Source organism: Larus michahellis, chromosome 10 (genome assembly GCF_964199755.1).
Source record: "Larus michahellis chromosome 10, bLarMic1.1, whole genome shotgun sequence".
Lineage (NCBI taxonomy): Eukaryota > Metazoa > Chordata > Aves > Charadriiformes > Laridae > Larus > Larus michahellis.
This window is the reverse complement of record NC_133905.1, coordinates 23,422,649-23,494,424: the sequence shown is the minus strand read 5'-3', so window position 1 is coordinate 23,494,424 and position 71,776 is coordinate 23,422,649. Positions and strand designations below refer to the sequence as shown.

At 47.5% G+C, this 71,776-nt stretch overlaps 1 protein-coding gene across 1 annotated transcript; it reads left to right on the top strand.

The window, feature by feature from the left end:
• Positions 1-12,988: 12,988 nt before the first annotated feature.
• WNT7A (Wnt family member 7A) lies at positions 12,989-54,226 on the top strand. The gene is made up of 4 exons (XM_074602306.1): positions 12,989-13,796; positions 14,650-14,876; positions 27,552-27,823; positions 49,703-54,226. Exons 1-4 carry the CDS (start codon positions 13,726-13,728, stop codon positions 50,180-50,182), a joined length of 1,050 nt encoding a protein of 349 aa, XP_074458407.1. The 5' UTR covers positions 12,989-13,725; the 3' UTR covers positions 50,183-54,226.
• The last annotated feature ends 17,550 nt before the right edge of the window (positions 54,227-71,776 follow it).

Below are 71,776 nucleotides of genomic sequence, written 5' to 3'. Positions count from 1 at the left end.
AAACCCCCACCTTCAGCCACAGCCCTTCAGTTTGGACTCAGTCATGCCTCTCAGCGACAGGACGAGAGCAAACCACGTTATCAATTTGAACAGATCGGTTTCCTTTATGGTGGAGCTGTTTTCAGTGTGCCGTGATGCGTATTACAAAAGCCAAAGATATAAATGATCAACTGGAAGCCTGAATTAATTTTTCCTCATGTCTAAATTAGGAGAGTGAGTAATTGCCGCAGTAATCGCAAGCAGAGCCTGTTTATCAATGCCAGTGAATAATTGGCTATTAAACAATAGTGCACTTTGCCTTTGAAAATTCACAACACTCCAACAGGAAGCACACTGCCAGTTTTATATTAGCTCGATGATTGATGAGAGGAGTGGCAGGATTACAAACGCGGTTTGGGGAAAAGCTGTCCGACATCTCTCCCTCCAGAACCATCCCTGTGCCTAAAGAGTTATCCTCGCCGCGAGGATAAGCGGCGCAGTGGGCTGAGATTACGGCATCTGAAGTCACAGGGCCAAAATAGCACAAGTCTAATTCCGTAATCAATCACTTCTGATTGCAGGCAGCCAAACACCATACCTCGAAACCACAGGCAGGAGCTGCCTCTTGTTTTCTGTTTTTGTACACGCGTCCGTCTGCCACCCGGCCATGGCTCTGACCTCACCCTTTGTTCACAGCGGCGCCTGGCCCTGTTATCTTCCTTATGCCCGCCCATTTTCCATGCCAAGCCTATCCTCTTCCCACCATGCTCCTCGTCCCTTCCTTTGGCAGCTCTGGATCGAGTCCTGTCCTCCTGGCGTACCACGCTCTCCACCCAGCGCCACTGATCCCCCACCTCCACCTGCTTTTCAGTGCCACCACTGCATTTCTTCGCCCTCCCGGCTGTTTCGGAGCTCTGCGTGCTCACCCCAGGCACCCACAGCCCCTCAGCACCTCACCTGTGCTCTCTTCCAGGCATCCTCCTTTCTCTGAGCTTCTGAAGCAGGAGCAGACACGGTGCAAATGGTTGGGGGCCCCTCCTGTTCCTGCTGCTTCCGAGCCCTTTCTATTGCCCAGCCTCTCCCCATCATCCTCCTCCTCCATATCCAAAGCTCTTCCTCCTCCGAGATTCCCACCTCCACTCTCGGTGGTGTCAGGTTCTGACGTGACAACCCAACCAGTTTCTTACACTGGCACCTCCGTATTCTTGAGCCTTCAATTGATTGGCAGCTCGTTTTGACTCTCGGTCACTCCGAAATGGTTAAATTTGCTACGGTTTTCACCTCGGGCTGCTCTTCCTCCCCTCTCCCCTTTGCCAATTCCCCCTCTGGTCACTGCTCATCCAGATAATTCAATTAGTTTTTCTTTCCTCCTCTGCTTGCAGACCTCTCCTCCCTGTCCTTTTCTCAATTTGAAAATTGCTCATTTGCTTTCAAGCTTCATTTCAGTCCAGTCTAGACTACAGTCCCAGAGTCTGGCCTACTGACTTCATTCCACTTTTTTTTTTTTTCCCCTCTGAAGCTATTAACACAGCAGCAAATTCATTCTCTCTACCTCTCCATACTGTCACCTTCCCAATTAAGCAGCTTTAAGATCCAGCTGAATCTGAAGAAGTATATCTGCAGCTCTGGTTGATGCAACTTCTCAACCACTTTCTTCTCCTTTTCTCACGGGAAACAGGAGCTGGCTGGTTTTCCTCATCCTTCTGGTAGGACACTGGTCTATTCTCCTTTCCAATGGCATCTTCATGGCATCTCAGTTTCCTTCACCCTTTTTAATTCTAATTATCCTTAACTCTTGTCATTTAATCCCAAATTCTTTGATTTCCCTTTTCGCTAACTTTCTTTAGCATCTCCTTTCTTTAAAATGTATCAAGAAGACCTCAATTCCCCTCTTGCCCTTCCAGACACCTCTCCATCCCATAGCCCATTGCTGTTTGTAGTATCCTGATGCTCCTCCAGCAGTTTCTGCCCCTCATGTCTTACTGAAACGTCTCTGGTCAAGGTCTCTCATATCTTCTTCCTACCAAGATTTCAGTCAGACGCTCTTCCCCACTATCCTTTTTCATTTACCTTTAGCATTTTGACCACACTCTTCCCAAGATCTTGTTCTCTGGATTCCGCACCCCTCATCCTCTGCCTCCCACCACTCATTCATCGTGTTTGCTAAAGAGTCTTTTTCACCAGCCTCAAACGGATCTTGGTCTCTTTTCCCCTACCATCTTGTTTCCAGGAATAAAAACCCACTCATCAAACAACAAAAACCCCAAACTCCTCTCCGTGTACCAACTCAATGACCAGCTCTGAGAGATACCTCCTGTTTTACTGCTGAACTCCAGACTTGTCCCTTCTCTCCGAACAAAATGTATTAGTACCTTTCTCTAAGGTCACCTCTTTAGATCTGCTTTTAACTCAGGCTCTTCCTGGCTAAAGCAAAGCTCCTGCCCATGCCTCCAAATAACCCCGCTTTCCTTCACTCCTGACAGCACGACTACGCGCGTCACTCACCCCGAACCCATCACGGTCTCCGATCTCTCTCCTAATGCCCAGTTTATGAATCCTCTCCTCCAAAGGAGGTTTCATTCTCTTGAAGCTTTTCCCTGCCTAGCGTCCTAAGGACTGGCAGCCTTTCCCAGTGATCCCCTTGGTTGAACTCTCCCCATCTGACGTCTTGACCGGACTCCCAGCCTGCTCTTGCTTTGCTCACAGCAATCCAACACTCCACAGCGGAGTGAGTTTCCTCACTGGCATTTTGACATACCCTCCTCCTTTTGCATCCCTCTTCCGGCACCTGCTCTGCAGCATCAAGCATAAATCACTTAGTTTGCTTCCAAGGCCCTTCATTACATACTTTCGTTCACTAATAAGAAGCTGCTCTACGGTTTGTTCACTAAAATGGTCTTTATCCCTCACTATCATACTTCAAGGAAGCGTCCATCTTCCTTCTGGGTGCTGAGCTCCTTATGAATACGTGTAAAAGCACTTCACTCTCCTCCTACAAGCCACAGCTGCCGCTCACCATACTGACAACCACGGTTTCCTTTTTACTCTCTCATCTTCCACTTTCATCTTCTACTTAAATAGGTTGGGTTTGGGTTGGGTTTTTTTTGAGGATGAGACCTTTTTCTTATGCATTTGGAGATAGTACTGCAAAAAGGCAACCTGCTGAATAAATAGGTCTATGCAGAATCACAGAATGGGTTGGGTTGGAAGGGACCTTAAAGCCCATCCAGTGCCACCCCCTGCCCTGGGCAGGGACACCTCCCACCAGCCCAGGTTGCTCCAAGCCCCATCCAACCTGGCCTTGAACCCCTCCAGGGATGGGGTAGCCACAGCTTCTCTGGGCAACCTGGGCCAGGGGCTCACCGCCCTCAGAGTGGAAAATTTCTTCCTAATATCTCATCTAAATCTCCCCTCTTCCAGTTTAAAACTGTTACCCCTTGTCCTGTCGCTCCAGCCTCTGATCAAGAGTCCCTCCCCAGCTTTCCTGCAGGAAAAGATACTGGAAGGTCTCCCTGGAGCCTTCTCTTCTCCAGCCTGAACAACCCCTCCGGGATATCGCCGCCAAGAAGCCCTGGCTTGCAAAGCGCAGCGATCTGTGGCAGATGGAAATCTTAGTCTTCTCCTACCCCCCATCCTTTATCAAATGTATAAATCCTCCCAGGGATCCTGTCTGTGACCTCTCCTCGGTTCGAGCACCAAGCTGATACTTTTCAAGCGGCTCTTACTCTCTGCTCCTCAAGAAAGTAATTTCACAAGACCATGTATTCCGAGACGTCGAAAGGGTTTGTGTGTGCACTTACACACTCCCTGGCCACGGCTCCCAGGCGCTTCCCAGGAATACTCCAGTAAAAGCCGTATTCCTTGGTGTCTTTTCAGGCTTTCCCTTCTGACCAGCAAACACCCTCACTGACGAGGGTTCTCACTCCGACCAGACCAGCGAGAACACGGCTGGAAAGCTATTTTAGCCTGAACGACTAGTTAAAGGTTTCACCTGGAAGTCACTCCTACTTCAGAGAGCAAACGCTAAATACTTTGCTTGTCCTCTGTGACTACGTGAGTGGCTTGGACCAACACCTGAAGCTTATTAGAAAAATCAGCAGTTCTGGCAGATGGCCACTAGAACCAGTAATTAAGCTGCTGAGTGTCCTCACCTGGCCACCAGAGAGGTGACCCCCCCTCTGGCTCTGGTCTCAGTGGCATCACAGGGGCTGTGACAGGAGGGCAGGGAAACTTTGCCAATGCAGCATAAAAGAGCTTGAGTTTCCTGATGCCCGGTCTGCTCACCTGGCTGAAGCCAGCAAGCTCTGCTGAAGCCCACAGCCAGAAAAGCCCACGGCCACCAAAACCCTGGCCCAGATCCCCCCCAGCCAACCCCTGGCCCTTGTGGCCTGGTGTTGATTTGCCTCCATTAACATCTTCTCAGCTGTACAAAGTACGTGCTCAGACTCGATCACATCGTCTTCCGTATCATTAGACCCCCCAACAGTTCGTAATTACATGTTTCGATACCTTTAATTTATTTACTCCACAATTACCGTTTGGCAATGTATAACTGGAGGGCTGTGCGATGGCTGCGAAGATGTTACCAGGCCCGTGGTAAACAGATGTGCCTTAAGTGTCTGTACAAGAAACCTTTCCAAAAACACGAATTAGCTTAGTCAAGCATTTTCCACGAACGCATTTTTGACAGATCAGTTAATATTGTTTACATAATTTTAAACTAAATATTGAACGGAGGCCTATTTTGCCTTACATCTTGACATGAAATATATCTCTACGTAGGTAGATAGGGAAGAGTTCCCGGCTGTGCAAGGAGATAGGAAATCATTGATAAGAGCCCTGATGTCTGCAATACAATACCCTCTCCCAGGGTTCACAGAATTCCCCCAAAGCTCTCCTACTAGCAAAGGCTGTTTGAACAAACTTGGCTGGAAAACAAAACCCAGTTCAGTACTTTTCCTCTTTTTTTATTTTTTTTACCTGCAGTGCTATTTTAAGACCAGTTTTATGGTTACAGTTTAGGCAACGGCCATAACGGAAGGGGAAAAAAAAAGTTACAATATTTCATAAAGTTTATGTGCCTTGCTCATAACTCTGCCTCACACCATGATATCACCACGGCCTTGTGCATTTCTAGTGACACCTTGACATCAGCCTTGCAAAAGCGCATCTCAAATCTTTGAATAGAGGAAAAAAGGGAAGCTTCATTTTGGAAAGAGAGAGGTTTCGAGTTCTATTGTCTTGAACCGCGGCTATAATTATAGCGATATTAATTTCATCACTAGCAGTAGTAATAGCGGTGGCAAAATGCTTTCTGCCGATTGTCAGCTTTGTAAATAAATGTCAGCCCAAGGTCAATCTTCACCAGAACGAAACGTCGACCTGCGTCTTTCTGTGCCTTCCTCCCCATCATTCCACTTTCCCCACCCTTTCTCTCCTTCCTGCCATGAACACGCGCTTGCTTCCCCTCATCTCCACATGATTTCCTCATGCTATTTGTTACCCCTTCCCACACACGATTTTGTGACTCCGCCCTGCGCGCATTCAGGGAATAGACACCACCCTTGTTGTCCACGCTGCTGTCCTCCACCCAGCCACGGCCACTATCTGCTCGGCACATCACCCTGCTCCCAGCCCGTCTGGCCGACAAAGAGCCCGCGGTACTTTGGCAGCGACCGGTGTCAGGCTCAGCTCTGCTGCTGCTCCTCCTCCTCGCCCGCTGCCGCGGCGCTGCGAGCGGCTGTCAGGGTTCAGCACGTTCCGGGGCGAATCAAGGGGATCCAGCAGGTTTTGTCACCCAAAGGAACGCCAGCAGGACTCCGACGCTCAACGCCAGCTGGCCGTGGCTAACAAAAACACGCGTTTTGGCATCCAGTTTTGCAACCCACCTCTCTCCCCTCCACGTGTGCTATTGCCGCTCCATCTCTCCATAGAGCTGGGGAGAATCTGATAGCTTTGGAAATACCTTCTTCTAACAGCATCTGCAGCTCTCTGGTTCTTCCACTGCCTGGAAGACTGTGTCATATTTGCTGGATCAGATCCACGGTGTTTAAGACCTTCCTTTGGCAACAAATAATCGGCGTTGACAGTTCATCTTTTCACCTCTGTGTCCATTAATATGCTTAAAGGAAATGTCAGGTTTGTTTTTTTATTTTAAAAAAGGCAAAAATAGTATTTGCCTAAGTGCATTTGTGATAACAGGAATATTATTTTTTGCAAATGCAACATATTCCCCTGTGTGTCCGTAATGACCAAGTTGTAACGGGGTGGAATCAGAAAAGACTCCCAAAGAAACTGTGCAGGGAAAAAAAAAAAAACAAAAAACAAACAAACAAAAAAAAACCTGGAGGAGCAGCATCCCTGCGAACAAATAGCTGCGTTTATACCTGTCAGGGGACTACAGGGAAAGAGAGAAAAAAAAAATGAGCCATTGTAGAACTGGAGGTCTCTATGTGATGCGCCACAGACACCTGGTGACACTTGCCCATCGCTTGAGGGAATAAGAAAAGCAGGCCAGCGGGCTTCGTGCACTTGGCTCAAAAATGACAAAAAGAGGCCCGTTTCTGCGATTCCGCTATTGATGTTAAGGCTTACTGCTTGAGAGAGCAATTTACTTCACGTATATTAACCATTAGCTCCTTCTCTGGCACGTGCAGCCGCTGCAGGGTCCAAACTCCAGGCAGGCGAGCGGTACCCGGGGGCACACGCTGCAACCACAGCCAGGGTTAAGCCCGATCTCATTTTGGAACCCCTCCCCAGCACTAGAGCTGGCACGGGCACACACATGCCAACAGGAGCGCGGGACACCACTCGGAGCACAGCGACAGCGAGCTACCGACTCCAGAGAGCACAGAAAAAAAAGATGGAGGCATTTTCAAAACAGTACGTGAACAACCTCCAAGTTCTCCCGCCTGCGGGGTTTTTTTTTAAACGCTCAATAGAACCGATGGTCATCTCCTCATACAGGGAGACTCCCTCAACTCTGAGGCCCAAAACCTACAGGTTTGCCCCAGAAACAGGGCCGGATGGAGTTCACCAGTTCAGGCTTAGAGCAGCCTTATCAACCCGTTGCTTTAGCTCTGACGTAAAGTATTCCTTCATCTGTACTTAGATCAAAAAGCCTGAGAAAACCCAAACCCAGAGGAACCCTGAACCTTTGTTTCCAGGAGCTTCTCAGACTGCATCCAGCTCCAAAAGCCAAGAGACACGTTAGAGGCTACAGCAAAGGAAGGAACCCTCGCCTGGGTCCTCACACAGACGTGGCTCCATGCCAGACTGGCACAAAAGAGCTGCCCCTTCCAATCACTAAATAGCCAGGAGACACCCAAAAATCACCCAAATCAAACAGAGCAACTCTTTCCTTACCCCAAATCTCCCACCAGCTCCCAGTCACTCATCCCTCACCGTTAGCTCCTCTAACACTCCAAGCTCACCAGTTGCTGACTAGATGAAGCTGCGGGTAATTAGCTCCCAGGTACCCGTGCCTCTCTGAACTACTTCTGCCTGCTGAAGGTCACCATCTGCCTGGCCGGGATGGGCCCCACCTGGAGCACACCTCGGGGGTCCTGGGGATCTGAGCTTCTCTCTGAAAGGGTGCAGACCTCCCCCGGGTTTCTCAGACCCCTGTCCGGAGCTTGCCAGATGCCCATTCACGTCACCAAGTCCCTCGATCGCAAGGCGACTGATCCCAACAAGGCGCGTGTCACCTTTACATCGCCACAAGTGTTCAAAACCAGACAAGACTTACTCTGGAAACCTGCCCCGGTCCGGTGGCGTGGTCAGCCCTGCTGGGGCCGGCGGCTCTCGCCCTTCCTGAGGTCTGACCCTGCCGCAGCTCCCTACGTAATTTACTCCCCGCGGAGAGAAACTCTGCGGCAGGCTATTTATTGCTCGTTTTGCAGCCCCGCGAATACGTCTGTAAACTGAGAAGGGACTGTGGTTGCCGATGATACGGTACATTGCGGGAGCGGGCCAAGAAGAGCCCAGGAAATTAACTGGCTTTGCCAATGTTAGTTATTTATTTATTGCGCTTTTTTTTTTTATTTAAACGCCCTTTCAGGAGGTAGGAGATTCTTAATACAGGGAGCGTTGGTGTATTAACCTCACGTTTTTGCTACTGAAAGGACTCTCTAGTCCAACTTCTCCAGGAGATGTTTTGACAACAAACCGGTGCAGCTATGATTAGCCTGATAAAAGGGAGCCAGAGTTGGAGTATTGATGGTATGTGCATCATCCAGGATCTAGTTACAAAATGGGCTTTTAACCACATTCTCCCTTGTGAATTCATGTTATCAGAGGCCATCTTCAAAAAAAAAAAAAAAGAAAAAGAAAAAGACAGTCCGCCTTTCTTTTTCATTTTACGTGGGTATGTTTCTTGTGTTTCTTTATGTTTATGAAAAATGAGACATTAATAATCTTGACCAGAGCCACACACCGTGCAGACAGGCGTTGTGCAAACTGCCTTACTTAGCGTCGGTAACCGCTGTCAGCGCAGGCAGCAGGAGCAGCCGCGAATCTCTTCAGCTAGAGGGAACGACTGCATCCAGTCGTGGGTTTCTGAGGGACTCCAGAAGGACTGTATCGAGACCAGCAGACTTTTCAAGCTTCTTTTTTTTTTTTTTGATCTAACTTATTTTGAGAGTACATTTTTCGGAGCTGATTAGCTAACGTACTAAATCATCGCACTGCCTAACCCCAAAAAGCAACCCTGACAAACAATTAACAATAGAAACACCATTGTGGCAACGAGTGATGGATGGCTCAGGGGTGTAGCTTGGGCCTAGTCTTTGTTCAGAAGAAAGTTGCTGCTGCTAAATAAAGAAACGGGTAGTAAAAGGTGAGAGCGAACAGACCGTATCTGGAATAAAACTATTCGCTCTGCTGGCGGATATGTTTCCTCACAGCAGCGAGCATCTCGGGAGAGACGGGCGAGCCCCGTGGCTCAGGGCGGGCCACGAGTCAGAGACTGCCACGCACCAGCCCTCCTTCTGGGATGAAACCCTCTCTCAAGGTTTCTCCTCTTCCACCGTGGGCGAAATACGGTGTCCGCTTGGATACACATTCAAGACGTGTCCGTAGGACTGCCAGCCAGCCGGCACCCGGCAGGAGCTGCATCCCGGTCCAGCCAGGCTCGGTGCCTGCTCCAAGGGCTGGGACACATGCAGCGGCGCGTCCCCCAGCAGCGGGGTGAGCCTGCCTCGGACCCCCTCTCTTGTGGAGTCAAGCGAAGGTGTTTGGAACAGGCCTGCCACTTTCCAGCGATGCAGGCAACGGCGCTTCGTGGAGGAGCAAGAGCTGCCTCCTAAGCTCCTGCACAGAGACCGCAGCGTTCTTCCCAGCGAAGAATCCAGAGCGCTGGATTTTTACCTGCAGACATCGTCGTCTGAACCAGGAGCTCGGGGGTTTCTCTTTAACCCTTTTAAGAGCACAGTTTCAAGTTCACTTCTGTTGCCACAGGCAATTTCCCGATTCCTACCTTTCTGATGTGAATTTCTAATGGTTGTTCGAAGTTTTGTGTTACTTCCCCAACTTGCCTATAAGTCATTGCTGTACTCTGTTAAAAGAAACAGAATAATTTACTGTAATGCCGCACATTATTATGCAGAGATTAGAAAGTAATAAAGATATAGTGTAAAAAAGGAAGCTGGATACACATGCACCGTAAAACAGGTGGTAGGTAAAGCTCAGTTACTACAGACCGCTGGAAAGCCCACATGGTTGGAAGGACCGTTTCAGGTCTACAGCATTTTTAAATGGTGATTAAAACGTTTGAGAAACTTTGCCAAACAAGACAAACTACCCTTCTGTAATCTGCACAGGAATGTTATTTTATGTATGCTTCACAGGCGCACGCATACGTGTGCGCACGCTCACGTATATCTAGGTCACAATTTTTTTAGGAAGAAACAGAGCAAGAGAACGTCATTGATTAGCCCAGTAACTTATTTATCTTCGTTTTCTGAGGAGGCTTTGCCATTTTCCGCTCCTACTGAACCTTAAGACAACAATTTACTCAGCCTTGACCCGTCCCATACCCCTGTGCTGTGTTAAACAGCCGACTAGTTGACGTTGAATTAGACAAAACATCTTTAGCTTCAGCATCAGAAATACAAAAAAAAAGCAAAAAAAAAAAAGAAGCCTGAAGAGCTCCTGGGTCATGTTCCATGTGCCAGATCACCACAGCAGGGAATATGGACTGAAACTCTAAAGCACATTTAGAACGACCTCCCAGCTGTTTCCGCGTTCAGAGGTTCCCTTTGGGGGTAGATTTGTTCTTTGGAAAGCAGGTTTGGTTTCGGGATGAGGCTCTCGAGGCTGTTTGTGCCCATTTCTGCTCAAGGACTATTGAACCAACGTGACCAACTGTACTAAGAGCGACAAAAAAAGCAACAAACACCACCTCCACCGTGTGTCCCCAAGTCCTCTCCACCGGCAGCTCTGTTGCTCACCTGCAGTATTTTGGTGGTTGTTTTGAATCGCCCTCACCCTTCGGAGCCCAAGCGGTGGGTCGGGACATCATTGTACTGAGCTATATATGGAGCAAAAAATAAACCCCTTCATTCACAGACCTGCACGAGCAAAATGCATACTTTGGTGACTGGCTGCAACAACAGGGCACGTTGTGACACCTGGGAGACTTCTGCTTGACGTGCGAAGGGGACAGTGCGCCGAGCACATCCATGTTTCCCTACAGAACTGATAAAACTTATGCTATAATTAACGCTGTTTCATGCAGGACCATCCCACCGTGCCAAAACTACTGGCTGACATACCTCACGAGAGCTAGGTGAACACAAAACCATAGAACCATCCAGGTTGGAAGGGACCTTAAAGATCATCGAGTCCAACCATCAACCCAACACTGACAAACCCACCACTAACCCACGTCCCTCAGCACCACGTCTGCCCGGCTTTTAAATCCCTCCAGGGATGGCCATTCCACCACCTCCCTGGGCAGCCTCTTCCAATGTTTGATAACCCTTTCCGTGAAGAAATTTTTTCTAATCTCCATCCTAAACCTCCCCTGGTGCAACTTGAGGCCATTTCCTCTTGTCCATCACTCGTTGCATCTCACTATGTGTTTGCCGTAGGGGCGTGTGTTGCGTGCAGGGTACTCCAGTTCTCCAAACCCCTCTGGTTGTCACAAACCTGGTGCCATGACGTCCCCCCGCACACAGCCGGCAGTGCTGCTGGGGCACAGCGCGGGGCACCTGTCCTAGCACGATGCCTGGGGCTGGGCTCACTGTTACCATCAACACAGTATGTTCCTCGCTGGCCTAAGACGATGACAGACAAGTGCAAATTGGAATAATGCCTTTCTGCCTTCATGGCACTTTCCTTTTCTGGGGGATTTCCCTCCCACCCAAAGCCTTGAATTTATTTCCCACGAACATTTGATAGGATGAGGGATAATGGCTTCAAACTGGATGAGGGCAGATTTAGATGAGATCTCGGGAAGAAATTTTCCACTCTGAGGGTGGTGAGCCCCTGGCCCAGGTTGCCCAGAGAAGCTGTGGCTGCCCCATCCCTGGAGGGGTTCAAGGCCAGGTTAGACGGGGCTTGGAGCGACCTGGTCTGGTGGGAGGTGTCCCTGCCCAGGGCAGGGGGTGGAACGAGATGATCTTCAAGGTCCCTTCCAACCCGAACCATTCTATGACTCCATGGACATCCTCTGCCTTTCTTTCACGCTGTGCGCTCTGGCCCGCTGGCTCCTGCCAGGCGCTGGGTGCGCTGCAGGGCTCGCCGCCTGCTCTCTCCCCCTTGAGGCTGCAAAACCCTTGCGGCGGCTCCTCCCGCCGCCCCGCAACGCCCCGCAGGTGCCGGGGACCGCCGCCGCCGCCCGCCCGCCCGCCCTGCCCGCGGCTGCGCCGGCCGCGCCCGCCAGGTGGCGCCCTGACCAAGAGCTGCGGTGCCCGGCGGCGGCGGGGCCGGGCTCTGCCGCGGGGCGGGGGCGGCTCCGCACCCCGGCACCCCGCACCCCGGCACTCCGCACCCCGGCACCCCGCACCGCGGCCGGGCGCTGCCTCCTCCCGCCCGTGGGAAGCGCGGCCCGGCCCGCGGTGGGAGGGAAGGTGATGTGAAAGCATCGGCCGCACCGGGAAACGCGGGGCGACGGCGAGGGAGAGGAGGAGTAAGAGGGGAGACCCCCTCCCTGCCCCCGGCCGCCGGGGCCGGCTGCCACCCCCGCTCGGACCCCCCCCTTCTGGGGCGGTCGGGGGGGGCCGTGCGCTGGCACCGGCGGCGCCGGGCCCGGGCCGCCGCTCCGTTCCGCTCGCTGCCCGGCGAGAGGGGCTTCACCCCGGCGTCCCGGGCGGGATCCTGAGGGCCTTTCGCTGGGTTTTGGTTTTTTTTTTTTTTTTTTTTTTTTGTTGTTTTCAGAAAAACACTATCAGCAGAACAATTCCCGCACCACACCCCTGTTATCATTTAGGTAACCTCCCTGTTTGAAACATTTCAAGTGGATAATAAAAGAGTCACCATATCCGCGTGAATTCCCGCAACGAGGAGCCGGGATACTCCTCTCGGCCGGGCGGCCCCCCCCCCGCCCCCCCCGCGGCAGGAGGACGGCTGGGCTCCGCGCAGCGCCCCGGCAGCCGCCCGCTCCCCCCGCGGGGTCGGACCCAGCGCGGCCGAGTGTCGCGGCCACCTGATGCCACGCCGGGCCCGGCGGGACACCCGGCTGCGACCGGCCAACACCGTCCCTGTCTCTGTCATTAGAATCAATTAAAAAAAATAAAAAATAAGCGGCGAGGGCGCCGCAGGTACCCAAGAAGATTTGGGCCATACAGGGCTTTTCCGTGTCCCGCGGGCGGCTGCCCCTCAGTCCCTGCCGGTATCGGGGCGGGACAAAGCGGCGCTGCCGGGGATGCTGCGGATGCCCGGGGCTGGCCCCGGTGCGGCTCGGCGCGGCAGCCGGCAGGGAGAGCGGCGGCACGTTACACGCGGGGAGGCAGAGCCGGGGGAGGAGCGTCGGGGCCGGGGCAAACGCATAAAACCGGCCCCAGGTGCTCGGCAGCCCCGGCGAACGGGCGGCTACCGCGGAGTACAAACTTCAGCCCCCCCCCCGCCCCTCACCTCCCCCGGTGCGGAGCAGCGCGGGGTGCGGGCCGAGCGCGGCGGCCCCATGCCGCCCGGCGGGCCGGGGCCAGCGCCGGGGGCATCCCCCGGTGACATCCCCCGGAGCCCCGGCCGCTTTCCCCCGCGCCGTGCCCGCAGGAGGAGCCGCGCTCTCCGCCCCAGGAGGATCGCGGCGAGTCTCCTGGCAGGCAGGTGATCTGCCTCCTGCCATTTCTGGTTACCCTTCTTCCCACCTCCCCCGCCTTTCTTCCCCCCCGGCTGGACAACTCCCTCCTTTGGAGAACACGCCCAAGTAGCTGAAGAAGAGAGAAAGGGAGGAAAAAAAAAAAAAAAAAAAAAAGAAAAAAGGAGAGAGAGAGGGAGATAGTTAACACTGAAGCTGGGGGGAGCGCCCGGAGCCGGCGGCGCTCAGGAGGACCCGCAGCCCCATCCACTGCCAGCAATAACGTGCGACGTGTGACAGGCACAGGGGTCGGGGCGACAGGGCCAGGCCGGCGGAGCGGGCCATGGTGAGTGGCGGCGGGGGCCGGCCCCGGTGCGGGGCGGTGCGGGGGCTGCCCCGCTCGGCCCCGCTGCCCTGAGCGCGGCGGCAGCGCCGGCAGCGGCCCCGCGCCCCAGCGCGGCCGGCACCGATTCGCATGTGGGGCTGAGACACGGCAAGCAAGGAATATGAACAGGAAAACAAGGCGCTGGATCTTCCACATCTTCCTGAGCCTGGGGATTGTGTATATCAAGATCGGGTAAGTAACTTTTTTTTTTTTTTTTTCCTTCTTTTATAACAATTGCGCTCTCTCTCGCTCTCAGCCTATAACCTGCCCAGACCTGTTACTATTTAACTCGGCAAGACTCAAAAAAAAAAAAAAGATGATGGTGGCGATCACGATTATTTCTTAAAAGACAGGTAGAGCCACCGCAGCCTTCGAGCGACCCCCGGGGGCGCAGCCTCCTGCGGGGCCGGGCGGCGCGGACACGGGCGACCCCCGTCCCTCCGTCCCCGGCGCGGGGTGCCGCGGCCGCCCTCGCCCCCGCCCGGCTCCCGCCGCTACCTGCCGCCTCCCGCAGCTCGGGGCGGGCCTCCGCCTCCCCGCGGGGAAACCCCCGGGCGGCTGCAGCCGGAGGAGAGCCCGCACCGAGAGGGGAAGGAGGCGGCCGGCCGCTCTCCGGCCCCGCAGCATCCCCGGCCAGGTGCGCCCGGCTGCGGGGGGAGGCGGCGCAGCCCGGGGGCAGAGAGCGTGGGTTATCCCTCTTCTCTCCCTCCCTCCCTCCCTCGCTCCCTCCCTCGAACTGTTCAACGGGAGAGGGAAAACCCTCCCAGCCCCGTTGCCTGTGCGTGGCCCGGGCACGCAACGCCGCTGCCTGAGCTTTAATTTACGAATGAGGAAGTTTGGTCCCGTTTTGGCAGGAGCCCACGTGCTCCTTATCTCTGCTTTGGCTGTGGAGAGAGGGAGAGGGAAGCGACAGGGGAGAGAGACGAGTGCTTTCCGGGGGCACCTGCCAAAGCCGGGTCCTGCAGCGCGGGAAGGCGGCCAGGGTGCTGCATCTGCCTGCAGGACCAGCCTCCCCCCAGCCACCCCTGGTGTCTTGTCGTTGCAGGGGTTTTTCCTCTGTGGTGGCCCTGGGAGCCAGCATCATCTGTAACAAGATCCCGGGTCTTGCCCCCCGGCAGCGGGCGATCTGCCAGAGCAGGCCCGACGCTATTATCGTCATCGGGGAAGGGTCCCAGATGGGCATCAACGAGTGCCAGTTCCAGTTTCGCAACGGGCGCTGGAACTGCTCTGCCCTGGGAGAGAGGACCGTCTTCGGGAAGGAGCTGAAAGTGGGTACGTTGCCTCTCTGCTTGCTACTGACCGGCTGCCACCTGCATGTCACCAGAAGGGGGGCACACGGGGAGTGTCACGGGGCACAGCGGTTGGCCTTGGGAAAGACCAGCCAGCTCACAGAGCTTGTGCCAGCCAGGGCGCGTCACCTTGAGCATGGTCACCTGGACGCTGTGGCTGTCCTTACCCATGTGACAGACAGCTGTGCTTCCCCCTAGCAGGGTACCTGTCCTTGCTGCGCTTCAGGAAAGCAATTCCACGTGCCTTAGCGTCCACCACGGTATTTCCCTGTCCTGCTCTCACAAACCCTTTCTGAAAGGTTTTCCATTTGTGCGCGCAGGGCAGCAGCCTTGGTCAGGCGCTTAAGGATGCGAAGAAGGTGTTTGGTTCTGGTTAAAGGTAGTGGTCAGCCATCAAATACTGAGTGGGGTTAGAATTACATTCTTGGGGTGCGGATGCCCCACCAGTGATACTGGCCTGATGTTTCTACCTGATGGGACTAAGGTCCAGCAATCGGTCTCATTGTAAGAGATTTCCACCACCTGAAATGCTTATTCTATAGCAACTATATCGAGTGCCCTCTCTCCCAGCAGAGAGAATAGGTGTGTTCTGGTTCGAGACGTCAGGGCATTTACAAAAATTCTTCCAACCCACAGGCAGAAGATCCAATTTCCAGTTTCCAGTTTTTCAGTTATTGCAACTGTACAAAATGTATCGAAATTCTTAACTAAAACAAGCATTAATAATGACAAGCACAAATACCTCGGGAAATAAGAGCCGAGATCAAAATTCTCATACACCTGTACAGCAAAACACGTAGCAGTGGCGCTTACTTGTTGTTGGATTCCACAGCACTTAAAATAAAAAGAGGGAGGGAAAGGCTTTTCCAAATACAGGTATAGACATTTTTAGAGCCGTCATTGAAAGCTAAACACTCACGGTGCAGCATTCTGCATCCAGAAGTTGAAGCTGGGATCTGTGGTTTCCAGCCTTGAGGTCTCTCTGCCGCCTCCCCATCTGAAATGTAGATGCAGAAAAGCAGTCAAACGACGCTTAGTGGGATAGAAAACATGGATGTTTCAGGAGAACGGAAGAAGTGAGCGAGGACAGAAGGTAGAAGAGCCCTGAGCAGTCGTACAGCAGCTCTGCCTGGTTTCTGGCTTGTTGGGAAACCCTCTGGACTGGACTGGCTCCAGGCACCGTTTAGTTACATACGGACAAATAGCAGGATACGGCCCTACTACCTCATTCCTTGCATTCTCACGGAACACAGAGCTACAGCATTGCCACTCCGCTCTGGAACTCCCGAGAACGCCTGGCATTCACTGAACCTAATACTTTAGCACGTGTGTGCACGCCAAAATGTGTATTTTTTCCAAAACTTAAGAGATATTTAAGGAAAGAGCAGAAAGAGAACAAGGCGACTAAATTTGAAAGCCCTGTTTGAGTTACCGATCTTTCAACACCTTTGATACTCAAACACAGTGAGTCAAGTAGGGAATGTAAAAACCACCCCGCGCGACATTGTGAAACATCTGAAAATGGACCATTTATTCAGATTAGCTCATTGTTTCTGTTCCTTGAGCTGAGCTGTTCCTGTCAGTGATCCATGCAAGTGTTTGCCACTTATGTCAGTGAAGAGTCCATTTGGACGGCTGACAGGTTGGGGCTCATTTAGTCCGAGAGTAACATTTCCTTGAACAGAAAATGTGAGAAGGATTTCTTCTTCTCCAACAAATCATAAAACTGCGGAGTTACTGTGGTCTGTTGTACAAACACGCACTCAGTTCCTTCCCCCCCCCTCCCAAAATTGAATTATTTAGCTAGCGGGTTATATTTAGGTCCTTTTAAAGAAAGTCAATATTAAAGGAAGTAGACTTTGATCCGTCTTTGAGGTGATAACTCTTAATACGTTCTATCTATCCATTACAAGGCTAAGATGGATAGGGCAAATTCATCGCGGGTTTCAGGGCACAATCCAGTGTTGAAGGGCATCCAGATTATACAACTCATTTAAAGAATAACCAAAAACTTCACATTTAAACAGGTTTACATTTGAAAGTAAACTTTGATTAAAAATCACACGGGTTTGAAATCTCCAGTGGTGAATTTTCCTGGCACACAAGACACGCACGGTGTCTCAAGGGTAAAAATACCCAGGCCCTCAAACACCGTAAAATATTATAACGTAACCAGTCCTGTTTGGGTTGTCTCCTTGTTCTTCCGCATCTTGCCTATCGGCATGCCTAGAAACCTTAAATATCTGACACAGCTCGTCTTTCTACAGCTATAAGGAAAAAGCACCTGTTCCCTACATTTCTCTCTCTTTCCCTAAGATCTCCGTGCCGGGGTGTGCTCTAGGTGACCCTCCAGAGAAATAAAGGCTAATACTTCGCTCTGGTTAAAAAGGGTAAAACCTACGTGCCATAAAGCCGTAAGTCAAATTTAGTGCTCGCAAACAGGGGACGAGGCCTGTCTGCCTTACCCTGAACAGGAAAGCGAGACACAGAGAAAAGGAGGCCGAGGGGAGACCTTCTCGCTCTCTACAACCCCCTGAAAGGAGGGGGCAGCCGGGGGGGGTCGGTCTCTTCTCCCAAGGAACAGGCAACGGGACAAGAGGAAACGGCCTCAAGTTGCGCCAGGGGAGGTTTAGGATGGATATGAAGAAAAATTTTGACACCGAAAGGGTTATTAAGCATTTGGAACGGGCTGCCCAGGGAGGTGGTTGAGGCACCATCCCTGGAGGGATTTAAAAGCCGGGTGGACACAGGGCTTAGAGATACGGTTCAGTGATGGGTTTTGTCAGAGTTCGGCTGATGGTTGGACTCGATGATCTGAAAAGTCCCTTCCAACCTGGACAATTCTATGATTCTATGAAGGACTGTATACCCTGTAAGACATATTTTAAGGTCACTGTGCACAAGAACAGCCCAGGTTACCATCAGGGCAAAGGTTCTGTACCCTCGTAGCTTTTTTAATTACCAGCCACAGCTCTGGATTCTCAGCCCTTTGACACGGCGTGCGTTACAAAATACTATTCAAACGGCAACTAATACATTAGTAACTTTTATAGCATTCAAAGACTGATTATATTTCTCAGCCGATTGCATCCGTAGAGTTATTACCTCAGAAGTTCGGGGGCACCTTTGTCTTGCTACTGGCAATGGATCAGTGGGCCACGCGTGCCCTCATTCCGCTTTCTCTCCGAGAGGGCTCGGCTCCGCCTCGGGAGGGACAGGGCTCTGCTCGCGCTATGATTAGGGTATGACTTCACGGTGACAGTCATGTGGCTCGCCTGGCTGCCGCACTGCTGGATGCGTGCAGCGAGCAACGTCTAATATCAATTTGGGAGGATGTGCTGAAGTAACTCTTGTGCTAATAGGATTTGCCTGTGTTAGTCCATACAAATAAGTTCCCTTGGATACCCCGGATTCTTGAGAACGACTTCCCAACCCATGATTTTGGTGGCGCACCAAGCTAAATCTCTTCAAAACCAGGTTTTCTTTCTTTCACCTTTACTGAGTCATCTGTTTCATGAGCGCTATTTATAATTTAAATTCATTAAGTTATTAATTCGTTGTTTAAATTCTCTTGTTGATGCTTCAGGGTGACTCAGGAGGCTCCTGGTGGCTCTGCTGCTGTGTTGCAGAGGGACCCTGGCGCGCTCCTCCGCTGGGCTTCTCTTTTCCCATTTTTAAAATGGCACCAGGGACACCAGCCTTGGCGACGCGCTTTGAAATCTGTAGGAGGAAAGCATCAAACTAAACTTTCCTGTTCTAATCTGTAGCATGTGTGTATCTGCTTTTTAACGAACTCGCATCTAATCTGTCTTCCAGTGCTAATTTAGGTGTAGAGTTTTAGTTAGCAACCATTTGAATTCATCCGTGCTTCATATGGCGTATTTGCGATCACAGACTTGAGTTTCCAGCTCGTGCTTCCAACCAGCACGCAGCGTATACTCGCTGTTTCTTGTGTCATTTTAGCTAGTTTGTCCTTCAAAAGAGAGATTCTTCCCTGCTGACACGCTGGGGGTATCTTATCGTGACAGCTGGTGACAACAGCGCCAATACCATGAAGAGAAATAACGGAGTAAAAGCGACATCCGTTTACTCCAGCTGAGGGCTTGGTCCAATTATGACAGGAAATGACAAAGTCGCAATTGCGATCAAAGCAAGGATTTTTTTTCTAGACAATTCTGTAGACACCTTATTAATAATGTAAAATCACAAAGAGAATTTTTTAAATAACCATGGAGATGACGCAATGCTGCAATTATGGACACTTTTAAAAACAAACATATTTGTTACAGCGGTCAGCAGTTCTGCTCCTGACGATGGCCACAATAAAAAACAAAGTTTTTAAAGCAGGCTAGGCCAAAAATCTCCTGCCCATCTCTCTTCAGGTGAAACGCGCTTCAAGCCTAAACATCTGAGCAACCGGAGATGTCTTTGATAGAATCTGAAAATCAGGCTGGAGCTCTGGTGGGCCACAGCAAGGGCAGGTGCTACGGCGAAGGCTTTCCATCAGGTGGCCAAGTAGCCCGTTTTACAGCGAGCCACCTTGTGAACGAGTCGTCAACAGAAGCCGTGCTGGTTGGGCTAAGCCCAAGTCAAGGAGTAACTATCTCAAATAAGTGCCTTAGGGTATGCATACATTTCATGGTATCTAGAGGACAGCACCGTATCAGCACCATAGGGCAAAAATAATACAAAATTATGGGGTTTTGTCATAACCGCGCGGCGCTGCCGCTATTAAATGAGACTTCCCAAGTAAACATAATACAAACTGTTTGACTGAATCTCTGCAAAGTGACGCAGCAAAGTGGAAACTCGTTTCAGAGCAGATGTATGGAAAGAAAGGCAGTCCGGCCGTGCGGAGCCGTCACGGACCCTGCACGGGAGGATGGAGGGAATCAGCCGGGGGCCATGAAGACGCGTGGGGTCCCTGAAAAGCATTACAGCAAAACTGGTTTCCACCAAGTTGTCACCCTAGTCTTACTAAAATCCACCAGTTCCTTGGTTCCTTTCACGCTGAAAAACTTTTCAGCGTAATCACCTCGATACCTTCAGCCATCTGACGTTCCTCAGGCGAATAAAGGAAGCTGAAATCAAAACAAGGATCTACGTGGACAAACTGGTCTTAAAATTTGCGAGCGTGGCCGGCCCAGTCAGCACCCGTGGGTGCTGCGCACGTTGCCTGTGGCTCAGGGATCACTACAGATGTGCCCAGCTGCGCCCAGTAAAGCAGGAGAGGCTGCTTTCTCTCTCCTTTATACAGTACACCGTTAGCTCTACGCTGCTCACTGGACTGAATTTAGCAGGGATTTATTTTCCATATGTTAAAATAAACTTTTCTTCTATGGCTTAGAGCATGAAGGAAGAGGGGACATTCCCGCTCTTCCCTACTGAAACAAATGACACCTGCTCTACAAGCCAAACTCTAGCTAGCTTGTTCAGTAGCTATCCGAAACTTTTGCTTTTGCTAGTACAGAGAACACGATCTAGCTCCTTCTCCTCTCTGGTCTGGTAGAGTTAAGAGAAAAATAGAGGAGAACTTCATTTTGTCACTGCGTTAAAGGCAAACGTGTTCGAAAACACCCAGGTACAGATGTGTTTGAGAAAGGATCGATCATTTTCTAGAGCTTTTTGGTTTTAAATACCGGCCTAGTCTCTTGTGTCGGGTTTTAAAGTGCGATTCTTTGAATTATAAAATAACAGACCAAGTAAACAACCACGGGCAGATTTTATATTGCGTGGAAGATTACCTTCACCAGCCTGTGGGAAACTAGGTTCCAAGGGCTGCTGCACTCTTCAGTGCGGTCAATATTCAGAACAAAGATTGAGAAGGACTCTGTTTTCTGAACCGGTGGCGTTACAAATCTCCTGAGATGCACAGGAAAGAAATATTGTTGTCATTAACAGGAGTCTTGCTATCTACTCCAGCAGGGTCAGGATTTGCATTTCTGTGCGAAGTTTCCAGCCCTTACAACCAGTTTCGATGTTAGGATCTTGCAAGAGAACAGTTATTTGCAGGCAAAAGAGAGGCCAGGCTGAAATACGGCCTGAACATCCAAACCCCGGCATGCTGCTGTACGCCAAAAAGTCAATCTTTCTCAGCAGGGACTGTCACTGTAAGATAAAACATTGCCCCAAGGTCACTGCAGTTGGAATTCCCATCAGAAGGTTTTCATACCTGCCTTCAGATGTGTCTTGTGAGTACATGTTTCAGGGGAACAAAAAGCTTACATTTCGTTAGAAAGGCAGAAGAGCTATCTGCTAGCGCGGGGTCAGTGCGGGGGGGGCGTTTCTCGAGTAAGGCACCGGGGCGGGGGGATCCGAGCCGGCCGAAGAGGGGAAACTCTCGCTTGGACTCCAAAATAGCGGCTGTGATTTTTGTAACGCACACGCCTTGAGCAGTAACTCTGTAAGTTTAAAGAAGAATATTTTCAAAAACAGTCGCTATACCTGGAGCGTTTTCCGCTCCCCCCCCCAGAATTTCGTGTGTTGAAGAAACAAACGTTAGCTGGTGAAAATGGGCTGTCACCGAACCGCCCAAGTCTCCAATACCCCTTAGAGCAGCCGTACGTATTTTATTTGCCGGTGCTAATCTTTGCAAAGAACACCTTGCGGGTTTATAGGGGACTGCCATTTTCATTTCAAGTCGGTACAATATTTTAAGGCACCAAACCCCTCAAAATTTCGAACCGTTACAGAAGGCGGAAGCAAAACGGGAGGGGGATACTTACGTGATTCTTTCTAAGCTACCATTTGTATTAATCACACATGCTGGGTTGAAGAAAGATAAAAAGAAAAAAACCTGCAAGACCATCCATAGTCTACCAAGAAGGGAGGAGGCACACCCCAAAGCGGGCAGACGATGAGTTCTGCTCTTCGTTTTTCCTGGCTATGAGTTACGACCTCGATAGAGGTCTGTTAGAGTAATGTTAGCTATGGCGCATAATTGGCAAAGGTACGCTGTTATTTTCCATCTTTATATTTTCACAATCATATTTCAGCTCGTGTCAGCGCAGATAACTCCCTCTCTGACCCTTTGGCTTTAAATAGCAGAAAATACAACCCATGTTTTCCAGTGAGATAAACAGAAATTTGTCTTTTTTATTTCACAGCTTAGGCAATTTATGAGGGGGACTGACAGGGCGGGCCGAGCTATTTAGAACCAAACGTAGATGCCGAGAGGTGAACTGCCGAGCACCTACCGACCTCCTGCCAGTAAATCCACGCCGGATCTCGCGGGCTTAGCTCCTGCTTCCCATGCAACACCAAGGTCTTGTGCTTCTTTTTAAAACTAAGTTCTCGTGCCTCATCGGCGTGAATGAAGCTTTCTACGAGCTGCTCAAATTTTAAGATTCAACTTAAAAAAGATGTTGTTGGCTAAATTAAAAGCGGAATGCAGACCGCTCTTTGCAGCTGGTACGCAGGCAGGCGACTTTCCCATCAGCCCAAGCCCAGTCCCACAAACGTTTATACGCAAGAGCAAAGATAAGTGTTATTTGGAGGATTTATTGCTCCAAGGTTGTATTTAAGTATGCTCGGTGTTAGGAGAGCCACCTGTGCTGGTAATATTCATGTTTTCACTTACTTGTGATAATCTTAGTGCTTCCTCTAATGACATCTGAGCCCCCGTGGTGGTGGTTGAGTGTGCAGAGCTCGGAGACAAAGACGGCTTGGGATTGTCCCGCGCTACCCAGCGAAGGGTCTAAAGACAGGGCTCCGGTGCTTTGGAGGATGATTTGCATCGACAGAGGGGAGCTGCAGAAATATTGGAAGCCACGGATGCCAAACTATCTGCCATCAAAGCAAATGGAGCTGCAACAACCTTATTTAAGTCCAGAAGAAAACCAGAAAGAGCAAGGAGATATTTACGTCCGACACGTGAGGGGGAAAAAGCTTCTGTGTTGATGCAGCACTGAAGCACCTGTTTAGCCTGAGGACAGCCCCAGGGCTGGACGGGGGGAGCAGAACCGGGCAGACGTCGATGCCCACACCCCACTTGCAGGCCGAGTGCTGGTGGTGGCACTGCTGGGGCCGGGCACGGCGGGCGGGGGGGGCGTCTGCCCCCACCCCGCCACCCCCAGCGCGTCTGCACTGAGCTTGAGCATCGCTTCTGGTACGACAGCGGCCGTGCCTGGAAACGCTGCCGTGGTGAGAGAGCTCTGTTGGATGTAAACGACCAGCGCCACCCCCGAAAGACTGCCAGGTCCTTCTCTGAAGTTTCTAATGCTTGGAGGTCACCTCCGGCACGTGTTTAGCTTTCACTTATTCGAGAAAATACGAAGCACGTGTAATTCAGGGGCTGAAGGGAGGGCTTACGATTCTTGTACGCATATAGCTAACCCTGCAGGTTTCTCCACGACTCCTGCAGGTCTCAGGCGGCCGTCATTCTTTCTTTCGCCCGTTCACTCATCACAAGTGCTTCCCTGTGCACCCTTGCAAGTCACTGGCTGGAAAAGCCTCCACAGAAACCTCTTAAGTTGACCCAGCATCTGGAATCGTGATTTGCACCAATCCTCCCACAAAGATCAATCGATTTGTTCATTATATGCATTTTAAAATTAAACTTAATTTTTTTCCAAACATTTTTTAAAAAAATCATAGATTGAAGTCTAGTTGCAGTTCAAGGATGGATTCAGTGGGAACTGACTGCAAGAAGATTTAATTCCTGGGTCTCCACCCCATGTGTCTAGGAAATGGGACAGAAAATTGAGAGACAGCTTGAGGAGCTCATGCCAACGAGGACATTTTATTTAAGCCCTCTCCGAAAGGTCTTTTTTGATCTCAGTGCTGAAAACGCGCTAGTTTGCTCTTCCAGCGACTGTCTGATCTTTCTAGCCAGCTAGAGAAGGCAATGACTGCAGATTCGGGTTTTCCGCACTCACAGGAGAGCGAAACCCTTGATGCCATCAGCCTACCGACTAACTATCTGGTTTTGCTAGGGAAGAAGTGTTTGGCTGATTCTGGTCGTGAGCCAAAGCGGGCTCTGTCTCTCACAGGGGGTGATGCGTTGCTGCCCGTTCTGCTCTTTCTTACCCTGTATTTTGTGCCATACCTCCTGCTTTGCGAACTTTCTTTGTCCTCCTGAACCAGAAGCGCTGTTCCCACCCATGAAATATTTTGGGATGCTACAGTCACCGTCACCTACAGCTTAAAGCAAATACAACAGAGTCTCAGTACTGTGTTGATATCAAAGGCGGACCTTTTTCTAACGCTAAGATGCTCAATTTTTTACTACTAAATTTTCAGAGGGAAAGTAAGGCACAGATCTAAGTTGACTGTCAGATGCACATAAAAAGTGTAGGCTGAAAAGTAAACAAGAAAGCTAATAAAGTCCTGGGCTCCCCGGGTCAAGAAGGACAGGGAACTGCTGGAGAGGGGACAGCAAAGGGCTACCAAGATGCTGAGGGGACTGGAACACCTCTCTGATGAAGGAAGGCTGAGGGATTTGGGTCTCTTCAGTCTGGAAAAAAGACAACTGAGGGGGGATCTTATCAACGCTTATAAATACTGAAAGGGTGGGTGTCAGGAGGATGGGGCCAGGCTCTTTTCAGTGGTGTCTAGTGACAGGACAAGGGGTAACCGGCACAAACTTGAGCATGGGAAGTTCCACCTAAACCTGAGGAGGAACTTCTTTGCTGTGAGGGTGGCAGAGCCCTGGCACAGGCTGCCCAGAGAGGTGGTGGAGTCTCCGTCTCTGGAGACATCCCAAACCCCCCTGGACGCGTTCCTGTGCCACCTGCTCTGGCAGGGGGTTGGACGAGATGATCTCCAGAGGTCCCTTCCAACCCTACCACTGTGTGATTCTGTGATTCTGTAAAGGAGGACCATATCAGGTCATTTCCCAAATCATTCGTCTTTGGGAATCCAGAAGTGATGAGGTTGCACCTTTCAACCAACCCATATTTTGAGATTAGACGGACCATGGAGCAGGACTCGCTTGGCCAGCCTGCTCTAGAGCATCAGCAGAGGCTTGGAGGAAACAAACAGGGCCTGCAAGGAGCAGCTGCCTGAGCGCACCCTGTTCAAGCAGCGTCTCCCTCTGAGGTCCTCCAGGCATTTCAACCGTCCCCTGAAATCAGAAATAGAGGAGTAGTATTCGCTATTTAAAGGCGGCAGGAAAACACATGTGCTCCTCTCATCCCGTTTGGTTACAAACCCCCTGTTGCGCTGTTGGGGTAGCTAAAGCACTGTCACAGAAGAGGCTCAACATGAACCCAGCTTCCCCTGGCCTGTGTGCTGATGTTTCTGTGAGCCAGACAAGGGTAATGACGCTTAAAAAAGTGAATCATTTATGGAAAACGGGGACAGTTTGATGCAGACGTGACAAGCCTGTGCCACTTCATCAATACTGCACAAGTGCCAAGGTACTTCCTTACCTGGATCAATTCCTCCAGACACCTGCTTTGTTTGCCTTATAGTCGCTGTAGTCGCCTTTTGGTTTTAAAAAGCTGCTCAACTTTCCCACCGAACAAGCCCAAGTTATAAAATAACTTAATTTGTGTCGTATATTTTATGATCAGCTTGATATTGGATTCTGGTTCTGCCTGTGCTGGTTTTATACTCTCTGCATTGCATTTTTCTCCCCTCTAAGAAGCGAAAGAGCTGCTTAGTCTTTACAACGTCGAGTATGTCAGATTGAAATGATCTCCTAGTGTTCTTTCTTCTAGATCTTGAAAACAACTTGTGCTAGATCAGAAATCACCCAACCGAAGGAAAAACAGAACCAGATACAAATTTCACAGCAAAACGTTTTTTTGACGATGTCTCATTTGCTGCTTCATAGCACAGAAATCTGGCGTAATGCATCGCTCCCCTCCGAGCGGAGAAACAGGGGTTCCTTATTGTACCTTCCGCTGTTCATCAGTGCGTTGTTCTTAGCGTCGGACTTAAAATAGCGAGGATATTGTTGGGGACGAGCTGGAGGAGGAACTAGAGAGGTGCCGTGGCTGGTGGATTCGCTCGGGAGTGGGACCCCGCTTCACCTGCCGCCTCTGGGCTCCCCAGGGGGCCGCAGGGGCTCCGAGAGCACAACTCCACGCGCACCTAAAGCCTGGGATTCCTATCCGACATTCAGATTTTTCATAGAAAGCCACCTCTTCTAAAAAGCCCCATCTGCAAGTCCACAGTCATAACAATTCAACGTACTATGATTTTTCTTTTTCGAAATAAAGCAAAAAGGGAAATCCTTTCGGGAAGCCTGACGCTTGACTACAGGTTCCTCGATACACGCAGCGCGCAGCAGTACCGATGGGACTATTGCCTGCGCTAATAAAAGGGCACGAAGCTGCCTCTTAACAGATTTTGATTATGTCATTTTCCTTTCCATTTCACTTTCTTGCCATAAGGAAGGGAATATTTTTCATTAAAAGAACCGCTTAGTGACAACTACAGAAATCTAGATCACGTCCGTGAAAGGGATGTCGCTGAGAATGAAACTCTTGTAAGATTTCTTCCCCGAGTGATTATTTTTTTGAGAAATCCGATAAACAGCAGAAATGTGCTTGTTTCGTGCATAACAAACCATTGCCAGCAGCTGAGGTCTGCCAGAACTTGACTGGCGGGTGTTTGGAGAAGGGAAGCTGATCTCCCCATCTGCCCTCTCCTAATTAAGAGCCCCATTCTGATCCGATTGATGCGAGGGTACATTTTGTCATTGGAGAAAGAAGAGCAGGGGCAAGTTCTCAGTTTGGGAGACCCAAGAATTTGCAAACGGCTGTTCGACAGACACGGGCCGCCTCTGCAAACCTCCCTGTGATTTGTAGGGGCCTTCCCTCAGCAGAACTAGCTCCAAAAGCCTCGCAGATCCCATAGGCTCCACGCGTGGGAAGTCCACGCACCAGAACGCAAGAAAGCTTCAAGAAGATAAATTAAATCATAGATTTAAAGGAAGAAACCCCCCCCAAACAAACAGAAGCCTGTCACTACAGCCATACTGCACAGAATAATATTGGCTTAGCCACTTCCTCGCCGCCCCCCCCGTGAGGCTGCACTTTGCCTTGCTTTTGTCATGGTACCTACAACAGGCCAGGGTCGGGTTTTTTTCCATCCAGTGAGCAATTTTGAAATTAGAACCAAAACTTATTTCATTGAGTTTGCACAAATGTCTGTGTTGGAAACTTTGTGACACCTACAATGTGCAAAAAATACTCCAGTCCAGCTAAAATATTTCCAGAACAAGATTTCTAACAGATGGGTTTTTCCTGTAGAAAAATACCTTTCCGTGTGAATTAAGTTCCTAAATAAAATTCCATCTCTGAGACAACATTTCAGAAGTCGAATATGGATGCTTTAGCAATTTCACCCCCCATTCCACCTAGTTTCTTTTTTTGTGTCTTTCTTTTCGAGCTAGAGCATTTGCCACCCCAGCCTTTTGCCGTAAAAAGTTTCGTTTGACAACTTCTAATACCATCTGGAAATATATATATATATATGAAGTTGCCTAAATAATCCTGTATCTCCTACTACCTCATGGAGAGCTACCATTTTAGAGAGCGAACACCCACAAAAATCAATACTGCGAAGAGAAGAGACCTGCTTATGCCTGCAGATTTACAGCACTTCTAATAATAGCCTTCTGATGTTTGCGCTGCAGGAGCCTGCTTATCTCTTTCTAACTAATGTCACCATGTTGTATCGTGTATTTACGGCACCGTTTTCATTGCAGGTAGCAGAGAAGCAGCGTTCACGTATGCCATCATCGCTGCCGGAGTCGCACATGCCATCACGGCTGCCTGTACACAGGGCAACCTGAGTGACTGCGGCTGTGACAAGGAAAAACAAGGACAGTACCACAAAGAGGAAGGATGGAAATGGGGAGGCTGCTCCGCTGACATCAGATACGGAATAGGATTCGCCAAAGTGTTCGTGGACGCCCGGGAGATTAAGCAAAATGCAAGGACGCTCATGAACCTGCACAACAACGAGGCCGGGCGGAAGGTAAGATGTGGCTATCTCCGGGCCAGGAGCGGAGACGGGGTTAGGTCACGTACGGTGCCTGAGAACGACACCGCGCTTCCACGCTAACGTCACTTTACAGTAGACAAGTAGGCACCTTAGCAAGCTACGCAAGCTTGGTGGACCATCTGTCTGTCAAACACCTGTCTAAATGTTACTCGTTTACAGTTGTAAAGAGAAAAAAAGCAAACAAACATTTTATCGGGAAAGTCAAATGGCACTGACAATAAAAAGCTTGCCTGCTACTGGGTGGGTGAACGGGATTCTCGTCAGGTTCAGACATGAACCTCTCGCTCAGTTGAAAAGGGATCATTTTCAACCCAACCGTTCAAACCTTGCTCTTTGTGTGAGGACTACCTCCACAAGGAGAAAAACACCTGAGCAGAAAGACCACGGGCTGACTCTCTGTTACACCGTTACGTGGGTTTGGTTTATCATTTTGCGCGGCAACATTCCCACCCTCCTCCCTGTTCTTTAGGAACAGGCAGCGGGAAGCAGCTACCGCAGCGCCAGCGCCGAGGAAGGCAGGAGCTCTTCAGCTCCCAACACACGCCTTTCCCGGCGATCCCGGGCACCGACTGCCTCGCATTTGCTGCCTTTGCCGTTTGCTGCCCTCGGCCAGTTTTCCGACTGTCAATGGTGGCCGTTGCAGACGCGAGACCCGACCCGATGGGTCCTCGCAGGTCAGGCGTTGCCCGGCACAGCTGGGAGCGGTGCCAGTGGCGGAGCTGGTGATTCACAGCAGCTGGCAGCAGGCGGGGGATGCCCGTGTGCTCCCCACGCGGCCAGTGCAGGTACCCTCCGGCCCCCTCTCCATTCGGGAGTCACCGTTTTGCCGATCCCATCTTACAGAACGAATGTAAATCCTCTTGGCTTTCTTCCCTCTCTCTCTCACCTTCTCCACCGTTTGCGCTCCCCTGCGTTAGCACTGAGTTTAGCATCACGTTAGTGTGACTTGGAAGCAAGCGGGAGACGGAAGTTAGGAACAGCAGTTCGTTTGTGGATACTGTTTTTATTGGGGTAACTACGTGTAACTACCTCCCAGACATCTCCGCTTACGCTGGAGCCAAGCAGGTTGTGTTGAAGAAAAGCCATTTCCACCCCCCAAAAAAAGCCTAACTTTTCTTTTTTATTTAATGCTACTGTAGTAGTTTTATAGGTGAGATTGTGGTTTTACTCTGTCTAGTATCCCCGGCAGCCGTGTCTGGCTCTCTAGTGCAAACACGGTACTTCAAAACACTAGCAAAATTAACACCGAATTCTGAGAATAACTCAAGGACTAGTCGTTAATATTTGTTAATCAATTCATTCAGTGTCTTTATTACTCGGCTTCTGGGTAGCATGAGGGCACATACCGAAAAGCCTGGTAAAACACCAAGGCTTTACCAAGGTACAACACCCGCAGCCTGCCCCGCTGTACAAGCACAAACCCTCTGAAATAAAAAATAGCAGAGAAGTTTCACCTTGGTGGGAATGCTGCTTCCCTGAAAGATCCGCTTTTTTATTCGGTGGCTGCTGGCAGTAAAATTCCCAAGAATTGACGCGCCGGCCTACAGAGGACTGCAAACACAGACGGAACTGGCTGCTGTCTTAGAAAACTGTTTCCATTACCAAGCTCAAAGATATAGACCAAAAAACCAGAAGCTGCATTTCTTGGATCTGTTACGACCCAGGTACGGAGCTAGGGTAGAGGAGGAGGGATGCTAGTCCTGGAGCTGGCCTCCGGGAAGGCAGAGCATTCGGCAGCCTCCCCTCGAGGACGTGAGCTCCTCGTCTTTCTCACCTGTATGTGCGCAATTTGCTCTCCTAAAAGATTCCGCCTGGAAGATCCAGCTCCGCGCGCTGTTATCTGAGAGAACAGTGGTGTGCGCTATCTCTGGCGATCGGCCATTTCTCCAGCAGGCTCAGGAACTGTTCTGATCTAGAGATATTTCTACGCTTCTTCCTGCAGCCCTTACAGAGCAAAATTACTGATCTTTGTTCGAACAAATCTCTGTTTGAAATCTTCGGGGGAAAGAAAGAGTAACGCAACTGAGAAGAGGCACGTTACTCCACCGTCCCGTAGAGAATGAATAAATGATGTTTTTGCTAGAGAGATTCCTTTCAGGCGTTGCTCTTCCGTGAAAGATCACAGTATTTAAAGACAATTGGCAGAGGGAGGCCATTACGGGTATTTGGCAAGCTAGCTCTCTCACAACCTAACCCTTTCACAACAAAGACCGTCTTGTTTTGAGGTGGTACTCTCCCTTTTGGAGCAATATGGATCTTATCAGCCTCCACACAATCTATTCTTGGTGGCTTTCCTCTGGGCTACAAATTCTTGTCTGGTTTTACTCGCCCGTGGCTAGGTTTTTGATGATATTTATGCACCTACGAGACAGACTGGCACCTACTGGGCTTCCAAAAATAAACTAGACGTTCAATCCTTATTGATTTGTTATCTGCACCTGTAGGCACCGCTACGCTGTTCAGAAGTCAGTTCCCCCCTACTTCTTTGGTCTTGCAATGCGAAACTGCGCTCTGTGCTGTCCCCACTGCCCCGGGCGCCCAGGAACGGCCCGTCAAACCCTCCTTCTCTAGGATGACACCAGCTGCAGGTGATTCGGGATGCACTCTGGCAAATCGTACATACATTATTATCTAGTTGTCTTAAGAATCACTGGTAAATTCATCTGCCGGGCTTACCAGGGGAACTGAGCATAGGCAGGACTGCATGGTATATAAACCAACAGAGAACCACCAGGAAAAGCCCGACCCAGACTTTTCGGAGACCTCAATTCAAGACTTTCCACCTTCTCAGTCTTGTTTTACCTAGGCAGATGTCTGTCTGCTTCCTGCGGTGCCAACAACCGTCTCGCTGAACTTACTGAACGCATGACTCTGTCAGAGCAACAGTCAGCTCTTTCTAGAAGAAAATGAAAACTGACTGCGTCGAATGTGGAGGATTGTAGAGGTCAGAGACGGAGAACATCCACGTTCCTTTTCCTCAACAGCCTTGCTAGCGCAGTGCTTGAAAACCACCGGTGCGCACACCCAGGTGCAGTGAGAAGCGCTCCCACCGGCGACCGGCGCGCATCAAACGGTCCCAATTCCAGCTGCTCCCACGCTGCAAAACCACGGCCATGGTACCCGCAGCACGAGCAGCCGTGACGCCTCCACGGCTGGGCTGGGGCGAGTAACACTCCTCCTTACTGTTAAAGGACAGGGCTCTCACTCTCTGTTTCTCTGTCTTGGCGACAAACCACCAGGACTCGCTTTTGTAGCACGCAGCCACAACTTCAAAGTTCCCAGGCTACTTGGGAGGGAAGCGGCAGAGTTCGAAACAGGGGTCGCGTACACCCTACAAAACCGGCCCCAAGCAGCCCGAGAAGCCTCCCATCATTCAGCAAACCTACTGGAGAGCAGCTATTTCTGACCGCCAGAAACAGAGTTTAGGGTGTCTTTCCTCTTTGAATTAGTATTTCCTGAAATGCTGATTCACTGCAGGAAGAAGCAAGCAGTACAGGGAGAACAGGAGGAGAATTCATAACAGCTGGGTCAGAAAAGAGAGATAAAGCTTGAATTAATTTAAAGGCGTAATCCTGATTTGCCCTGCAAACTTTCACGAGAGGGGTTATAATTGCAAGACGGAATTGTCTGTTAGCAAATTTGTCTTCTCAGGTACAAAGTTAATTAAATTGCTGTAAGTAACACAATAACGTATGTCTGAGAGACATTTATGCTCCAGGAAATAAAAATGTTATTCTCCTAGTTATTCTGCTAAAAAATAGCAAAGTAGGTACTGAAAGGTTCTACGTATTTTGGCTGTAAACTTCTCATTCTGACAGCGTGGCAAGGTACATGACCAGATTGCTCTCTCCTCTTTTTTTTCTCTGTGACATTGAAATTCCACGAATGGCATCTTGCATCAGCGTTACATCATATTAAGTATAATGCAATATTATGAGTCATTGTTATAAATCATGGGCACAGGCTGCATTAGAAGGCTTTTGCAATTCAAGAGCACATCAAGGTGGATTTTTCTTCAGCGTTTCTCTTTGGAGGCATACCTAGGTGCACTAACTTTGCAACGTCCCTTCATCATGAAACGTCTAGATGTGGCGCTTCAGGGCATGCTCTAGTGGCAGAGATTGTAGGCTGTTTGGTTGGACTCGATGATCTTAAAGGTCCTTTCCAACCACGAAGTTTCTATGACTCTATGATTTCTATGATCCTCTGAATGAGTAGCGTTTGGGTTTTCCCTTTGGGCTCTCAGGCCGGCGGGAGGAGCGCAGTACGTGCCCAACGGAGGGGCTGCAAATACCAAGCAAAGCCAGGAGAAACCAGGAGGTGTTCTGAAGCGGCTCGTGCAATGATCACAACGGACTGTTTAGTATTTTATCCTTTAGGGAAAACTGTAATCATGTTGAAGTGCAACACCAGCATTTAGAAAGCCTGGAGTTCAGGAGTTCTCCCAAGCTATTCTGCAAAGCCCACGCTTCTGCCACTCGCCCCTTTCACTGCTAGCGCCTCTGACCTCAGGAGGAGATTGCCGCCTTATAACTTCCCTGAAGTTCTTCCAGTTCTTGCATAGTGTGCACTCACCACACCACTGCAAGAATTCAACTCTCCTCTAGGGGAGGCAGCTATTTCTGCTTCATTCAAGATACCTTTTGCTTTAACTAGCCTATTAGCCTGACCGCAAGGAGCAGCACAGAACACAAGCTCTTGCAGATGAACACCTTGAAAGGCTGCAAGCATCCAGCGTGTTGTTAGAAAAGAGGCAACACTAAGAAAAGAGACTGCCAAACAATTCTACATTTATCATTTTTCCGAATATAGGCACGGAACTCCGGAGATGTAATAGTTCTGCCTGCAGTGCAGAGGGGGTGCAGCTTGTGGGCTTGTGCCGGTACCCGAGCGGTCCGGCGGCTCCGGGTAGCAGCTCTGTTTCCAGAAGATGGTCAGAGCAGCAGATGCCAGTACCGCCTGGCAAGCGTAGTGTTAGCAGCGTACGGCTGAGGTGCCAGGAGGACACGGGACCCGCAGTGGAGCCAAAAGATTCCTTCCCACCTGCCGTCATCTGGCCCTAGGCAATCTGTGCACACAGCGCAGCTGGCTAACAGGAACCAAACCCCTGTACTTCTGTATTCGGCTGTCTCTCAGCTCCATCACAAAGAATGTCTCTAATGGCACACGCGCACCAGGATAAAGCTTGTCTGTGTCTGGAGCTGCTGAAAATTACCATAGACTCCAGCGAGTCTAGGAGACCCGCTTGGAGCAGAACAGGACTGGGTGAGGCTGCCCTGATACTCCTGGCACCAGCAATCAAGCGATATTATAGTATCAGCAGCACAGCCACACGCTTCTTGGAGTTCAGAACTTAACAGTGCCCTTGCCGTTGCACTTAACATTTTCCAACGGGTTTTCAATTTTCTTTCTTTTTTTTTTTTTTTTTTTTTTTTGGACACCGGCACAGAAATATCCCTGCTTTTCATATTGAGAAGCTTCTAGTTCTTAATGTTAGGGATGCTCCTTAAACACAAAGCTGATGAATGACTTCCCTCTTTACTGGCAGATCCTAACTACTGCCGAAATGATCACAGCCGCCGTCCGTTCCTCATTTAGAGTGGCTTGAAGTTGGAAAGCATTTTCCAGGAGTAATGTTCCACTTCTAGTTACAAATTCCTGTGCGGGATCCTGAAGAGAGCAGCACACTCGGGACTAGATGTGATGCCTCCTTGCTCAAGAGCTTGTTCCTTTACACCCAGCTCCCCTCGCTGCTCCCTCAATTGGGCCTCCGCTGTCGACAATGTGTTGAGTGCGTAAAAGCAACAAGCCAAACGCTTAGCCCAACGCTGCGTCTGCAAAACAAAACTGAGGGAGCCCTTTCTGGGGCTTCTTGCCTGGTTGATAAGAGACCAGGAGAAGGCCTCCTGTGCGTCCGTGCCCATAGGAAGATGGGGAGCTCAGTCTGTCGGCAGGCAGGCGCCCCTTGTTGATAGGGGCAGTTGCCGTCCTGACAGATGAGGTTACTAGCCATGTCAACGTGGAGCCTGGCAGCGGAGAACGGGGCAGCGCAGGGGCACAACTGAATAAAGCAGACAGTGATGGAGATAACCATTCTGAAAACACCACGAGAATAATCTCCAGCCAAAGCAACACCCAGCACTTCCACTCACAAAGCAGTAGTAGTCTTAACAAATCAAAAATGCCTCTCCTTTGCTAAAATGTCACGTAACATCTAGAAAATCTGGTGTTAGGTGCACCAAATGTGCCTATGTAGAATGTCCTGGTAGCTGGCTTGCTTAATTAAGCTGTACAATATTTAGCCTAGATTAGACCAGGAAGATGGAGAAGGTTTAGGAGAACATTTGTGGCTTCTGTCTCACTGTGACTGGATGGAATATGTAAAAAACACTTGTGACAAATCTCAAACTGACATGGCCGTCCAGGCAAAGAGAAGGAGTGTCCACCCACAGCCCTGGGTCCGGTTATAGCACGTTGCCCGAGGTAAACCCAGTCCTGTCCCACCCTACAGTTCCCGTGTTCCACAGCCCTCTTGCTCGAAGAACCTCCCTTCTCCCCAAGCGCTCCAGCCTCAGGGGCTGGCACCGCAGCCGTAGCTCAACGCAATTAGAAAAGGAGCATTCGATGCCACAGAGTCTTTCCTGGCAACCTCGTCTCCCCTGGTTTGTTGGGGGGTAGCAGGATTTCCAGAAAGGTCAAGCACTGAATTTGGGGGGAAGTCCAATTCACTGAATAGGAAAACTCCCACTGAGGTTGGTGGGACCACGGGACGCAGCTGAGCGCTTCCCAAAACCCCGTCCCTGCTGAGCGTTTGCAGCGAACAACAAGGCTCGGCTGGGCAGTTTCCTAGGTGTGAAAAAGTATATACATCCCGCGCACTCTTACAGCGTTTTGTTTGCATTTGAAAGGATCAAAGTTCTGTTTTATGGCTTTCCTACTTTTTTTAGATAATAGTCTTAAAGCAAGTCCAAACTTGACAGACAAGCTCTGCATCTTCTCAACAGCCCAGAGGAAAGATAAAGGGAGCATTAATGTTAGTCTAAATTATGAGAAGGAATTGGACTGCACAAGAACTGTAATCCACAAGAATGAATTTTCATTCCACTCGTCCTCCACTTTCAGCTAATCAGAAATTGTGATACATGGTCCTACTTGTATTTTGGCTTTCAACTCCCTCCTATATCTTCTGTGGTTGAAAACCAAATTCCTGATTTACGCTGAAGATTAGCGAATGATAAATGCTATCACTTACCTGCAGTCGCAATTTTAGAGGATTCTGGCATTACGAGCAAAACATGCATTTCATGTATATGATTACTAGAGCTGACAATCTGTCATGCTGCTGACAAAGATAGCTGAGACTGAGGGCCAGGGTCTGTTAATAAATAACAAAGATCTCAAATTCCAAATTTAATATCATGCACCTTTTATAACTGAAATAATCGGATGCCTGCTATAACGATTAATTTGCTCAGCAAAGCCACCGGCTGGGTCACGCGTTTTTGGACATTTTCTAATTTAATTTGGTCTTCCTCTCTGGACAGTTGGCAACGTTTCCCCCAGGGCATACACTTGTCATTCAGTACTCGGAGGGGAACATCATCTAGAGGGGAGTAGCTGCTGTCTAGATTATTCAGTTCTCCCAGTCTTCTCAGCACTTCTGGATGGAACCTTCGGTAGAGTCTTCAGCGTCTCTCATGTTGCAGAACTAAAGCCCTCATTTCTAAAAAAACTTTACTGATTTCACACAAAGGCAGCTATCGCAAAGCGTAATCACTTCAAAGCAAACGCGTGCTATGTTTGGGTATCGTAAAACTTATGCTGGTCATTCAATAAGATTTGCAAGAAAGAAAAAACATGGCACTTATTAGCCTTAGCGCTGACCTGGGAGCATGGCTGGTTTGCCTTGTATTATTTCTATTAGCCTGTCCTTTTTGATGGTTTATTGAGAAATTAAATCAGAATCCAACGTTTTTGAGCTTCGTACCTAAATTTAGGCCTAAGTTGTTGCAAAATTTTCAGAAGTAGCTGACGAGCGCCGTTCTGCTTCTCCTGTATTCCCCAGATGACATTTGTCGCGCTCCAAATTCAGGTTTCCCAACCTAAGACTGATCTCCTTGCATAAAACTAGACACTTCCGTCTCCATATTTTAGCAAAACCCAACAAAAGACGGGCGTTGGCCAAGTTAGCAGGAAACTAATGGTTAGGCCAGGGCATTCAGTGACAACATTTTTAATACGCACACGGGCAGTGTTTATACTCGACGTAAAATTTACGCTGCATTGTGCTGGAGCCCATGCACCGCGCAGTCTCATTCGTTACACCTCTGACAAAGCGCCCCCAGTCCTTGCGTAACTCCAGGTTCGCGTGGTTGAATCTCTGCTACCACGCAGTTACAACCCAAACCTCTGGAGTCGGAGCTGACAGTAACATCCCAGGAACATTTCCAAGAGCCTGGCAATGACGAGTCAGTAACGTGAACTCAGTTACCTGGGCTAAGCAGGGACATTTGGAACAATACATAACAGGGGGTTCGGTAAAGATGAGCGTTAAACCCAGGTTTGGTTCAAATGCTTTATTAGATACTTGGTGGCAGAAAACTCTGCAGTCCTGAAGCCCTGAACACTCACCAAAAGCAATAATTGCTAGCATCTACTGTACAAATGGAACAGACTTTTGCTTTAATGGAAAGAATTTCCAGGTATTTTGAAGTAAACAATTAAAAAATCGATTAAGTGAAGAACAACCTTTTAGTCCAAGGACACGAACAAGGCCTGTTTTGGTACTGGAAGAACGTAGAATGGATCTATTAAAGGATAAGGGTTTGAGGTAATTGCAGAGAGGACGCTTGTCTCCGCATACCCAATTAGTGCCAAAAGGCATCAGTATTAATTTGCACTAGAACTGGTTACTGAAGCGACCCTGAGCCTTCTGGTACTTAGAAGTGAGCTGCACCCAACGGACGACGTTTGGTTCTCTGGGACAAACTGAAGGAAGGCGTCAGTATTCACAGACCCTAAATCAGATCTAAGCCGACATCTGTCGCTAGTGCTCTGGCAACGGGTTCTCTCGGTGGTGGCTGGTGGTGGCCTGCACTAAGGACATTAGCCTTGCCTTAAGCATACTAGATTGTACGCTAAATATAAGACCACACACAATTATCAGCCCAACCGCGTACTCTCTTACGGGGCTATTCCCACGGGAGATTTTAACTGAGTCATAGCACAAACTGTTATCTTTGGGTACATAAATCCTGCAGTCATAAAACAATTAACTATTGAGATGGCACAATAGTTAGCATGTAAATAAAGAAGTTCAATGAGGAGTCAAGAATATGTGTCCAGAAGGCTTGGATTAAGACCTCAGTTGAAATGCAAAAGCTCCAGGAAACATAACAAGTAGAGATGCTCTCCTGCAAAAGTATGTCTTACGGGCGTTGGCAAACTCTTTGTTCACAGTGCCACGTGGAGTATTTGTAGGACCTGTATCCTCCCGGTGGCCTTTTAGTTCACGGAAGTTTCTTCAGGATTTCTACCCTTTGTCATATTTGGTTGGAATTACTAAAAAGGCGCAGCCGTCACCAATGGGACACGAGAAGACAGGAAGGCAGAAGGGAGAGATACCAAGCGAGAACTTAGACTTTGTTTTCTCAGAAAATCAATCTGAGAAGTCTGGCTTGATATAGTTGCAGCAAATTTAGGTTAAAAGGTGTAATCAAAGTCTTAAAATATTTTCCAGAACATTACAGATTTAAATAACTATGCTAAGGAGTACCTTGGTATTAAGATTTTTTTTGTAATTCTATTTAACAGAATTACACTTTAATATTAAGTTCCTCTTCAAGAGAGATTTATAAAATTAGGATCTGATTAATACATTGAACGCGCTGCAGACACGCATGGTTTCTTTTATTGATGGGTGTATATATACTGGGGAAACCGGTGTTTAGAAGTTATTGTTACAGGCAACCTTCTGAACTAAAGACCTAGAGCAATCGGTTAACCCTTTGTCAAAAACATCCGTCGATATCAGGACTCCTTTATACATGGCTTATAAAGAGGAACTATTAATGGTACCGTTGGATGTTGCTACTCAACTCATCTGTAAGCAGTAAGCAGGTTGATCTGTTAACAAAGAGCCACCCCTATGTCTGGTCTGGGGAGCGAGCTGGCCGAGGGGAATTACGGGCATCAACATGGTGCACCTTAAAGGTGAATTTCTGTTAATACGCGATTGCTCACCTGTAAGACAAAAGCTTCAACTATTGCTTAAAATACCTGTTAGAATGAAAAGGAGAAAATCTAATAAGCCAGGTAAGCAAGCCAGAAAGCCAAAGAGGTTTTGCTTAGGCTGCGCTAGGCATTATGCATCAAATTAGGAAATTCCACTTTCTTCTGTACGGGAGGAAATTTTCATTGACAACAGGCCAGAAGATCCTTGTTAAAATTCTTGGCCTGGATAGGGGCACGCTGATATCTTGGCAGCTGCTAGGCTAGAGAGATAGGCTCTGCTGGTAGGATCTTATCTCTGATAAGTGGAAGCTATTTGAAAACATGGAAGCGTGGATCTATTGTCCCAACTGCAACTGGAGGGGGAAAACTCTTACGTATAAAACTTAATTTGAAAGTGATCTTTGTGGAATAATTATTCTCACAAGAATATTACCGTTAACACCAAAATCACGTTACTTTACGGCAATGGGAATATTTTGAATTGCAAATGCGAAGTGTGCGGAAGTACGTTCACAAAACACAATGTGTTATTGTGATCAAGTTTCTGCCTTATGATAACGAAAAGAATTGCATGCTGATTAGCTGGAGGAGTAATGGGAAATTTCTCTTCAAATGCCGAGAATAGCTCTCACTTTGCTGAGCAGCTGCCGCCTGATGTGCCAGCGTGGGGATATCCCACCCGGCGCACAACCACCCTTCGCAATGGGCTTTGAAGCCTCTGCCACACTCTGGGTCGTTATCTCTGCAAAATAGCGTGAGCTAAGGGAGCGGAAGGGAGTTTGAGCTAGCTCAGGTGTTCTTTCCTGCTGAATAAACGCTAGGTAGGCAGAGCAGGCGACGGGTACACCTCCGGCATCCTTTACCAAGTTGGGAGAAGTATGTTAGCTATTAGGAATGAAGCGTAAAGATGCGTCTCCGCGAATCAAACGAAGATACCTGGTACTTCTTTCTAGACCAAAGGCGTTAAGGAAGAAGCTCAGCTAAGAAATATCGTGGTTTTAGAAAGGCAGTACTGAAAAATTAGTGTAGAAGTACTTTGAAATCACCTGAAAAGCTTGATAGAAAAGAAAAACATCCTTTGTTTACTAAAACTGCTGGCTTGGAGAACTAAAATTTATGTAAGTTTTTCAGCATGAGAAATATGCCTTGCTACTCTTATTTGCCGAGTACCGAAGGGTTAACTCTCACAGTTTGGTATGCAACTAAATGAACCTATAATTAACTGTGTGTGGCTATTGGTTAAAAATGTTTGGAAGCAATATGAAGTGATATTATTTTGCAACTAGTACTCCTGCCAGTACCTGGCTTTATTAGTTTAGCACAAGAGGTGTTTTCTGATGAGTTGTCTGGAACAAGCAAGACCGTTATTTTGGTTTCTATCACTCTTTGGAAACTTTTCTCTCGACAGCTTAAGCATTTGTCAAAATCCTCCACCTGGTTGCTCCCAATTCTTTTCTATACAACGCCAGCACCACTTCATTTGAGTGCTTCACTACCGGCGGGGAGAGTTACACGGAAGATGAAGTTTAGTGGGAATGAATCAACCCTGCACCATTCCTCTCTCTGTGTACATTAGCTGTGACGAGGATGAATTCCAGTTGTGTCATTTCCTGTTTTTCCTATGGTTTTTTACACGACGAATGACTCAGGCTCCGTGACATAGCCCGAACTGACGGGCAGCGATGATATCCCTGCCTGAATAACCCCCAAGACTTTAACTCGTTGTGTTTCTAAACCGAGGAGCGTAAATAAGTTTTAGTTTATCTAATCTGGGAGTACTTCCCGTTTCTTCAGAAACGGCATGCTAAAAGAGAAACTATAAGCACAACTTCTTTCTTTCTTTTTAAAAAAGAAACCACTCCATCCTCCATTTTAATAATAGCTCGATGCATTGACATTTAGAAGCCCAGAGAATGGATGATGATCACTGTCCCAAGGTCAAAACTAAAACCAGACATGCTGGACGCAGGATGCTAGAAGAATTATATTGACTTCAAAGAGGTCCAGGCCGGCAGACATCACTCACTTAAGATTTCATTGACTTCGTTACTCTGATCCGTACGCTGACCGCAGGGCTGAGCTCCCAGAATGAAGTAGGGATTAGGGAAAACGGCGTTTTTAACAATGGACATTCCTCATCTTTTTAATACACAGCGAAATACCGCACAGAAGAGGAGGCTGAGGGGAGACCTTATCACCCTCTACAACTACCTGAAAGGAGGTTGTAGAGAGATGGGGGCTGACCTCTTCTCCCTGGTGACAAGTGATAGGACGAGAGGAAACGGGTTCAAGTTATGTCAGGGGAGGTTTAGATTGGATATTAGGAAACATTTTTTCACTGAAAGGGTTATTAAACATTGGAACAGGCTGCCCAGGGAGGTGGTGGATTCACCATCCCTGGAGGTGTTTAAAAAAAGGGTAGATGGGGCACTGAGGGACATGGTTTAGAAGTGGCTTTTGTCAGGGCAGGTTAAAGGTTGGACTCGATGATCTTAAAGGTCCCTTCCAACCTCAGCAATTCTATGATTCTATGATTTTAGAGAGGCCTGTTTTAGAAGCGTCGGTATTTTGGAGTGCCTTTTAATTTGTGACCAGAATGCAAGGAAAGTAGATAACGATCTAAGAGCAAACGTTAGGTTGGTAACACGTCCAAATCCAGAAAAACTGCTGCCTCATTTTCTTTGTACATTGTCTCAGGGTCAGTGAATGCCACGTTGTTTCTTCATTTTCAAAACTCCTCGATCATCATCTTTTATTAGCTTCTGGCATGAACCTGCTACCCTGTATCTTTTTGGAGAGGAAGATACGTACTGTAGAAAACTTATGGAGTGATAGGAGGCTGAACTAGATAATACAACCAACAAGTCTGTCGGTAATTCTGTAACGCCCTCCCCCTTTCCAGTCTATTTTAGCTTCGTTGTACAAAGCGCCCAGGTAGGCCAGACAACAAGACTATTCAGTATTTCACAAGCTAAAATCCATCATATCCACAGTGTCAGTTTTGCTTGGACAGCAGCAAATAACGATCCTAGATAAATTTTCCCTTAATCTCCCAATCCCATTTCGGTAAGGGGCTAGGAAATCACACTTTCACTTAAACAAATATAGAATATAAAATAACATGTTGAATGGCTTTAAGACAATTCAGCTATATTCCAATAATATTGGATGGAAGCACATTAAAAGGAACCAGATTTTTTTCAGAACTATTTTTCCCGAGCTCTTTTTCATGACTGATCTTGAAACTTCCTATACGATGACACTTACTTGGCACTGCAGTGAGCCAGCCTAATCTAGGTGATAATGGGTCTCCCAAGAATTATTTTTTTAAAAACAAGTAGTTCGTCAAACACATTGACAGTTATGTTTTCAAATTATTTCAATTTTTTTTTTTTCCTGTTAAAATATTTGCCTTACTTTCAAATAGAAAAATCCACAAAAAGAAAACCCATCTGTCTTACGGACAGGCGGCCCGAGAGGCCGTCGCGGCAGTAACCCCCCAACAAACTCTCAAGCCAACTTTTCCGTACTGAGCTTTAGTCGCTAGCCACTCAGAAAACAAAAAGCCCCACACCAGGAACCCCCCGTCCCACAGCCTATTTGCCAACAGACAGTGGGAACATCCCACTTGCAGTCTATTTCCTGATACAAAATTTACCTAAGCATTTAGTTTGGTAATTTGTAGTTGAGAAAAAACTTTTATAACAGGATTTCCTGCCAAGAGAAGGAAGGGCGGGTAAGAAGGCTGAGTAGTTGATATTACACAGAAAACTTTGTCACCAACCACATCCCTTAAGAGTATGGGAAACTCAACCTGAAGCTCGCAGTTCCAGCTCGTGAATTAATGGTTTCGATTTACATTTTGATGACCGGAGAGAGAGAGACGAGGGTGCAGGTACTTTCTCTCTGGGGAAAACTGGAATGTGTTCAGGAGAGACGTAAAAAGGCAAGGAATCTCACAGACTAGCTTGCGGCTGTTATCAGATATGATGGAAAAGGGAGGGGGTGAGGGAGAAGAGAATACCTGGCATGAGACCTGCTCCGGGGAGGGACGGTCTGACGTGGCAGTGCGGATTTCTGCGTGTATCATTCCTCTCAAATCCGTATCGGATTTTACTGAGCTATTAGCATCAGGTGTTGCCACATCACGCCCACTATCTCTGCAAGCAGTATCTTGATGAAGATAAATAAAAACTTAAGAACCTTATTTGACTTTCACGGCCCATGATTAGATTTGCAGAGCTGTCAGAGAAAAATAGTGAGGAATGAGCAAGCAAGATACAGACTCTGAGCCACGTCCATGGAATCCACTTTCAGAGCTACTTTTGCAAAACCGAGAAGGTTTTGGCAGAATTTTATTCCGAGGAGCAGCTACGGCGGGATAGAAGGTGGTCTCCTAGAAGGATCCCTCGGTGACAGAGGGCTGAAGGATTATGACAGCTTGTTTTATTTCACCGAGCAGTTCCTACAGTTTGAAAAAAGGCAAAGGCCATGCCTTATGGTTTGATTTGAGAAGGGCATGACTAGGTTGTGTGAGAATCGGTCTCGTTAAATTTCTTTTTTTTTTTTTAAAAACAGCGATGTCTTTTTCATCCTAAGTCCAACTATTCTTCAAAAATAACAATTACGGAAAATCATCCTGTGACATTTATTTCCTACAGCTTTTTAGCTTTTTGGTCCCCGCAGTGGTGGGAAATTGATTTAGTACACGGCAAGTCACGAAGGTTATCAGAAGAGCAAGAAAAATATGTAGGAGAAAACATTTTTTGCTGCATTCCTCTCAGCTCTTACTGGCCTTGCTCTCAGACTTGTGTGTTCATTTGCTGTTCTGCACAGTGCTGGGCATTGAACGAAGGGCACTAGGTCTTCTCTCCTCTAATTCACACAACGCAACTTCCCCAGGGAAAGAGAAGAACATCACATTCAGTTTGCGTGGGCTGACCACAGCGCGCGAGAGCTGCGACCGCACGGAAAGACGAACTGATATTTTTTTCTTTATTCATTTGATTGTGGAAAATCGAAGCTGCATTTAGAAAGGAATCGCTGCATATGGTCAGCTTTGTTATGAAGCTGAAGTAAAGGGTAACTAATATTTCAGGGCGGAAAGTGTAAAAAGTATCATGGAACTCCGTAAAGTGCATGTAAGAAATATAAGGAACCTCCTGCTTTGTGGTGACATACAGAAAAGTCAGAAAGAGTACACAAAAGGTTAAACTCACAAGAGCGCAAAATCTCTGAAGTCCTCATTTTTATGTGTAAAATGAGTTAGAATGTGGAAAAAGTGTTTCTGCTCTTTAAAATCAGATATCCGCTACCGAAGGTGGATGGTGGTATCGGGAAATACCACCCATCTGTGATGTTTCCAGCATTATGTCATTTGTCAGCATTCTCTTGCCTGTCTTCATAATTAGCCCTCAGACCAGCATGTTGCCTGATTTTCTTTAGACATCTATTCCGAGGAAAGGGCGGTGGGGATTTGATTGATGTAGGTTACATGCTGTGGTGATTTCCCAGCCATTTTTTATTCGAAACAAAAAATTTCTTGTAAGGAGAAAAGTAGCTCAACCTGCCCGGAGTAGCGGGGGCTAGTCATTGCTCACAGTGTTCCGCGTACCGAATTTGTTCGGTACCGACTTCAGATATGACTCTTTTGCACAGATTTACTCAACAAAAACATGAGGCAAAAACCTATCTTTTGGCCCAATAAGGTCTTCAAAATATGTTCAACTGAAACAGGAAAGACGGTCTGGAATGAGTCACCCTTAATAGGGGACACAACCAGTTCCAAACCCACCGGCGGTCAGTTTGCCATAGGATATCAATGCAAGAGATGTTACGTTTCTACGGAACATGTTTTCCAGCAGCTCAGTTAGTGAACATCCAATGACGGGAAATAACCTCTTCTGTTTAAATGTGCCTTTGCTAACTTTAAACTTGCACTTGGGTACTTTTTATTACGCTCTTTCTCCCAGTTCTTAAAGATTTCATAGGGTTTGTCTTTAACAGCGGAGTTTCTTCTTTTATGCTCTCTCCTGCTCGTTTTTGTTTTCTAGTGAAAAAGCACCAAATATTATTGCCACTTCCCTCAAGTTCCAGAGCTCTGGTGTTAAGACAGTCCTACTAGTTACTTAAACAGTAGCGTCTTTTTGAGATCACTGTCGCACTTGAATAAAACAAGTGGCGGAGTCATTTCACAGTCATTTTAACTAGACATAGACCTTTAGCTGCTTGTCAAATCCATCTCACGTCCACTGCCCTCCGCAACGCCCAGCCTCACTCCATGCCTTGCTGCCGGTTGCGCTAGCTATGGTTTGGTTCTCAAATAAGTTCATTTGTTGAAAGACTAAATATGACATAGCCTTATTATATTAGCTTAAAACAATATTTTTACTTAATGAATCCTTCTTCTCCTTCTTCACAAGCAAAACCCACCATTCTAACACCATTCCTGAAGTTTGCGGAGCTTTGTCTTCCAGCTACAATTGCCTCTGAAAGTAGCCGAAATCATAAATCCTCCTCTGCCGCAAGCTGAAAGGGGCAGGTTTGCATCTGTCCATGGGCCTCTCCAGCCCACAGAAATGCTGTGACCGCTCTCCAAGCCCTGCTGTGCTCTTCTCCGGAGTGGAAAAAAAAAAAAAAAATCCCTCCTGTTTTGCCAATAGTTGTGTTTTCTTTGACCTACAGTGCGAGTATATGTGCAGGCACTTGTAGGAGACAGGTATTTCCTGACCCAGATGATCTGGTGTCAGACAAAATTAGGAGAGATTATGGCCTTGCCGGGGTAGGAATCAGTGTCTGTTGTCTCACTAATTGCATCCGCTTCGCAGGTAGACTGGAGCCTGAGCTATTTCTGATGGTACAGCCCAGGGTCCCTGGCCTCAGGCCGCCCGGTGTTGGGAGCGTACTGACTGGGAGGCAGGACTGCCTTTCCATGGGAAATCCCACTGCTGAAAGGGAATGCACCGGAGGTGCGACGGTCGCTGTATTTCACGTTGTAAGTCCTTCAGGACAGCTTTGGCATTGAGTGTTTTAGTGTTCTGGTGACCAAACCCAGGGCTGTGCCGTACCTGACCCCACGTGAGTGGGCAGGTGGGCTCCCAGACTGCGTTTGGGAAAGTCAGCTGGCTTCAGATGCTGGAAGCCCAGGGAGGTACAGACCACTGACTAACTCGGCTAACAGAGACACTGAGCCGAGACAAACCACTGCACTAGGGTGACCAGAGTTTCTGAGCACGCCAGCCGCACAACAACCTCTCCGTCTGCCCGGACCCGAGCAACCGTCCCACCTCCGACGCGCCTGCAGGGCAGCAACAGCCGCTCCAGTCGCGCCAGCCGGCCCTTTCTGCTGGTTTTGCGGGAAACCAGGACCGTGGGCTCAGGCGGGGTCCCACCACCAGGCGCCCTGCCCGCTGCAGGACCACAGCGCTGGCACCAGCCCAGGCAGCTCCTGGGCTACAGGGTTCTCCTGAGCTACAGCTTGCCACCCTCGCATGACGCACCCTACGCATTCTCTGCAAAACTAAAGGCGAAGAAAAAACATGTTAAGTTCCTTATGGCAGTGCCCAAAGGTACTATATCTGAAGATAACATCAATGCAGAGAGCCAGCGCGAGTTCGCTTCACACAAACTATTTCCCAGAGGCTAATGGCAAGGGGGAGAGGGAGAGAGAAAAACAAGTACTGACAGTTTACTGTAGGAGCTCAAAGAAAAAGTGGACAAAGCTAAAAGAACTCCAGCTCTTTGTTCGCATTTAATCCAGTTCAGAGCATTCACTGGTGCATACAGATTTACTTTCCATGACTGACGGAGCTGGATATGGTCATTTGGTAAGAAACAGAGGATCTAGGATTTAAATTTTGTGCCCTTCAGGCTCTTAACGTTTTAGGAAAAGTCAGTCTATAACATACAGAAAGTTTCAATCTAATGTAAAAAGTGTGAGCCGCTGGCTAATACCTTCAAAGAAACAAATCCTGATCTTGAAAGGTGAAGAACGCTTTCTGTTTTTAACACAGACCGAGTTTTTAAGGGGTAGAGCACTTATTTCAGCTCATGGAAACCAAGGGAAAGACCGAGGACTCCTGCCCCTACCCAGGGAATCCCCTATTTTATTTTCTTCCTTCTCTTTTCGATTCTCTTCTTGAATTTAGAAAGGCACTGATTTATCAGAGGCTACTAGAATAATGCAACGGTATTAAAATACCACTGTCCACATATTTTAATGCAAAACAAACAGGCCAAGCACCTGATATCACAGTACAATGAAACTACCAAATCACCATTCAGGCTTTTGCTTTTGCCGAGGACAGACAGTTCAAGCTACAGGTAGCCCATTTTCGAAAAGCTATAGAGTCAATTCGTCTCTGGCTGAAATTTGCAGAACACCGCGCCGAAAGCCAGCGCCCGCGAGGAGGATATATAGATACCAGGGGAGAACCAACAAAAGGGTTTGTGAGCGAACGGTGGAGAGGCTGGGTTAGAAAAGGCGGGACGGGAAGGGAAAGTTCAGTTGCAGTGTGCGGTGGACCCAAATTAGGCAGACGCGTTGGAGCGATTTTAGCAGAGCGCATCGGAAACGCCACCCCCTACAAGTGCGAAGAGAAAAAGGAGGGTTAGCCAGTAAATCTTAGGAAGTGCTATCTACAGAAAAAATGAGACCAGCATTAACAGACAAAGCTCTTTCTCATCCCTCTGCCTCCTCTGTCCCCCTCCAAGCAGTTTTGGTCATCTAAGAAGCACCCCTAGAACTTGGGCTCAACCAGGATTGCTCAAACTTCTCACGTTCAGACAAAACCAGACCTTTTTATCCTAACTGCTCCTGCCCAGCCTTAGCGGAGACCAGAAAACCAGAAGCTTGTTCTGGTTGGCATCATGTCACCCGGGGCAGGAGACCAGCACGGGACACGAGGCCACCCTCTTGCTAAACTGCTCCAGCCACTTGCTCAGCTCTTTTCAGTGGAGCTGCTCACGTTCTCAGAGGTCGCTGGCTGCAAATGGGATGTTAATGAAATAAACCAAAGGGCAATTTAGGCTATTCAACTACACTGCAGGAATAAAAAAAGCCCTACCTGGATAGATGACACTAAGCCATGATGTATTTTGTATAAATGTTTCAAGTCAATTTGGCGGATCCTGATGGAAGGCGAGTTAGAAGAATTTTGTTGCAAGTTTGAACATCGTACCGGGATATAAGGCCAGATACTTGAACAAGGGCAGGGGTTGAATTAGGGCTGAGAAACGTATCCCTGGCTAGTTTCAAATTAAAAAAGAGAGCTTTTAAAAAGGTACAAATGAGGCTAAAGGAATTTATGTTATTTTTCCGGTTCTGCGCTATAACTCCTTTTCAGTCTCCTCATCTGTCTTCTAAGGGTACTACCTTATGAATGAGTGAGCAATAAAAGAAGTATGCAGTGGCTGAGAGGGAAACTCAAGATAACAAGATAATGCAAATCGTAAGCCAAAGCTTGAGCAGAACTGCAAGTTAAGATGTAGATCTGAATATAAAAGTTTCTCACATCTGGGTTGTGAGGCAGTCATTAGATAGCGTGCCTGAAAACCTAGTTTAAAAACAGTAGCATAAAAGGCGACCTAATATACGCCGAGTCAAAATCAAAACCTCGGCCCTGTACTTTCTAGGGGTTTTAATCCTGTTCTCAGACCACACGTGCTGACCCTTCACTCGTAGACTAAAATAAAGATAAAGCTATTTCGATGCCTTTGAAATAACTGACTGCGAAGGGGCAGAGGAAGAACGCCGAGTAAAGATGCGGCTACAAACTCTCCTGAGGTTGGGCAACAGCGATTACTGTGCCTGGGTGACACGGGAAGAGCCCCAAGACCAAAAGGTACGAGAATGATAAGCTACTACGTGCAGTCTTTAAATTACTTGTTTTGAGGCTGCCAAGAAGAGGACGGAGCTATGCCGGCCGGTGTTAGCGCACTGCTTATCTGCTGGCTCCACAACCCAGGATGGGCGCTTTCTCCTTGCCACCCCCAGCTGACGCTGAGCTTTTAGACTCCAGGTCCCAACACACACGTCTGGCCTCCAGCTGGACTCGGTCCCTTCAGCGCAGGCTGCCATCGTCAGCAGCAGCCGGTGACGCTGTCTGCGTGGTAAATCTTCCAAACATCCAAAACCGAAGGGCCGTGGCGGGGGGGGGTTATAGCAAAGGGTTAATTCCAATTTCCCTACCGCTGACCTCCCTCCAGCCGTCCAGGCTGCCCAGGTTCGGAGCTGCACGGATCAGCTGGGGTTTCTCAGGGGAAAAATTATGCGGCCACTCCCTGAACCCAGATAATCCCTCTGGGCTGTGCCTTCCACTGCTGGTATCTGCCGGGTTAGGCAGAATTTAATCATCAAAATTACTCTGTTCTCTTTCAAGCAAAGACCAGGGGGAAATTAATTGCTGGAATTAGGTACGTTTTCTAGCATTAACCCAATGTAGCTGCTAAGCGAGGTCAGTTACAGGGCTCGGCACCGACAGCAGGGACTAAGCTGGTCTCGAGTTCTATTTGGCAAAGCCTGGGTTGGTAGACAAACAGTGGGAGGGAGAAGACACAAGGATAAAGTTTCAAGGGATGTGGAGGTTGAAGGGAAGATGAAGCTTGTTATCTTCAAAAGGAAAGTAGTGACAACTCAGGCGTAAGCGGGAGAGACCCCTACAAACAAGAGAAGATGAGACAGGGTGGGGCAAGCCATGATGCTGAGGTGTTGGAGACGCTTTTACGGTACTAAAGAAGCAGAAAATTTTTAACAGGAATTTACGGCAAAACACGGAACCAATTCTTCATCTTTACTCTCATCTTTTATGCTCTAAGACAGCCCTAGTTTTCTTGCAAAGTAGCTGGGGCATTCTGCATGCTCCTTTACCCACATGAGAGGGGGCAAAACACTTCAAACCTTCCAGGAAGCGTGAAGAAATTAAGACTATGGTATATCAAAATAATACTTAGATTTCCAAATTGGAGCATTAACTCGCAACAATTAGAACAGGTGAGACCAACAGGAGGACATGCGTTGACGGAGTTTATCTGCTTGTTCACATCTTGCACCAGCTGATGTCATTTTCAGGGGCAAGAACTGAAATGGCACTCAGTTTTGAACCTCTGTTGACAAAAATCAAGTTCTAGTACTTACCGTTGAACTTTCAAAGCGTTCTGCACGCGGCATTTCGTGTAAAGGTGTGAGTTTCTGCCGGGTCCTAATTTCACTGCCATATGCCAAAAACTTGCAACTGACACATCCGAAGCACGGATGTGCGATCATATTGCAAACGAAAGCGGAGAGAAGCTGTGGTTAAGGGGGGGTCCCATTTTACCTTTGGGCCGTGGGCTGTGAAATTAGGCAAAGTTACCTTCCCCGCTTCACTCCAAGCGCAAATGGGGAGTCAGCTTTGCAGGCAGAACTTGGGTGACACTGGTGGGCGTCTGCTCCCTGGGACAACAGCACCACCAGGCACGCAAAGCCCACAGCTTTGGTGGGAACCGGGCTTATGTCTGGTGGCACCTCATGCTGGAGAGCAAACCCACCCGTGACTGTCGTTCAGCACGCGTCAAATAACCCTGGTTTTCTGAAGAGACCGGCTTATATTAACGCATCATTCTTTGTTCTTCCAAATACAGATTCTGGAAGAAAACATGAAGTTAGAGTGCAAGTGCCACGGGGTCTCGGGATCCTGTACCACTAAAACGTGCTGGACAACCCTGCCTAAATTCCGGGAGCTGGGCTACATCCTTAAGGACAAATACAACGAAGCCGTTCAAGTCGAACCGGTAAGAGCAAGTCGTAACAAGCGTCCAACCTTCCTCAAAATAAAGAAGCCGCTTTCCTATCGCAAACCCATGGATACAGATTTAGTGTACATAGAAAAATCCCCCAATTATTGTGAAGAAGACCCTGTCACCGGCAGCGTGGGAACGCAGGGAAGGATGTGCAACAAGACAGCCCAGCAGTCCAACGGCTGCGACCTGATGTGCTGCGGCCGAGGTTACAACACGCACCAGTACTCGCGAGTGTGGCAGTGCAACTGCAAATTTCATTGGTGCTGCTATGTGAAATGCAACACGTGCAGTGAAAGAACAGAAGTATATACCTGTAAGTGAGGAGGTGGCTGGGCAGGGTGACACGTCCCTGGCCAGGAATACATTTGCACATGCACTCGACGTACCTACGCCGGACTGTAGGAAAGACCTGCTCTCCCAGAAGAAATGCTGATGAGCGGAGCCCTCTCTCGTCTTCTCGTGTTTCACCGCCCGCGTGGATCCCCATTTCAGACTCTTAACGAAAATCAGCCAACAAACAAAAACAAACAAACCCCACCCCGAGCCGCCTGACACCCAAAAAAAAAAACGGAGAGAAAAAGATCATCTGGGCTAATCCGCGCCTCTAAAGCAAGAAGCACTGCCTGCCTTGTGAAGCGCCGCCCGCCAGAGAAAAAAGCGCTGAGCGCGGCAACTAACTCTCGGTTTGGAAAAAAGATGGTCAAAAACTCCAGCGGCATAAGGAGCAGGGAGGGGGAGGGGAGAAATCCTCCAAAAAGGGCTTTGCACAGGACGGGATGGACAGTGCGCCCCGGGACTCGCCCGCGTCAGCGTGTGGATGACGCGGATCCGAGCTTCTCCGCTTGCAAAAAGCTTCTCCTGGTCTTGCCCATCTTTCCCCTTCCTTCGTACCGTTCGCGACGGCGAGTAGAACTGTGGGGAGTTTTCTGTAGACACCGCTTTACCTGCCTATTTTGTGTGTGTGTGCGCGCGCGCTGCAGATTTTAGCACAGGGATTTGGGACACTTGGGCATAATAATAGCAATATTTAACAATTTATTCAGATAAAACTAATATTAATTTATTTAATTAAAAAGAACTCGACCAACGGTTTTGGAACTATTCTGCAATTAAAGTAGATAGCTGGCTTTCTTTGTGGAATAATTTTGTAGGAACAGCAAGGAAAAACTGGAGCTGTATATATTATTCTTAACTAGGATGTTTCTGTTAGTTGGACTTGCAGGATATGTTCTACAGTACTAGACGTTTAAGTACAAAAGCTGGCATCTTTATATATATATGTACATACACAAACACACACTGTTGGTTTTGGGGGTTTTTTTGGTTTTGTTTTGGTTTTTTTTGTTTTGTTTTGTTGGGTTTTTTTTTTTTGGTTTTGTTTTGGTTTGTGTTTTTTTTTCCTGTTTGCTGCTAGTTGTCTGGAACAAAAGTCAAGCGGTAGGGGTTGCAAATCTTTACCAGGTTGGTTTGTTGGGTTTTTTTCTTCCATTAAAGAAAGAAGCGTTAATAAAATCCTGTTTGGAATATGCCTAAAAATAAGAAAATCCAGACAAACTTCCATCTTTTGGAAAAATCAACCATAGGATAAGAGAGTATATTTTGTAAGAGACTATTTTTATATAAATATTTTATTTATACTACGTCTGCTTGTTCAACCTGTACTTTTTCTCAAAACAGGCATACAATTTGTAATTCTTAGGCTATTTAACAGAGAAAGGGTGATTAGTTTGTGGACACAAGAGCAGCAAGCTGGACACATTCAGCTGCAATGGGTGGATGTGTCAGAAAGCGGAATGAACTTTCTCTCCGGATGTGTGTACAAACCGGCGCTTTTCCTGCAGCCCGATTTGCAGAATATGCAAAACAAGAACAGGGTATGTAGCATCAATTTTGTCACATGGCTTGAATTCATGATTGGTATTAACTGGATGCTCATTTACCCCATTCAAAAAAAAAAAAAAAAAAAAATCCGAATTAGCTTCCCACATGCGTCAGTCATTAAACTGTGGCGTTACGACTAGCAAATGTGCTGTGTGTGCTGTCAGTTAAACCTCTATATTGTGTTACTGTCAAATTTGATTTCAGTCAGTGCAAGACTGTAGACTATGACTGTAAAAACTATCATGACACACATCGTCTGATTCTCAGAGACAGGATACAAAGCTTACTTTTTGTCCAGCTCTTTTTGGCGTTTACATTATTCCTTCCCCCCGAAAGGCCAGAGAGCTCAAAAATCCAGAAAACCATCTAAGCAAACGTAAAGACCGCTCACTTGTTTTTCAGAGCCCGGCGAAGCCATTTCGCATTCCCTTTTCGAGATTTCCTTTTTATCGCTGCTCCTTTCTTCAGCTGTTTGAGTGGTAAATGTTTCCCTGGTTTTGGAATCACCCTGTTCCTCGTGCTTGATTCATTCGTGACTGATAAAAAAAAAAAAATCCAGCTTTTATCTTGTTTTGCATCGGGTAAGGAACACGGCCCAGCGCTAGCGATGGTATTGCATGTTCTGTCTGGGCCAGACCAGGTTCTTCCCTACTGCGGGACCTCACGCCATTGTCGAGGCTGAGAGGGGCACCAATAAAGGAAACAAAACCACCATCCCCAGGCTGTGCCTTTCCCTGACTCCTCTTGATAACAGCAAGCGTTAACACGGCGCAGATGATACAGATACATCTTGCGGCCGTTGATATTTCCCAGGCCAAACTCCCCCCTCAGACGGCGAAAACAGAGAAAGTTTTACGAGGAAGTAAGCAGAAGTATCACAAAAGATGTCGCCAAGTTTCGTTGTACCAACTTCACCTTTTAGAACTTGCCGGAATGTGGCAGGGTAATTTTTTTTTTTTTTAACTCACTCCTTGTATATGCGTTATTTCTGGAAGAACGCAAGCCCGTGCGGTACCTGATCCTAGCCATGTATAATTAGCATTAAATGCACGGTTTCTCTGCAGACCTGCCACTTAGCACAAAATAGAATTTTTATGCAATTCAGACACCGGCACGAGATATCAAAGTAAACCCATTAACATAATTTACTTTCAAACTTACGACTTGTCAATATAAAAGCGATTTTGGGGGGGTAACCGAGCCACTGCTTTTAGTTCTTCTAAATTCCACACGTCACGAATTGATGAGACATAAAAAGCAACGAAGTACACACAGTACGGACGTTAATTACAGCACTATATTATGATCAAATAATTCAGATCTAACGTTTAATTTTGGAATTTTCCCCCCCAAGTTTGTATTGGTTTTTTACTTAGTGGATACCATATGATAGTCAAAAGTGTGCTTTCTTCACTGATTAGAGTTATTTTACAAATTATTACTTTTGCAGCATGTTTTTGCCATAGAAAAGTAATCTGTAAGACTCCTGCTTCCTGTATGTTTCAGTATGCAGTGATGGGCAATGTACAGCTAGCAGATTAAATATTGAAGGACAAATATCTTTGAACAGTTTTACTCACCATAATAAAGAACTGGATGCGCAATGAAATGAATTTGGTACACATCTTCCCTATATTTTACAATATCGCTGGTGATCAGTGCATTAATTAAAGTGCTGCTTTGTTCGATAACTGGAATATCAGTTCAGGAACTTTGAATTAAAGAGCAAGGAAAACCAAATGCTGCATTCAACTGGAGAGTACCTGGAAATCCGGCCGTGTCATTATAGATAGGAGAAATCTGGCCCGTCCGAATCTGCCGTGAGTCTGGAGTTAATTGGTCGTTCTCTAAATGGGCTTGAATGGCACGAAGAATAAACAGGGGAAGGAGCAAGATTTACGATTTTGTGGATATTCCTCCCCCCCCCCCCCCGACAACAGTTTGTTCTTTGTCCGCAGGGATAGAAGAGCTCTGTTGTTAGTTGGTGAAGAACCACACAACGGGAGTGAAACGCACACAAGCGCAGAACAATACAGCTCTCAACGGCAAATACATCTTTTCATCTCTGCTAACCCAGGGAAGCGCTCGACGGCTGTCCGCGTTAATAACCTAGCCGAGGCGCTTAAAGAAAACATACATCCAAGAAGCAGGAAGAGTACGAGGAGTAGGAAGCGTAAGAGAACAAGCGTTGCGAGCTGGGGAATTATTATTCATGAAATCTCCCTTCCTTATTTGATAGCGGAGCCTCGATTCATGGAAACGAAGCCGTTCTGCCTTGGGATTCCAAAGCAGGTTTGAAGGAGTTTCCCTCTCGACCTTTTCAAAAGGACAACTATCCTGAACACAATTAGCTTGCATACTCAAAAGTACCTACATAAAACATGAATCGGTCAATGATTAAGTTTTCTTTGCCATGTATGCGCAAACCTAATGGAGATATGTCTTTCAACAGTGATAATTAAACTGAAAACATCCTTAAAATGTGCTCTTAAGCGGCTCATTTGGTGAAGTTATTGTAAGGGTGCCTAGTTACTTAGGAAAGGAAAATAGTGGACACGTACCATATTACACAAGGCTCTTAATGAACTATCTTGGGGATTACAAAACTGTTTTTAACTGACCACACTTAAAAATCAGTTTGTTGAATACAGAAGCGTCACAGACTGCCGTCAGGGTGCACATATTCAAATTAAGATTCAGCATAAGTATTTCTGACAACCTTTTTACATTCATCACTGTAACAGATACCAGGAAACACGCACCGTGAACGTCCACAACGAGCGTATTAACTAATCCAGCCCAGCGCCCCCAGCTTAACACCACCCGCAGCAGCAGCTCCCCAACTCCGCTGTGGGTAGGCCGACACCGCGGCCGCAGCGACTGACGCGCCTCGACGGGGCTGGACAAATCTGACCCACACTGTTGCTGTCAACCGACAGGGGTACAGTCCCAGTCAGGCCTGAGCGTTCCAAAACCGTCCAAAATTGAACCGAGTACAGGAATTTTATCACACGGCAGCACTTCAGATGATGAAGCTCGTTTCGATTCCAAAACACTCTCCCTTAATTCATGGTTATCTCAGATCGTTGTCACCACGGCAATGACCTAAATTTCTAACCCAATTCACATTCTTCTGGTTAGAAATCATACCAATAATTCCTCAAAGGCGGGATTTTAATCTGGAACACAAATTAAGGGCATCCTTCCTCTGAAAACAAACACTTAATGACATACGATTAAGTCAAAGTGATGAAGAGATGCAGTTGGATGTAAAGGACTCCGGGTGTTTGAAGAAGGCTCTCAGAACTTTGTGATACCAGAGGTGACGCTATAAACCCCTAAAGGCTCCTTTTGATACTTTGGAGTTGTAGGAAATTACTGAATTTTCCATTTTGTTGCTATTACACAATTATAGATCCATCAATAGCACATATGATGTACTTTTCAATTGCGAGGTCAGAAGCAAGTCGCAGAGAAATCACATTTCTAAGCGTAGCACACTGTATGTACTACTGGTGCTCTCGGCTTCCTGTAACTCCTTACCTTGATCTCGTGTTTTTGTTAGCAAAGTCACCGCATCACACGCTTGGTAGGAAAGATGCCTCCTTTGTAAACAGGTTTGACATCTCTGGGAGAAGATGAGACTGTATTTACCGGAGAGAAAAGTTTCCAGGGTTGTGTGTGTACAAAAAAAAACCCCAAAAACGAGGTAAAGAGGATGATATCAAAATTGCATCACTTACCTACGATTTTATTAACAGGTAGCCAAACCCTTAGCAGAAAACGTAACCCTCATTTTTGTGTTTCCTACACTGGTTTGCATCCTTTCCCTATACCCCCAAAATACACGTTGTATATATCATCCCACGCCCACGGCTGATTTGGTGCTTGCCGATCCAAAGAATTCCCTAGCAGTACCTCACGCGCCCGATCCTACCAGCACAGGAAACCTTGTGCAACTCAAATTGATAACAACACACAGAAGCTTTTCTTGGGAACAACACATGACGCACAACCTTCTGTTACTGCAGAGCGTCTCTCCCCCGTCTCCACCAGCAGGCCCGCCTGCAGCGCGTATGTGCTTGTTATTTTATCCTCTCCAAGAACTGGGAGTTTTAGCTCTCTACAGAGTGTCCATAAGCTCTCCGATCCATTCCCAGACACCGACGTGTGTCTTGATTTTCGGTCCGTATGTGGGGCTGCGATACAATAGCGGAGGAGGACACTCAAACGTGAAAAAACATTCCTCCTCTCTCCCAGCGTACCTTTCATTTTTCAGACCAATACAACAAATATGGGATGACTCCCGTCGCCCACTACACCACGTTCTCCTAACTCGCCTTTTCAGTACTATTGAGAAAGCTGCGCTGACGGTTATTTAAAGCAAAGTTAAAGAGAGGGGACCAGACGAGGTGTTCTCTAACTGCCTAAACTTGCACGAGAAATTGTGGCAAAAACCGTAAAGAGAGAGTGCCGCGTTTTGCCCTCCTCCAGGCAGACTCCTCCGTTTAAGCAGGACTTCACGCGGCCTGTACCACAGACAGTGCTTAACGTTGCTGGTTGACCACGTTCACTCGTTGTTCACAACCCTCTGCCAGTCACTAATTTTTCGTATTATCTCGGCGTTATCGAGCTTGCTTCACTCACACGATGTCAGCAAACACTGCTTCAACTATGAAGATTTTACAAATTAGTTTGACAGATTCACTCCTAGATCCTTTACACCATTTCTTCTTTTATCCTGACATCCTTTTATTATTTACACAATAAGAGGCCATAAATGCCATAACACTTAATGACAACAAAACCCCCAAACTTATTTTTGGCCCCACAGAACTTACAGGATAAATTAAATCAAAATCCTTTAGAGAGTTGCTGGGATTGTCCCAGGGGTTACGTTTTACCAGCACACACTTTGACTCATTCCAGCCGTGGAGCACGGAGATCCTTCCAGTGACGGCACCAGTATCTTGCAGAAAATTCCTACCAAACTCCAACGGACTGCTCTTTAGCGCGGTCAGAGGAAAGCAGTTCTTCAGACAAGAGCTGGCGTAACTAGGACACAGATAAAGAAAGTGATGGCCCATTACAGATAGGGTGCAGCCCAGAAATGCTTTGGCAAACAGAAGAAAAACCACATAGGAAGGAAAAGCATTGAAAAATGCAGAGCATGGAAGGCACTCTGCTGAGTCTACCAGGGAGCACAGAAAGGGCTCGGCTAAAGGGACGGATTTTAGCCCAAGCTAAGGCTGCCTCGTTGTTACACAGCTCAGAGTGCCATTTCATTTGGCTCAAGCCAAATCCAAACATTTATTCCATTGAACCACCAAGAAACCTGTTCTGTGAGTTGTTTCTCGCGCTTGATTTCTTTCCTAGCAACTTTTCACATGGGGCCGCAGAAAGATGCACTACGGGCACCACATCTGGCCACAACCAGGTTATTTTGAAACGACTGAAATTCGATCTGCACTGTTTTGAACTACAGAGAATATTAAATATCTGGCACCTTGAGAAAGAAGTTGCTGAAGGACAGAGAAGGTATAGGTAGCATTAGACCATAACACCATCACACGGGACCAGAAGACATATAATTTATCACCCCCAAAAAAAAAAAAAAAAAAGGTTTTTTCCTATATTTTAAAAAAAAAAAAAATCAGGATAATTCCTTTTGGTCTTCTATAATGGTGTGGTGTCAAGAAATGTTCTGGGCTGAGCCCGGCCTCAGCCAGCCACTATTATCCCCGCGCACAGACAGGAAATCAGGAGCCACAAAGCACAAGAGGGTTGGCCAGCGGGCACAAAGGAAGCCTGTGAAAGAATTAGGACTACGGCCCAGATCTCTCAGCTTTTGCCATCCTGTTTTAAGGAACTCAACCAGTGTCTGATTTGCCTCCATTTATAAAATACATCTCCAGATTTTAGTGTTCTGGAAATACATTCGCCGCGTGTAGTCGGTTCAGTGCGTGTGCCGTACAGGCGAAGCGCGGAGACTACTTCTCAGCCTCATTAAATGCTAAGCACACAGTAATTAATATAGCCTCACATCAAGTATGAGTCACGCACCAGGGAAATCATAGAAACTTGGTCGCGTGTTTTGTCTCCTTAAGTCAAAGGATTAATAAAGACGTGAGACAAAGGAGGTAGTCCGAAGATGTGGAGAGCGGTTGGGCAGGGGGAACGAGCAGCCTCTGGCAAGCGGAAACTCAGTGCAAAGTCTGAGGGTCTCCACAAAGCGGGGGACAAGTTGCTGTGACGCTTCATCACTGGCGGCATATTAAAAAGTTAACAAATATTCTAATGGAAAGCGTTTAGTAGGACAGTGCTAAACCACGCCGTATTTTCTGCCACCAAAAGAGGGGGATGTGAGGTGACTCACTCGGGTCAATGACTTGTACCAACTAAGTACAAATTGTGAGAGTTAGAAGAGATGCTAAAAAAAAATAATAAATGGATTAAAGCCCTTCTGAGAAGCTAGAAAGGCAATTTATCTGCTTCTGTCTCTCCTTTTGTACTCAGCTTGGGTACCAGTCAGAATATTTTGATGCTTGCCCATCTTTAGTCACAAGCCACGTGAGCTGAATTCAGATTAAACGGTGAAGAAAAAAAAAAACTTCCCAGAATATATATTGTGTTTATTTAGGCCAGACCAACTTGGCTGAAAGCGCAAAATCAATCAAAGCCCAAAAGGAAGCTGGCAAACCGTGAGCGCCTCGGCACATCCTAGCTGCGCTTCCTCCAGGAGCGAGGCAACGGCGAGGGGCCGAGAAATTCCTCGCGCTTATAACATAACACTGGTGTCTCCAAATACGAGAAGAGATGAGGTGATCCACAGCCCTTAATTAATGACTGCACACCAAAGTTGTCATTTTGATGACTTGTTTGGGCAGGAGTGGTAGTGGCTGGGTGATAGATTATTCTCTCTTTATCCTGCCACAATGACATCTGCTTTATTCACAGATCAGCCACCAGTTGCTACAACAACGCCAGTGGGCTTTAGAAAATGTTGTTGAGCCGCTGAGAGAATCTTGGCGACCCATTAGCAAAATGTTAACGATGCAAAACCAAATAGCCTTTGGTTTTGTTGTAGGAAAGAAGTCAATGCTCCGCAATAAGTAAGAATGTCAAAAAGAATTTACATTCAAAAAGTAGAGAAGGGGTTTAACCCATGATATCACCATGATTCAAAAATCCCCCTGGAATTCATTAGTGAGACATTAGGCCTGAAGAATAGGGAAAATAAATAACGAGTTTTAAAAAGAAAGAACAAATACACTTTCCCCCGAGCAGCTTGTTGTCTGCAGCATTTTAACATGTCCGTTGCCCCTTCACTTTTCCTCTTCATTGTCTTAGATTTTTTACACAGTAATCCTTTGCTAATAGGGTTTTATTTATTTTTATTTATTTCTTTTCTTCCCACTTAGCACTTTGCGGAGACACTAGGTGTAGTTAAACCACGCTAGGAAACGGGTTTGGCTGCCAGTAAAGTCCCTTGCTCCCACTTCAGCGGAAGGAGAGAGAACCTCACGCCCCGGCATGTTCCTTTGAAAGCCCAGGATAGGAAAGCCTTTGCAGGAGCCTGGAGGAGGAACAGCCTTGTCCTCCAGCCAAAGGACGCGGCACCACGCTCGAGAGCCAAACAGGGCATGCCATGCCCGAGGAAAAGGGAGCAACGCCGGGAGCAGGTGACCGTCCCCCCGATATGTTACGTGCGGGTGGCAGAGTGACGAGATGTGGGCAAAAGCCCCGCAATCTCCAGCTGCTAAAGTAGCTACTTGATGGAAGCGGCGTCCGAGCTGCGACGTTTAGAGTGAAATTCCTCCAATTTCTAGGAAAGCGCTGCTTGTCACCCCCCCGGTGATTCATGTCGGGCTGCCTGCCACCGACGGTGGTATTAATGTATGTCGGACGGCGTCTGACAGGGAGAGGTTCCCCCCGCTCCCGCTCCCTGCTTTCTTTTGAAACAGGATGGGTCTATCTGTCTCGGTCGTGATTTTTCATCCACCTCAAAGTTAAGTGAATATAATTCTTAATTTGTTTTCCACATGACTCAAACAATTTTCTTCCCTTTGTCTCCCCGGCAAGAGCAGATCGATTTTACGATGTGTTGTACTTCAAATTTAACTTCATTAAATGTTTATAACATTAAGAGACTAATGACATAAACCCTGTCTGTGGTATTTATAGGCTTTATGAAGAGACCGAAGACCCGAAAGGACTGAAGTTCTGGTTAATTCCTTGAGAACTAATTTCAACACCTATTCTTGGCTGTAAAACGCAAAATGCTGCTACTATGTCAGGGCTATGGTGTTAATTGAACTGCAAGTTCACCAACCACATTTACCGCTGGAGTTTGAAACCTAAAACCGGCCCACAACAGATCAGAGGTGCAGTGTTTTTCTGTCACAGTAAAGACATCCCAAATGTTAATTTAACGATCTAGTGACGTAACCACGCTCAAGACATCTTAAGCTACTGATTACCGGGAGAACAGATGTGGAAAATGGTCAGGAGCCCTTTTTGCTCCATTCTAAACGCTTGTTACGCTCCCCTCCCCAAAATGGCTTACGGGCTTGTGTGTGCCCTCAGTTTGAATATTTTTAATAAGCATTTTCGCGTTATGATTGCAGCACCGTTATTTTGAAATGAAGACTGCGCCTATATTTTGCTGCTCACCACCCAGGTACCATACGTCCGGTTTTCCTCCTCGGTCCTGAGCTTTCCGCTTCTTCCAGATATTCTTTCTAGAGCTGCTGATCTTCAGTCCGTGGGAGTTACAGGGAGATCGTGCTGACGCTGAATTATACTGATTTATATCCCAAGGCAATGTCAATTTTCAAGGGGGTACAACCGGGGAGTGGTTTTGAGTGTTTTTTTGGTTGGTGTGGGTTTTTTTGGCATGTTTTTTGTGGTTGTTTTCTTTTAGCCCATGGCACAACCGGAGCTTCGGAAGCGGCGGTGGCAAACCGTGCTCCGAAACAGCTGGCAGCAGGAAGCCAGACCCGAGGCGCACATCTGAGCCTGCTTCCCTGAGCCTGGCCTGTCCCCATCGCCCGGCGAAGGCAGCGCTGAGGCACGAGAGGAGGCGTAGCCCTAGCACTGCTGCTGTAAGCTCTCGTCAGTAAGTGTAAAACAGGGCAATGGGTGTTTAACAGGTAACCGATGGGTTGCATGAAGCTTTTTAACGTGCCGGGTCACACCTTCCCAACTTTACCCGGGAATACCAGCAGACATTCTGGCGTAACTGAGCAGTAGATGAAATCCGGCTTTCAGCTGGTCTCGTGCATATCTGGAATAAGCACGCGGGACTCGGTGCTGTTCTTTCAGACTTCACGCAATTCAAGACTAAGCTCGGCAGCCCAGCACACCAACCCAACGCACCGGCGATTCGCCCGGGGTTTCATCTTTTCAGAGGCTAAAGTTCACTTTCGACTTTAAAGGAAGAGCACGGCACAAAAGGGAATTTTTAAAAGGACTCTGTGTATCGCCGGTACGGCAAGCAAAGAGAAAAGCAGTATTCGCCAGCATCGTTGTCATGACTACAAATTGAAATCGCTATCTTCCACATGGACGGTATGTAATCTGGGAAAAGTCCAAAGAGCATCCTTAAAAAGCCACTGAGACCTGATGGCAGCCCAGCGCTGGCGCGAGGAGCGGAGGCGGCCGCGCCGGCTCAGCCCCGAGCCGATCCACTGAGCCCAGCGGCGCTGGTGGGTGCCAGGCTCGCTCGGCCACCGCCGGCCCACACCAGCAGCCATTCCCCCGGCACGCGTAGGTGCAGCACTGGCAGGGAGGGCAGTCTCTCTCCCAGCTAGCCGGTTAAAAACCGGCACATACCCCTACTGCCCTACCGACTGCCAATTTTAGCTAATTATACACTAGGAACTTTATTTCCTGAAAACGTATATTGCCTTACCAAGAGGTACGGATAACATCTTCATCTGCCAGAGACAGGATTAGTTTTGACAGAGTTATGTTTACAAACATAAAATTTATCACTTCTTTTTTTTTTTTTTAAATAGCACCTGTGTACACCTGGAACAAGACAGTAGCTAATGATTTATGTCGGACGGTAACAACGGCTGGTTTTGCTGGAACTATGCCATAACTTAGTGTCTGTTACTCTGCCCTATTGGGTCAGGACAACACATCAGTCAAGTAAATCACTTAAGTAAATTATTGAGAACTTAAATTGACTTTTTCTACATAATATGTAATTACTTCCTTGAACCAACATTCCCTTACATCACCGATCTAAAAAGCTTTCTATTTATTTTTTAACTGAATATTGATTGAATTTAAATTACAGCCAGCATGTACGATTTATCTCCAATTCAGATTCTAGGCGAACAAACTTTCCAACAACTTGGTCAGCCTTTGCAGGCAGTTCCTTGCCAGCCCTGCGCCCACGTCACCCCGCACAGCGACCCGCGCAGATGCGGGCTTGCCCATCGCGTTCGCAACGCCAAACCGAGCCCGATGCGTCTGCTGAAACCTCCAGTGCCGAGACACTCGAAAGTAAATTGCTGGGAGGCCTGGAGATGCTGAAGAGTAGCGCAGCAGCACAGGGAAAGATGAAAGGCAAGTTTGCAACGTCAAGTTCTCACCAAGATGTTGCGAAGCAGTGAGTGTTTTTGCCGTAGCCAGCAAGAGAGTCGAAGCCCAGAACTGAGAATTACAAGTGTTAACATCTCCATGGGAACTACAGAGCCCTGGGGTCCCACAAGGCTGTACCTGCTACCGACTACGCCTATCCCAAGTCTAGAAGAAAACCCAACTACGCAGAGATTTCTCGTGTCGTTACAGAAAGACGGCAAGAGAGATTTTGGCAGAACACGTTCTGCTCCCGAGGCCTCGCCCTGACTTCAAACACAGGGCGCGGGTCCGTGGCATCGCAATGGCATCAGAGCTCAGCAGCCCGGCGTTGGAGAAACCTGGCCAGGTCAGCTGCTCTGCACGGACTTTTGACCCGCCATCTGTAGTGTGAAGATAATTTCCATTAATAGGACATGGGCCTCTATCACTGGAATCATCTCAGATGTTATGAAAAAGCCCCTCTGAGTGCAAATAACCTTCCCGTCAGATAGTTGTTGTGTCCTGGCCTCAACCCCCCTCCCCAAACCTAGCCTTCAAAAACCTCTTGAAAAAATAATCACTCTGTAAAGTATTTTTCCTGCCTTAGGAGACAATCAAGTGCCAACGAATACCAACCGTTTTCCAAAGTGTCTACATGAAGTTTGGTGGAGGGGGGAGGCAGGAAGGAGACTCTGGACGTGAAGAAAGAAGTTTTCGAATTGGAGGAGCCTCACAATAAAACCCCTCACGCAGACCGAGATCACGTACCCTGTGCTGCTTTGGGCATAAATAAAAAGCCCCTTAAATTTAACGGTGGTCAAGTGACCCTGGGCTGCAACGTATGTCTGGCTTTAGGAAAAGGCCGAGGAGGTGGCTGCCGATCCTAGCAAGGGCTAGCAGGAGATCAAATCTGTCAATGTGCAACATTTAATATTCCTTAGTCAGAATCGTTTCCGGTTAAAATTGGCAGAAGTGGTGAATATAATTCTCTTAGTATTTTATTAGCGGGATGGGAAGTTAATGGGAAAGGGCAGCTAAAAGTACTTCTGCTAAGGCTAGAAAATACATTAAAGTCAGCGCTGTCATGGATTACACCCAAGGTCACGGGATTCAGTCACAGGAATTGATTAGTGATATTTACAACTCAACAAATTGCTTTAAGCAAGTGTGACATCATGCCCCACGCTATTTACCAGAGGAACTACACACAGGGAGGCTATAAAACAGCTCCTCAGTCCGGGAGCAGGTTAACGCGGTTGGTGTGATCTTCAGCTGCAAGAAGTATAATTCTGCTCTCCCCATCTAATATTCCCTACGAAGCTGCAGCTGTGGGAACGCAGGAAAGCAAGAAGGGTGGTGTTAGTCAAGCTTACATACTCTTGAGCACTCTGCTGACTAACATTTATAGCAATCCTTTTAATTCAAATGCGAGATTAGAGAAAGCCGCTTTCTATTTAATGCGTTTAATTGCATTTCAATTAAGAATAATTTAAAAAAGCAAGGTCCTACTTGTGTCTGTCGCAACAGCATAAAGCGAACCCTTGCAGCACACAAAACAGCACGCCGTGGCCAAGTCAGCTCACGCCTGGGTCCCGAGAGCTTCTCATCAGCAGACGGCTGGGGACACTTGGACCGAATCTTTGTTCTCCTCTTTGCCACATACCCCCCTTCAAGTTTTACAACACGAAAGGTTAGTTTTATGCTGTTTTACATTAGTTGAATGTGTCAATGCGGACAGACACGGGGGAATCCCAAACCAGGAGTCCGTTCACAGGTTGCCTCCGGTCTGTGCAGACAAGCAGCTGGAGGAGGAAATTCCCCACCTGCCGCGTTAGGGGGATGCGATGGGACGCCTCCTGCACACGAGCCCCAGAAGAAACCAGGAGACAGGAGCACTCCCAAACCCCGCATACATCAGGGAGATGGAGCTGGCTCTGGCTCAGAGCACCAGCCCGGCCCGGTGGCCTAGGGACCCGCTCCTGTTGTGCTAACGCGTGCTCCGTCACCCCTGCCACCGCGCAGCTCCTTCGCAGCCATGGGCTGTGCCCCCAGCACCCCGCCAGGCTGCCCGCGGGGGAAGTGTCTCCTCAGCAGTGTCACTTTTTCACCACGAAGAGGGCAGTTTTCCCAACCGCCAAAGGCGGCAAATCCCCTTCTGTGTCACTGCGCGTGCTTCAAGGCGCTCATGGACTTGGACCAACTGGTTTGTGCAATCAGACTTTCTCTCCTCCCTATTGGAATCTGTCACTTTCTAATGCATTACATTACATAGTAAATTGAATGTGGGTTTGTTGGGTTTTTGTTTTTTTTACTTTATGAATCCTTTATGAGTGATCTGTGGATGGGATCAGCAAACAAATTTTGTTCTAGCTCTCCAAATCCTGACACATGAATTGATTTCAGCAGGACACATTAAGTGAATGATGGATCTCTGCCAAAAGGGCATGTAGGATTTTGCAAGGGGGAGGGGAAGAAGAAGGAGACTTTGCTTTCTCCCTTTTTTTCTCCTTCTTAGCCAGTCTTGTTAAGAAAGGGCAAAAGCACTTAAATTCATTGCTCTCAAAGTGAATTGGTTTCCTTTTCTAGCCTCTCAGGCGGCCTTTTTCTTCCGGGCTTATCCCGTCGTCGCCTTCCTCATCCTCAAAGCCAAAAGCGGGGCCACGTCCGCTCGCCCCCAGAGCCGCATCGCGCTGCTCCGCCGAGGTGGGCGCTGCCTGCGGGTTCGGGTTCCCACTGCCCGCCTTGGCATCGCCACCCCTGCCCTTGGCTTTCCAAGGCTCAGCTGACAGTTTCTCAAGCACATTAAGGCTGGCAACAAGAGCGGGGCTGTTGTAATAAATGACAGTAAGATCACAAGCTCGAGGGAGCTTGTTCCTCTCCGCCTGCAGCTCTCTTGAGAAGTTTTCAGAGACTGTAGTTACCGCCTGATTCTGTATGCCGGGCCAGAGCTTTGGATGCTAATTTGTTGGCACTGCAAACTCCCACTGCAAACGATAGATCCCATGACCTTCTTCAGTTACAGATAACACAAACTACAGTTATATTTAAGTGGCATATTGGTTAACCTCAGTGGCTTGCAATACTTTCCTTTGACTCAATTTCTATCGTTAATAAAGGGTTACGTTACAAAGGCACCTTGGAGTTTCTCTCGGGGAAATCCAGCCAACAAGCTCGCTCTTGTGAGCAGTTTTCTGCGCTGAGCTCCTGTTGTAGCCAGGCCGTGCATTACAAACGCTCTGAAACACCAGCAGCAATGAAGACATTAACACCGCGTTAGGACAGGTATTCTGGCAAAACGCTTTCAAAATTAGATGCGCTCTTTCAAAACCAGCAGCAACTATTATTGCCGCTATCGCTTTCAAATCCTCCGAAAGGATTTGCGGACAGAATCGCCACGTAAAATCTGGTCCGGCTCACCACATCCAGTGGGATTATTGCATAAATAAAGACCACTAACAAGAGAATGAGACCAGGAGCATGATTTTTGCCGTCAAGAACACCAGAGGCAGCTCCCTCGCTAAGGAATTCTGTGAAACCCAGCTCCTCTTGTATTTTTGGGGAGTCGTATAGTGTTGCATTTTGTAGTCAGGATCCAATTTTCTCGCGCACAAACACAACACACACACATTTCAACATTCAGTGCCTAACACCGAGAAAGCTTTGCCACAACCATCGAAAACTCGTTGCTCTCCATCACCCGTTAGCATGAACTCGTTAGCTGCTTCCAGCCGCGTTAGCAGAGCGTGCAGCAGCTCCCTGCAAGAGCACCCTTAGGAACCCGTATCACGGAGCAGGAACCAGTGACCGCGTGTCAGGAAGCTCAGCACACGTGCATTACTTCTGCGTTGGTTCAAGGGGAGAATGAATGCCCAGGGGTGACGAAGCCCCCCCGAGACCTGTCACAAGGTGGTGAGAGCATTTCAGCTCCTGGGGAAAGCAGGGCAGGTTTAGATGAGACATTGGGAAGAAGTTCTTTACACTGAGGGTGGTGAGACACTGGCCCAGGTTGCCCAGAGAGGGGGTGGAGGCCCCATCCCTGGAGACATTCAAGGTCAGGCTGGATGAGGCTCTGAGCAACCTGATCTAGTTGAAGATGTCCCTGCTGACTGCAGGGGGGTGGGACTAGATGGTCTTTAAAGGTCCCTTCCAGCCCAACACATTCCATGATTCTATGAAAGCTGCAGACCAAACTCCCCGAGAGTCTAGAAGCCGCAACAGTGCCAACAAGGAGATAAAAACTCCTAACCTTTCTGGAAAGACCTGGACAAGGTCCTTAGGTAACTCTTCCACTCAAACCCAACACACTCGAGGAATATAATTTTCTTTCTTATTGAATAAAACCTGATATTTTTACGTTAATCTAGTTAAATAGTAAGAAAGCAACGAGGGTGCAGAGTTTGGGTCACTAGAAAGAAAGCCATGTCCCATTAGCGCCTTTTAATAAGCTGCAAAACCAAATATACCACACTTTCTTCTGGATACTAGACACATGGCTGACCCAACCAAAACTTGCGATACTTTCCACTGTAAGAGCCCGGGACACACCATTCTTCAGTACTACTCCAAAAACCCTATTTCCTATTACCCCAAGCAGGTCTACAAAACGTTGTTTTCACGAGAAACACAAATCACAATTTCTTCATCTCCTCTCCTTCCCAGCAACAGAGTAGTGACTTTCTTTCGCTACTGGAGCAAGGCCGCCACCACAGGCTGTGTATACTGCTTCTGCTTTAGCCCGAGATGTGAAACTGGATGAAGGGGTTAATCCCGGTGAGTTCTTGCTGTCATTGACGTGTCAGTCAACTTTTTCTACGGATATTTGTTCAAAAATGACACTCTCAAGAGCAAAACTGGTAGCGTCCACAAAGTGCGCTTCTGTCCAGAGCTTTTACACTTGCATGGGCTTTTAGTCACCTTTGAAGGCGGGTCGGTTTCAACCAAAAGCAAAAGTCAAAATAGAGCTATACAGATTTTTCTGCTTCTTGGAAGGACATTCAATACCAGAACAAAATAGCCAGTAACTCTTAAATTTTACTTCATATGCTGTATCTTATCTATAGCTACTTTTACCTATAACTACCTAAAAATCTACACAAGATTTCAGCGTGTAGTGAAATTTTTATCTTACTACTAATGGTGGTGTGCAGCCTTAGTAAATTTAGCCCTGTACGTTGTACACCCTTTGGCTTGTACGTTAAGCATGGTATCATCTCCATCACAGAAACCCTGTTCCACATCAGAATCCACGGCTCTAGATCCCAGGAAGTTATCGGTCTTCCAAGACAGAGCACAGTATGTAGCGATAAAGTTTGCGTCGAGCGCATGCAGAGCTGTCAGGTTGCAACCGTGTTCCAGGACACCATCAATCCGTCCAAGCACACACTATACAGGCAATGACAGAAGTTCAAAAATGGAAAAGTATGGAAAAACAGACGGGCTCCAAACTTGGAGCACTTTTTTATGTATGTATTTTTTTTTCAAACAAGGGTGTTCTTTTCCAGTTCAGTCAACAGGGCACATAATTTAGAGCTGCCCTTCGCTCTGGTGTGCTGTTACTGAAGGGAAAGAAGGTGCAGACGGCTTCTCACTCCTTCTCAAGATAAACAAGGTCTAGATAATTTACTTTGTTTAAAGACATATCGAAGAGTCTAATGAGCAAAAAAGCTACTGAAAGTAAGCTTCTCCCTCGGAAAAATAGAGAGCAAAATGAATGGGTACCAAGCCATGCAGATAGGTTTCGTTTACAACTGCGATCCTTATCCATTCCCTTCTATTCTCCGTCCCAGTACCTCCGTCTTTCATGCACCAGTTCCTCTCCCCTTACTCTTATTTCTTTATTGTTCACTAGTACCATCTCCCCATTCACTGCTCGATTATACAGAACCAGGAAAATTCAATCCAGTAATGCAAATCTGCTCCTCGTTTCCAATGTATCGCATCGGAGTCAATTACGTGCCAAAATTGTCTTAGACCTTCTAAAAGCTGATGTAGTTACATAAACAAAAAGTCATTATTGAATTGGCTACAGATCTGCTCATTCATCTAATTCCTCAATAGTTTGTTCAAGAATGTTAATTATTAGAAGCTTATCGCTAAACCAGCTTGCTTTTGTTACCAAGATTTTTCTTTGGTTTGCCAGGGACGAGACTGCTGAAACCCCGTTCTGTTGTCTGACTTGCGTCCCGGTGAAGGTTATCAACTGGATTTATACAGCACGCAATGATGAATGGGGATTGAGTCATTTCATAGATTAGCATTTCATACTTGCTTCAATGAGACAACTAATTAAGATAATTTCTACAACATGTGTAATTGTTCCTATACATCTCAAGTAAAGAAATACTACAACTTCACTGTGTCGTAGTAAGTCTGAGCATCCAAATACCTTTTAATCCTTTCAGTGAGATTTATGATCATGCAAATGACACATCTCCTTGTTACTAAAATAAGGCACTAGCAGATGATGGAGATGCCAGCACCTGATGGATCTAGAACAACACTTCAATCCACACGGCACTGCGCCTACGCTGCAGCACGCGCGCACACTCTTAAACAAGTGATTCTCCTGGAAAAGATTCTCCTCAAAAAGATTCTCCTCCTTTTCGTACTTCCTGGAAACATTTATCATCAACTCAATGTAGCTAAGGAAAGCATTCTGCTTTTAAACATGCTAGGTCACGTTATGATGCCAGTAAACAGGGTACTTGGGTGCACTAAGACCTGGAAGAGGTAAAGTCCGCCTTTGGTCCCATGCTACAGTGCGCACGAGTGCAGAATTGTGGCAGTTTAAGAAGGCAGGAACCATCCACTGGGGACGAGTTATCCAGCTCGCTTTCCCTTTTCTCCCAGTCACTAATGGTGATGAGCAGGATACAGCAACCAGTAAGACAGAGGGGTCTTAAAAAAATGTCAATTAATAGAAAATCAGAGGGGCTTTCCAAATGCTCAGCGCCAAGCGTCACTCCATTTCTAAACCACAGCAAAGAGAGAGAAAAAAAAAGAGAGCGCGCGATATCTGCTGGCTTCCAGGAACTGCACACGCATAGCGCAAGACTCATTCGATGGCACCCCCCTCAGTGACGCGGTGTAGGTACTGTCACTCACCTTTCTATTTTATGCAGCTGCGAGCAATATCCCAACCACGTACTGTCCTGAAGCAATCCTTGAGCTCCCGGCCCCTTGCCTTGGCATTCGTAATTCCCGCAGACCCCACCAGCTCCTCCTCCCGTGCACGTTGCTGCCCTTCTCCACCTTCTGGTGGACTCTTTTCTAGACTAGCTCCATTACCTTTCCGTAGCAGTCTCAATAGGAAAGGTACCTTCTTGGATTGATATTAGTAGCATAGTATTTTGTGGTAATCACATTACATTGATGCCCTCCTTTTTCGGTTATTGCTCTGGCAATCAAAAAGCATTAACTAACAAAGTCAAAGATGGGTAGGTTTACTGAATGCCTGAATATTTACAAGTATATTGTACTTTAAATTATTCCTCAGCTTTCAAGAGTAACTATTATAACGTACATCAATGTATTACACTGAGCACTTCCTCCTATTAGATTCTAATGTCACGAGATAACTTTCTTCCTTCGAGAGCAGCATTCCTATCAACACAGGAGAGAAAACACGCTTATTCCTTTCTTCTGTGGGTTGTTTGGAATAACTCTGTAGTCCATTCTTACAATTGGTTGTCAAAGCATGGGCAGTTCAACTCAAGGAAGCGGACTGAAATCACACACACAAGTCTGAACAACTAAGGAACGCAATCAAATGACGCTCTGCTACATTTAGTGATGCAACAATGGAAAAATAAACCCCCAAACCCAAACTCCCTTCCAAACACATTAAAAACTACATTACAACGTGAGACATCAGGGTGCGTATTATTCAGGACAGCTGAATTCACGTAGTCAAATATCATTACATGATAATTATACTACTTAGATTTGCATTTGGGGGGGGGGCGCTATTATTTCATGATTTAAAGCACATTGTCTCATTCTCTAAGGGATAAAGCATTACAAATAGGATTCGTGGGGTGGGTGTTTCACTTTTTAATGGAAAACTTTGCTATAAAGCAAGTCAAATGGAGATCCGTACCTCTCTGTGGGAAGAGCGGAGACACCTTCAGCATAACCATGATCAGCAGACTCCTATGAGGTTACTTATTCAGGTTACAGAACTCTTCAGCAGAAGGACACTCCCTGAAAATAAACGAACAGCCCCCCTATCTCTCCCCCAGTGAAATGTACCTCTCGTACACAACCGGATGGGAAAATTATTAGTATTCTCTACAACGGCTGAGGCCATGCCTGATGAGCGCTGAGGAACCATGACTGCACCAAGACCGAGCGCAGAGCTGTCATTCTGCACGACCCTTGCGTTCACCTCAACCTGGCTTAGTAATTGCTGGCAAGACACTTGTAGCAGACCGCTTAATTCTGGTATGTTCTGTCATACGGACGTGCCGGAGCCTCATTTTCTAATTAACAAACAGCGATCCGGACTGTGCTCTGGTGCAATGCAGACCTGCGTATTTGATGTAGTCTCACACCGAAGCCTAGAACACTTTCATTTAACTTTCCTTCTGTGCTTGTGAGTTCGAGCGTAGCAGACAAAATATTTCAACGGGAAAAGCAGCTCTCTGAATTTTCCAACCCAATTTTTGCAGAGTAAATTGTCAGTCATGTCACAGTTATCATCTGTCCTGAAACTGAGCTTTCCGAGCCATTTCAGCACAAATTCTGAGGCTGCCCTTCGAAAGACAGATAAAGTCCTTGACCAATGCTGTTGGGAACTAAAGCAAATTCAGATTCTGTCAGGGTGTTTTGAAATGCAGGATTTGTCTCAGAACAGATTATCTTCTGACATTTAAGCATTTCAGTCTTTTCTTAGATTTCATTACCTTTCATTTGTTGTGATTTAATCCAGGAACAGGGAATGACTGGGTCCTTTGGAACTGCCCCTTCCGATGGCTTCTTTGCCACATCACTCCCTATTCACTCTGTCACTTGTGAAACCATTAAAAACGCCTTTTGATCTTACTGGCCACATGCATTTCAATAACAGGGACCTCCTCCTGCTTGTTCCCCATACTGCAGCTTCCACCCGGACTTAAGCCGGTTTGCAGTTCAGAAGATTCTCAGAGACAGGAGGAACGGATACGTTCCGACTTCACACATCACACTGACAATTCTGACTTCCAGCAGAGTCACAAAAACATCACAGTTTGTGACAAAACAGAGGAGTCTTTCTTGAATTTCATGAGTTGTATGGGTTGCTACCCCTTTTTCGAATTCCTTAAATATCCTCAAATTTTCCCCGCAGCACATCCTGGCTGGTTTCGCTGACGTCTTTAACCAGTAATGAGTAACTCTGTCAAATGACAACAGCATCGGAGGGGTGGCCGAGGTGCGGCTCACAGCCTCCACGGAAGTACTCTGTTGGTTTGTCACTTCCGTCTT

Bases quoted from the DNA above. Each gene is read 5' to 3' on its own strand.
- WNT7A (XM_074602306.1), top strand. From the start codon at position 13,726: ATGAACAGGAAAACAAGGCGCTGGATCTTCCACATCTTCCTGAGCCTG. The intron at 13,797-14,649 runs GTAAGTAACTTT...TTGTCGTTGCAG, and splicing joins ATTGTGTATATCAAGATCGG to GGGTTTTTCCTCTGTGGTGG. The intron at 27,824-49,702 runs GTAAGATGTGGC...TTCCAAATACAG, and splicing joins ACAACGAGGCCGGGCGGAAG to ATTCTGGAAGAAAACATGAA.